The sequence below is a fragment of the Phascolarctos cinereus genome, unplaced genomic scaffold (assembly GCF_003287225.1).
Source record: "Phascolarctos cinereus isolate Bilbo 61053 unplaced genomic scaffold, phaCin_HiC Scaffold_4;HRSCAF=312, whole genome shotgun sequence".
Lineage (NCBI taxonomy): Eukaryota > Metazoa > Chordata > Mammalia > Diprotodontia > Phascolarctidae > Phascolarctos > Phascolarctos cinereus.
In genome coordinates, this window is record NW_027555847.1 from 444,628,033 (window position 1) to 444,700,121 (window position 72,089).

Consider the following 72,089-nt stretch of genomic DNA (forward strand, 5'->3'; position numbering starts at 1 on the left):
ATAGAGCCTTCTGACTAGGTCTGTCATCATTTCAAATGTGGAGGTTCAGGGAATGAAGAGGATATCTATGGCCAATGGACCAACTGTATCTTTGCTGGATATCCTTTTCAAGCTCTCCTTTAGTAAATTTCTTTTTGTTCAAGGTTATATGATCTTCCAGTGTCTGATTTGGTTTTAGTCTCAATTCTGAATAGCTAGAGAGCCCTGAGTGAGTCCTGCCCAGATCAAGGAGGCACAATAAGTAGGCAATCTTGACTCGAATGGAGAATGTGTGAAAAGGAATAGTGTGATATGAGTGGAAATATAGGTGGGAGCTAGGTTGTGGATGGCTTCACGTTCTAGGCAGAGAATTTTATATTTTACTGTACATGCAACAGGGAGCTACTATACAATAATGACCTGATCAAATCTATATTTTAGAAATATAAACATGCAGGAGTAGTGCTACTGTATCTCACCTCTTGTATTTATAAAGCACAACTTTGGACATGTTATAAACTCCCTGAGCCTCAGTTTCCTCATCCTTCAAATGGATATTAAAATACTTGCACTGTTTATCTCAAACAGTTTTATGGAAAAAATCATTATGTCACCTAGGAAAAATCAGCTGGAAATGTAAATAAATGTAAAAACTATTGTCATTAGACTTATGTTCATGCAGATGACATTGCTCTACATATAGTAGGTACTCAAAATATTTATACATTTTGCAACAATTCTCAACCAATTGAGGTGGAAGGGAAATGTCTTGCATTTTATGACAGGAACAGAAGTGCTCTCCCTGTGGGGCCATTGCTGTAGTGGTTAAGGAAGTCATTGATAGTTTCCTGGGTCCACCAATGACTCAAGACATTTAGCTGTCTTTGGAAGACAGTGTATGTTTATTTACTTTACAGTTAGAAAAGCAACAAAAAAAGAAAATACCAAGTAAACAAAAAACAAAATAGGTGAAAGGTAGGCAATAGCGATGAAGATAAAAGAGAGATTCCTTTCTGAAGGAAAGGAGAAGAAAAAAAGACATAGTACAAAGGAAGAGGAGGAAGGTTAGCAAACATCTGTCTAACTATGACATACAGAATAATACCAAAGTCTAATGATAAGGGAATATGATGATATAGCTAATTTAATACTGGCCTTGAAAAAAAGTGAATGCAAATTTTAAAATAAGAATAACAAAGATAGAAAGAAACAAAGATAAAATTTTGGATTTTTATTAGCAAAGCTTTGAGTCTGATGACTTCAGTTCAAATTCTGTCTGCTACACTTGCTGTGTGAGCTTGGGTTAATCATTTAATTCATCTAAGCCTCAGTTGTACTGGATGGTCTCTAAGGTTCTTCAACTCTAAATCTGTGATATGTGTAAATTTAAATCTTATGACATATATAAAGGGAAGAGATCTATCCACGAGTGCTTGTTTTTATATTAACACAAGTTTTCTGCAATAATTACTGGAGATGCTATATCTAACTAAGCCACTGTTGTTGTCATTTGTCCTTCATTTTCGAAGAGGGCCAATGAAAAAGAGGACCAATCACAGGGCAATGTCTTTACTTGTGCATGAGCTGGATTTAAGTGAGGCAGAGTTGCACAAAATCATCAGCCTCACTCTCTCTTCCAGAATCATTAAACTCCGGTGATGTCTGACCAAGCTCTAAGCATACTACAGAGCCTGCTCCAGCCACCTTCATGGCCATTGGACCAAATTGTTCTCATTTGCTCATTACATTGGGGGAAGTCTTCACATACTTGGAAGAGACATCCCCTTAATTCACTTGCAGACCCATCAGTTACCTTCTGGTTTAGCCTGTCTACTGAGTTGGTTTAGTGGTGTGTGGTCACTGTGCTTGCTACAGGTTCTCAGAGCCACAGGTGGAGTGGAGTACCATCACAACAGGTATGATGATTGCTGAGAAAGCAGGGGCTAAAGCACCAGGAACAGCATGTTACCAAGTCTAATCTCCACAAGCATTACTTCTCTGAATGATGGATCTATCTGGAAGTCTGGCATAAAGGAATCCTACAAGGCAATGCTATTCCCAGGGCTCTTGGGTTTGGAGATATGGTCTTGAGTAATTGTATCAGTATAGGCAGAATCTATCTCCTTAAGTCCTTTTGCAAAAGTTTGGTGGGATCTGCCTGAGTCTTACTTCCTCCAGGCTTTTTTTTAATGCTTAAGTCAGGGTTCTGTATAGGGATATGAATACATATAATTTGTTAAATGGGCGTGGCTTAGTTCCCATTCAAATGAATTCAAATATTTTCATCAGCTGCATGAAGCAAAAGGATGACTGATACACTTGCAGTGTACCACTAAATTATATCACTGACTCTATCCATCACTTTCTTTTCAATATTCTCTTCCCTCTAGGCTTTGGGGACTCTACTTTCTTCATTGAAGTTAGCAGTACAATAAAAAAGAAAGGAAAAGGCAAGTAAATGGTAGAGCAAAAAGCAGGTAAAGATGGAGAATAGAAATGAAGACAAAATGGGGATCTCTTTAGAGAAAAAAAAACTGTTTTCCCCTTACCAATTTGATTGTTCCTTCACACAGTCCTTTGCTAGAGCTTCATCTGGGCCATGGGTGTCTCTCAGGGTTTTGTCCTGGGCCCTCTTCTACTTCTATACTACTTCACTTGGTGATCTCATCAGTTCCCATGGATTTAATTACCATCTCTGGGCTGACAACTCTTAACTGATCTCTATTCTGGTACCTCCAACTGCTTATTACACAACTTAAACTGGATGTCCTGTAGATATTTGAAACATGTCCAAATGTGTTTCATGTCCTCAACACGTCCAAAATTGAAATGATTTTCTTTCCTCTCAAATGCTCCCTTCTTTCAAATTTTCCTATTTCTGTCAAGGGTACCAACATCCCCTCAGGTCTGCAGGTTCACAATCTAGATGACTTCTCATTGTGTCTCATCCCCTTCCCCCACAAATCCAATGAGTTACCAAGAACAGTCAATTTCACCTTTGTCATATCTCTTAAATATTTCCCTTCTGTCTCCTGATACTGCCATCTCTCAGGTGAAGCACTCATCTCTGCTTGCCTATACTATTATAAGGGTGTCCTGGTTAGTCTGCCTGCTATAAGTCTCTCTACTTGATTCCAACCTTTTTTCAGCTGATATAGGGATTTTAAAGTTCAGGTCCAACCATATCTCTCTCACTCAATATACCTCAGTGGTTCCCTATTACCTCTAGGATCATACATAAAATTGTACTTTTGATATTCTAAGCCCTTCATAACTTTCATAAATCTTTCACAAACCCCTTTTACGGGATTCTTCTTATACCCCCTCATATACTTTTCGATCAAGTGACCCTGATATTCTTGCTGTTCACTGAACAAGAACTCTATCATCTCTCTGCTCCAAGTATTTTCACTGGCTATCCCATATGCCTGGAATGTTCTCCCTCCTCATCTCTTTTTCCTGGCTTCCTTTAAGTCCCAGGTAAAATCACTTCTTCTACAAGAAGCCTTTCCCAATCCCTCTTAATTCTAATATATTCCCTCTATTAATTATTCCCTATTTATCCTTTCTATAGCTTGTTTATACATAGCTCTTTGCATCTTGTTTCCCCTATGAAGTTGTGGGCTGCTTGAGAGCAGGGACTGTTTTTTGCCTTTTCTTTTCTTTTTTTGTTCCTTCATATTTCTTTCTTTCTCTTTCTTTCTTTCTTTCTTTCTTTCTTTCTTTCTTTCTTTCTTTCTTTTCTTTCTTTCTTTCTTTCATATCTTCAGTGCTTAACACAATGCCTGGAATGTAGTTGGCATTTAATAAATGCTTATTGTTGGATATAAAAGTGCATTTACTAGATCACAATTAACATTAAGGTCCTGGTTAAGGGCCTTAAAATAATGCAGCTTCTTTTAGGCAGAATCTAAAATTTCAACTACATACCACTTAGTCCCTAATCTTCTGTGCCCAGGTATGCTCAAAAACAATATTTGTGAGAGATCACTTCCAAAAACATTTCAATCTAAATGTTAAATGATGTGGATCATGCCATCTCAATTTACCCAAAATGATTCCACTATCTTCCTTGACCTATAATGCTTCCCACTCACTACATTTGTTATCTCTTTAGCATCCTTTTGGATGCTGAGAACTAGATGAAGTTCTGCTGCATAATTCACAGGCTATTCACTGGAGGTCCTAGACTAGGTAATGGTCTTGGTCTATCTTCCCATAAATTTCTGGAGGTGTTTTTTCCAAGTGTCTCTCCTTGTATTTTGCTCTGCTCTGAGCCCAAAGTTGGGCTAAAAGGAGCTAGACCTCCCAGCATACAACCTCTTGTATCTCTGGCATAGAGTGGTGCTTCTCTGTTTTAAAATGTGTTCCTGTAGTATTACATTCAAACACTCTCAGGCAACTGCCTTCAAGTAAATTGCCTCAGGAAATTCAGCCCTTAAATGCCCATCCCTTTGGTACCTTTTATATTCCACAGTACAGGGGAGAAACAATGGATATCTGCTTCTTTCCAGGGCTGCCACACATAGGATTAATGCTTCATCATCAAAGCTGAAAAGGGCACTGACCATTGGTTATCGGACAATGACAGTAGTTCTGACCATTACTGTAATGCCTTCTGACAATTTCATTGCTTCCTTGAAAAATTGGGATAAGGTACCAGAGGGACACCAAGAATTAGTGAATTGAATTGTACTTGTTCTTTTTAGGAAAGATTAAAATTGCACTGTGTTTTATGTTTCCTCATCTTTAGAGACTGGGGTTTAGTTACTAAAATAGGGAGAGATAGAGCATTTGAATTTTTTCGGAGCATTTCCCATAGTGAGATATTCATTATAATTTTATTTGCCCATTCAACCATTTCCAGGAGCCATTGGTTGAGTGTGATGGTTTGCATTCAGAAAGAACTCACAAACATAATGGCAATGATTCATCTTGAAGCAAATTCATTATCCTTTTGTTTTCTTTCTTCCACTTATCTCATTTCATTGAGAGATCAATAATATAAAAATATAATGAATCACACTATTTGAAAGACAGCTAGTTCCCAATTAGTGTGAATAATGAATCCTATGATATGATGCCTTTATTCCAATTTCCACCACATATTTCCATTGGGCTAGGATCAGTTACCATGTTTTACATAATTTTAACTTCAAATAGAGAGAATTCAAAAACATGTGACTGCTTCCTGGATTCTTTATTTGCACTAATCAGAACCTAGCTGTATGTATAAAAATTCTAATTATGTGAAAGGCTGAATGCTGTTGTTTGGACCTGATCTTAAAATCACCAGACCACAAACTTTTAATTAAATGTTATTGCCCAAAATATGTGCATATAAGTAAAATTGTTCTGTGCAAGATTCATTTCAATCCAATGTAAGAAGCTTTTAAGTGCCATACTGAGTTGGTGGGGGGGCGGGCAGAGGATGACCTTCAAAGGAGATTGAGGAGTAGTCAGACAGGTAGAAGAGGAACCCACAGAAATCAGTATCCCAGAAGCCAAGAGAAGAAAAAATGTTTGTGATGAGGGCATGACTGACAGTATGAAAAGCTTCAGAGAGGTCAGGATATTTGAGCATGGAGAAAATGTCATTAAGCTTAGCAGTAAGAGATTATTTATTACCTTGTAGAATAGTTGCAAGCAAGTGATGAGATCGGAAGTGCAACTGAAGACAATTGAGAAAAGATGAGGGAATAAAGAAATAAAGACTACTGCTTATTTAAATTTTCTCAAAGGTTTTTTTGACTTATATTGGTTATAATAATCTTATCTGACTGTCAAATGTTTTTAAGTAGATGAATAATATAAAAAAATGGACAGGGTTACTTAGTTGTCACCAAATAAGCAAATGTTAATACTCAGATTGTATTTGTGGCCTGTTTGTATGTTAATCTTCATGAATTATTCTCCAGACCAGTGAGTTTCAGTGTGTGGTACATGAATCCATTGGGGAATATAAGAAAATTCATTGTGGTATGAAAAGGAAATATTGGAATGGAGGACAGCAATGTAGCTGTAGTCAGAGCTGCCTTCTTGTGCTACTTTCCTTCCCCTGCCTGCACTCAGTGGAGGTTGTTCTATCAGGGGTGAGGAACACATGATCTCAAGGCCACACATGGTCTTCTAGGTCCTCAAGTGTGGCCCTTTGACTGAATCCAAACTTCACAGAACAAATCCCCTTAATAAAAGGATTTGTTCTACAAAACTTGGACTCAGTCAAAAGGCTGCACCCAAGGACCTAGAAAGCCACATGTGGCCTCAAGGCCACAGGTTCCCCACCTCTGCAATAGTCAATCAGACTCACTTATTCTCTAGCAGACACTCCTTCCACAGTTCATTCAAGACACCATTCCTACAAGCTCCCATCCTACTGCCAATAGCAATCTACATCTCTTATGTCCCAGAAGCCTGGAGAATAAATGACTTGCTCAAGGTTACAAAGCTAGTGATTATCAATGGCAGGATTTGAACTCAGGTTTCACCTGCTTCCAGGTCTAGCACTTTTTTTCTACTATATCACACTGCAGCATCTGTTATCAAAATTTCTTTGCTTTCAGATTGCGTTCTCTCTGTGCCTTAGAAACCACTTTTGAGACTTGCTAGAGCCCCAACAATTCATCATTCTTTGGACATTCCTCTATGATTTATCTACCCCTTCAAATTCACCTGGAGTGATGCTCAGATGTAATAAAAAAAAAATCCATTGCTGGCCTATACCTGAAGCTTTTCCAGCTTGAAAACACAATCAATCAAACACAAACAACAGGCATTTATTAAATCCCCATTATGTGCCAGGCACTGTGTTAGGTGCTGGAGATTAAAAAACAAAAGCCATACATTCTCTGCCCTAAGAAAGCTTACATTCTATAAAAAGACAACAGTAAACAGTAGGACACAGTTCCACACATAAATTGTTGGGTATACAACAGTTTCTGCTCTACCAACATAGCCTTTGAAAATCCAGAGTAGCCTTCTTACCAGGAGGAACTAGTAAGAAATTTGGGAAGAACCTGACCCTAATGAGGTGAAAATGTTAAGTAGAGAAAACTAAATTATGCCAAAAATGTTTTCTCTACATATAGAACTAGGTAGCCATGCCTATAGCTTGTCAAAAGTAATTATTCTGTTTTGAATAATTTATTTCTGTGGCACCTGTCATTCATAAAACAACTACTTTCAATCATACAAAATAGGTAATTTGCAGCTGAAATAGCTTTATGTATGAGGTGATTTCTGGATCAAATGTAAGCACCCATTTTTACAGCCTTTCTGACAATATGTATTCATGACTGAAAGCTGAAGATGTTATTATATCAAAATTTTCTTATTTGGTCAAGTCTACCTTCAGAAACTAAATTGTTTTAGTTATGCAAACTTTTTTTTTTCAGATACTACTTCAGTAAATGTTGGGGAAGATTAGTGGCTACTATCATTAGATTTCAATGAGGGAGAAATAAAGAGTTTCAATAGGACAATATAACCACTGTGGTATTGGATATACATGTAAAATGTATTCAATGGGTCTGTGAAAGTATCTTACATTTAAAATATTTTAGGATATAAAGGTAATGATCTATAAATTTTTATTAGAAATCTTATTTCCCTAAAGAGTTATTATAAGACTATACCTGCATAAAGAAAGAGGTAGGGTGGTATACTGGTCTTGGAGTCAATAATTTCTGGATTCAAATCCTGTCTCAGAAACTGTGTGACTCTGAACAAATCAGTTAATTACTATGTGTGTTGGACAATATCCTAGGGTTTATAGAAGATATAGACAGGTCATGATTTATATTAGTGGGAGACAATCATAGTGGATATTCTCTATGTTCAGAGACATAAATAAGTAGTATGGCTCCCAAGATGGTGGTTGATGCAATGTTCTGTATAACATACTTTGAAGACACTTTTGATTCTTCAGAATCTGGTGAACCCAATGACTCTTCCTTTAACCTTTGGAAAGAGGAAGAGAGATGCAACATTGAGTGAAAGAAGGGTCTAAGCAAGGGATCATGGTTTTCGGACCCTGAGTGTGGTAATCAACCACCATTCAAGGAAGTAAACCACAATTCAGGGGAGATGGTAGGCTGGAAGTAACTGCAGAGAAGTAGCCTTGTCCCCTGTATTTCTGTATCTTAGTGGGAAGCCCTAAATAATTCATCCTTGTTTTATCTCTGCCTATGCTAATGAAATCATAAAATCTTTGTGTATTTTTGTATAGTTCTGTGACTACTAAGCAATGATTTTATAAGTGAATAAAGAAATTATTGGTATCCATATTAGTCTGTTATTTTCTGGATGCTATATGTACAAAGCATTTGCTACAGTGGTATGCTCAATGAGAAGGAGGTATTGATTTGCATGATATCAGGGGTCCTTCAGGTCTAAGAATTGACAATATTTACGCATGGGGATTTTTATGCTTTATATAACTGGGAAGTGATTATGACTGTTTGAGCATAATCCCCTGGACTAATTAAGTCTTCAGAATGCTTTCATTTCCTTTGTGGCCATAGTGGTGTGAAAGAGGGGAGAATTGTAGTTCATGTACACGAGCCATGATTTTTCTGCTTCCCAAGCAGTACATCTCTTACTCAGAGCATGAGGCTTGCATTAGTACATCCAGAAATAACAATAACAACAAGAACAAAACACATTTATGTATCATATTCTTTGTGTCACTACCAAATAATCAGCTCCCAAATGACTTTTTTAACCAAAATATTTGCTTAAGACACAGCAAACTTAGTCATTCCATACCTTTAGATGGATTCATAAATAACCTGAATATAGAAAGATTTTTTTTGTCATATTGAAAAACTTTGGGATTAAAACCTTAATAAGAACATATTATATCTTTAAATTTCTAAAATAAAACCTAAAAAAACAAAGCATTAACTAATTGAAAAGTTTGCATAAAAGAATCTTTTAAAAACTATGATGTGTACATGATGATAGATATAAAATAAAGTTGCAAAGGTGAAGGGAACTATTTGTTTTATCAATGTGGAGTTCAAAGACAGTATTCTTTCTTTATTTGGAATTAGACCTATTGGAGCTTTTACCACCATTATTAATCATCTTCTTTCTCATCTTCTTCACTTAATGCAAAGATTTCACAAGGACTTACTCTCACCTTGAAGTACCACGTCATAAAATTAGCTTTAGGTTATGATGCTTGTCCAATTTCCTGAGGGAGGCTAATATGTCCTTTCTTGTTTTTAAGAAAAGGTTTAGCAAGGGAAAATTGGCTGATTCTTTCATTTTTCTGAATCCTTTCCCTACTTCCTTTTCCTTTTATTCCCTTCCCTTCTCTTCTTTCCTTACACAAGAGTGTCCTTATCCAAAGGGCTATAACACATAACATAGGTGTTTCTACAGTATCAAATGGATTTAACTTTCCACTGTAAAGGAATTCAACAAAAACTTTGTAAAATATTGTGTAAGCAAGCTTCTGAAACGGTGCATTGCTCAGGAGCTATAGGATGGATTTGCCAAAGTTGCCTATGGTTACAACCAATTCTCATTTATATAGAGCTGGTCTTAATATCCTCAAATACAAGCCTCAGTTAAAAGCTCTCAATGTGGAATCAGAGGACTAGAATTCAGATCCAGGTTCTCCGATTTACAATCTCAGTGACTGATAAATGCTTTTGCTTCTCAGTTTCCTCACTGATGAAATGAAAGGGTTGCATTAGAATCACCAGATGATGTCTAAGATTCCTCTAGCACTAAATTCCATGACTGAAAGGATTTTCTGTGTTAATGATTTTTTTTGGCCATTTTAGTGTGGATTAACATACTTAGAAAAATATAGATACAAGGAGACAAAATGCATCTAAATCATTTTGTTCCTTCCTTAAGTTGCTTTAGACCTTAAGTTTATCCAAGGAAGGGGTTAGTTGATCTTTCATCAAATGATTCTGTGCCCTTACTACCACCATCAAACTGATGTAGTCACAGAATGCAAAAGGCAGATAATAACAGTTGAGTCATTAATAAAATGTTAACCAGCTGTGTCCTATATCCCATTCTGATGTGTGAAAATATTGAATTGGAAGAGAAGCTGTACCCTGGTTGGTTCAAAGTTGGCCATATTGCTGCAGGCTCTAATTAGTTACTCATACCAGCCCTTGAGTCAGTCCAAGTATTCTGAAATTGCAAAAGAGCACAGCCCGAGAGCAGCTTTGTTGAGTGACTCCTTACCATCCCAGAGGGCAAGAAATGGGGAGAGGAATTTTCTCTCCTCCCACTTCCATATAAATTATCTGAAGAAGATTCTGAAGATCACCTAGCAAGATAAGATATCAGACACTGAGGTTTCTCTCAAGATGAACTGTCAAGCATTCAAACTCTACTACAGAGAGTGTAGTTCTGAAGGTCTGGTTATGTTTTGAATGCCAAACATAGTTTTCCTTAAAAAGACTATTTTATGGAGAATTCACATAGAATAGATGTCAGAAGAAGGAAACTCTCAAGGTCTCTCTGAAGAACTTTGGTATCAGTTGTGAGATATGGGAGACACTGGCATAGGACGGTCCATTATGGCACACTCAATCAAAGAAGGCATTGTGTTGTATAAGCAACATAGAATTGCTGGAGCTCAAAAGATATGTGAGATGTGCCAATTTAAAATCATTTCCATCCCAAATGTTTATATGGACTATTTGTGCTCAACCTGTGGTAGAATCTTCCTACCTCATATTGGTCTGATCACTCAATCAGACACACCCCAACATCACTGTTGTTTCTTGTCCTTTATTCTTGAAGAGGAACCAATAACATCAGGAAGGTTATGTCTTGACTTACAAGTGAACTCGGTACAAGTGAGGCAGAGCTGTGCAAAGTCATTAGCCTCACTCTCTCCTCCTGAGTTATTGGAGTCCAATGGCAAGACCTAGGTCAAGAATACTGGTAATGGCCCTAGAAGCAGATGTAGTGAGAGATCTTGGTCTTTTTAAGCCAAGGTATTTCCCGTGTCTGAGTTTGTCTGAGGCAAAGTAGCAATTAAAAGCTAGGTAAGAACTGAGGCAAAAGATGGCCTAGTTTGCCTTGGTAAAAGAATTAACATGGCAGAAGACCCTCAGAGTTTCTGGCCAGAATAGAAAACAATTGCTATTTATACCCATTCTGAACCATCAAAACCCACACAATGAGTAAACAGGCTTGGACTGGGATCTATTATTAGCCAACCAGTGAAAGCCAGAGTGATTTGGATTTAAAGACATACTCATGTAGCTCCATTTGAATCACAAGGGGCTGTAACACAGCATGTTTGTTTAGAGCTGTATTTCAAGAAGTCATAAATGAAAACTACTTGAGAAAAAAGATTTAATTGTCCCAGTTTTTTCCAAAATACAAGCAATGATAGAATAAATATGGAAGAAAAAACTTAGTCCCCAAACCCTAAGATACCTTGTGAAGTATAAGTGCTCAAAATTTAACTATTCCTTTGGACAGAGTACCTACATATAAGTGTATGACTCCCCATGTGGACAGAAAAAGAAGAGGAGAAGAAGGTGGAGAAGGAGGAGGAAACAGTAACATTGCCCAACTGAAATTGGCTGGTTGGGTGCCCAGGGGATAGCTACTATGGCTCACAGATTGTTGTTCATCCTTCATTCATGAAGAGGAACAATGACATCGAGAGGGTGATGTCTTGAAATCAAGCAGGTGAACTGGATATGTCATTTTGGTCCTCTTTGAGTACAAAAGACAAAAATGAACTAATGAATGAATGAATGGTTCCAATTGGATAACTACTGATAAGAAGAACAGCATGGGGATCATGAAATATAATTCTAGGAATATGAACCCAGAGCGACCTATATCATTTGACACTGATCATACTCATTGGGAGCCAACTTGTAAATATGTGTAATGAAATAATTGTGGAATATGGTATAGATGGCTTTTCTAAACTTATTTTCTATAAATTTTCTAGTTTTCTAAACAAATCTTGTGTAGTAAGAAGTTTATTTGCCAATTATTTTATGTATTTGATCTTAGTAAGCATTGGATTACTAAGTTTTATAGGGTTTTTTTATTGTTACTTATCCACTTATTTATCTTTTCTATTGTTAACAGTTTATTTCAGATTCCTGAATATGTAATGTAATTAGAAATTGGTAAGAGATAGGCCTCCTTCGTTATTACCGTTTCTTTCCCCCCCAAGATTCTAGAACTTTTGCTATTCCAAATGTATTTTGTTATTGTTTTTTATTATTCTACTAAAGTAGCCATTTGGCTGATTGAAAGCACTAAATCTATCATTTAGATAGTAGCATCATATTTACTATATTTACATTGTCTTTTTTATTTATCATTTTTATTTCTATAATGTTTTGTAAATTTTATTTGTATTTCTTAGGTGTGTCTTGGTAGGCAAACTCCCAGACATTTCATGCTTTTTTTTTTGTATGATAATCACCCTTATTCTCTAGCTTTTCATCATCAACAACAATGTTATGTATTAAGTGGCCATAGCATGGGTACCATGAACTGAACTGGTTAGAGGGGAAGGACTTCTTTTTCCTGTTGGCCCCTAAAATTTGGGCTTGGAATTGGCACCTGGGATTTGGAGACATAGTCACCTGGGAGCCAGGTTTTCAGGAGGGATGGTACAGCCAGAAAGTCTAAGACCTAAGCTTTGAAACGAATTCCCTTCCTCTCCCCAAAAACTGAAATAGTATGGAGGCTATGTGTGTCAGGGAAAGAGGGAGGAGAATTATGCCTCTCACATGTAGAATGAATAAGTTTGTATATTTATATGTTCTGAAATAAAGATTTTTATGTAAAAGCAAATTTGACTGTTAGTGACTAAATGGAACTAGGATGCAAGGCCCTTCCTACATATTAGTGGGGGCTGGAATCATTTGTAAAGACTCTAGATACTCCTCAATAATCCCATAATGTATTGGAGAACCCTGCAGGGGAGTTGAGAAATCTAACAAACATGGCCTTCAGGCTCTGATGGTTAGGCTGGTTTGTGTTATGCATGTACTCTATGATGCAGAGATGCTGACCTCCCTATTGTTGCCCACCGAAAACACTCCATCTTCTGACTTCTGCATTTTCACTAGCTGTCCTCCATGCCTAGAATTCTTTCCCCTCCTCATTTTGGCCTCCTGGTTTTTCTGGCTCTCTTAAAGTCTCAGACAAAATTGCAGCTTCTGCAAGAAGACATTCCTTGGGATACCCATCAACTGGAGAATGGCTAAACAAGTTGTGATGCATGAATGGAATGGTATTCCATTCTATTGTTCCTTAATAAATGATGAGTAGGCAGATTTCAGAAAAACCTGGAAAGACTTACATGAACTGATACTAAGTGAAGTGAGCAGAAACAAAAGAATGTTGTACACGGTAGCAGCAACATTGTGTGATGACCTCAGCAATGCAATGATCTAAGACAACTCCAAAAGACTCACAATGGAAAATGCTATCCATATCTAGAGAAAGAACAATGGAGTCTGAATGCTGATCAAAGCCCTCATTAGAATGTGAGGTCCTGGAGAGCAGGGCCTGTTTCTTGCCTTTCTTTGTATTCCTACCTACCACTTACCACGGTACCTAGCACTTAGTAGGTGCTTAATATATCCTTGTTAACTTGACTTAACTTGTACCAGGGGCATTTTGTGCAGAATAGTTACAATGTTACTTTGCTGATCACATGACCCTTGGTTAATGTGATCTATATTTGCTACCACAGAGATGTAGTTTAATGCTTCTTTAGCATTTAGTCACATTGCATTCTCTGGATCCTGTCATAAGTTATCCAAACCATATTCATGAGCAAAAGCCAAACAAACAAATCCCTATTTTTTACTGTAGTTGAGGTGCTGTTCAAAAAAAGTCAATAACAGACAATTTTATCCCCATTACGTTATTCTGCTAGATACAAAATGTGGAGAAAAAATCTTTAAACATTTTCTACTGTGGCTGTTTTCTTTAGTGTAACAATTTTATAAAATCACACAAAGACTTTATTTTCCAATGTATTTTATTATATAGGATATCATATTATAACATATATGTGACCTGTATATAAGCATTATACATAAGATCCCAAGGATTAGATACTTAGAGTTGTAAGAATATTTTTAAAACATATTTTCTCAATTGAATGGAAAAACAATTTTTATTTCATTTAAAACAAATTGAATTTCAAATTGTCTCCCTCCTCTCTCTTCTACCCTATCTGAGACAGTAACAGTTTTATATAAGTTATACATGTGCAATCATGCAAAACATATTTCATTTTAGTCATGTTGTAAAAGAAAATATAGATCCCTCCCCAAAAAATAACTGAAAAAAAGTTAAGTGAAAAAATAACATGCTTTGATCTACATTCAGACTCTAGCAATTTTTTCTCTGGAGGTGGATAGGATTTTTCATTATTAGTCCTTTGGAATTGCCTTGCATCATTGTATTGCTGAGAATAGCTAAGTCATTCACAGTTGATCATTGTTTAATATTGTTATTACAGCGTACAGTGTTCTCCTGGTTCTGCTCACTTCATTTTGAAATTACCCGGCTCATCATTACTAATAGCACAATAGTCTTCCATTGCATTGATATAACACAACTTTTTCAGCATTCTCAAATTGTTTGACATCCATTCAATTTCCATTTCTATGCCAACGTAAAAAGAGCTGCTGTAAATATTTTTATACAAATAGGTCCTCCCTACCTTTTTTTAAATTCCTTTGAGATATAGACCTAGTAGTGCTATTGCTCTATCAAAGGGTTTGAACAGTTTGGTTGCCCTTTGGACACAGTTTCCAAGGATGTTTGCACCAGTTCACAACATCAGCAACAATGCATTAGTGTCCCAATTTTCTAACATCTGTCTTCCAACATGTATCATTTTCCTTTTCTCTCATATAGCCTATCTGATAGGATTTGGGTGAAATCTCAGAGTTGTTTTAATCTAATCCAGAGTGATTTAGAACATTTGATATGACTATAGATAGTTTCTTCATCTGAAAACTGTCTATTCATATCCTTTGGCCATTTATCAAGTGAGGAATGATTTCTTATAAATTTGACTCATTTCTCTCTATATTTGAGAAATGAGGCCTTTATCAGAGACGTTTGCTATAAAAATATTTTCTCAGCTTTTTGTTTTCATTCTAATCTTGGTTGTGTTGGTTTTGTTTGTATAAACTCTTTTTAATTTTATATAATCAAAATTACACCCTTTACATTTTAAAAATGTATTTATTTTATTCTGAATTTAAATAAAAGAATCCTTTATATGTTCCATAATGCTCTCTATCTTTGGTTTGGTTACAAATTCTTCCTTTATCCATATATCTGACAAACTATTCCATGCTCCCCCAATTTGCCCATGGTATCACCCTATATCTTGGTATATAGTGTAAGATGTGAGTCGATGCCTAATTTCTGACAAAATGGTTTCCAATTTTCCTAGCAGATGTGGCAAATAGTATCCCCAAAGCTTTTGTCCCAAAAGCTTGGTTCTTTGGGTTTATCAAATGCTGGAACACTATGATCATTTAATACTGTGTATTGTGTACCCAATTTATTCCACTGATGCACCACTCTATTTTTTAGCCAGTATCAGATTGTTCTGATGATTAATGCTTTATAATATAGTTTGAGATCTGGTATGGCAAGGCCACCTGGAAAAATCTTTAAAAGTCATCTAATTCAAATTACTCATCTACTCATTTTAGAGATAAGGAAACTGAGGTCCAGGGAGATTAAGTAACTTTCCCAAGGTCATACAGATAGGAAGTGGCTGAATAGTGATTTCATCCCTTATTCCTTACTTCTCAATCCATCTCCCTATGTATATGGAAACATACGTTTAAATATATATACTCATATGTGCACACACACATGTTCACAAATATATACACATAGATATTGCACATATGTATACATATATGCATAAATTTGTGTATATATATAGTAATATTATTTATCCATTTCTATATCCATATCTATGCCTATACCTATATTATCTCTTTCTATCTCTATTTCCATATCCACATTTATAACTATTCATAACCCTACATGTATATCATCTTTATTTTATCATTTATATCTAATCTCTATCTCTATCACACACACATATGTTTGCTCACACACATGTGTGTATATGTACATGTATACGTATATGTATGTATATATATGTATATACTTACACACACACACATTTTAAAAATTTATCTCTAAGTCCATCCTTCCATATCTACATCTATATGTGTGTGTCTATTTACAGATCGGTAGCTCAATGTCTCTGTTATGTCATTGATGTCAATATTCCCTCCAGCAGCACACTATTTGTGTATTTTATGTACACATGTATGCATGCATGTATTTTGTGTATGCACAAATATAACACTTATAAAGCAAGTATATATGTAATATATTTGTATATTTGTATCAGTAGAGAGAGTTTCTATGCTGAATAAGTATTAAAACCTTGATATATTGACTTAAGTATGAATACTTACCATACGTGTACCTAACCTTAAAATTTTATTAGTGTAGAACATTCCTAGTGTGGAAACTTGTTCTGTAAAGGTTAATAATTATGCTAACATTTATATCCTTAAAGAGATGCCTAGGAAGGTAAATTTATGTTGATTTGACCAAAGTCATATAGCTAATGTCAGAGGCTAGCCTTGAATTCAGATATGAGAGGCAGCATGGGATAGTGGGCAGAGAATTCATGGGGAACAAGGGACCAATTAGTTGCTGCTGGTCATGCATGTCTTTTAACAATGGGCTAGAGCGCACAACTAACCAGAAGAGAGCTCAGTACATGCTCAGCCCCATCCTTCCTGTTACACAAATTTGGTAATTTAATTGATTATATAAATTAAACTTTCCCTAAGAGTATACAAATGCTAAAATCATGCCTACATAATACAATGATTTATATGGTAAATGCATTTTTGAAGTGTTACCAGTTTTCCATGTTCTATGAATTCACCAGCCCCAATTCAGCAAATAATTTCTATCTCTTACTTTATTTTGTATGAGAAATAGCTGTCCTTAGACTTACTGATGTAATTCTTCATAATTTGTGATAATGAGGGCCAGTAAGAACATGAATAATGGAAATTCACAGATTATTCCCAAACTTAATTTTTCCATTTGTTTCAGTCTTCTAGTACTGTTTCCACAAAGCTGCTGACAAATAGCAAAATTAACTTCTTTAATTACAGTGTTCTCTGGAGCACCCTGTAGTGAAATGCATGAGAGAAAATTCTCTATGCACACCCCAACCTGAGCTTCTATGCAGTTTAATTGTGCACCAAACCTCATTGGTTGATGTAGAGGAAGTTTATATAGTGGGAAAAACTTTTCTCATGATCCATATGGAAGCACTTCAACATATCCAGAGGAAAGCATCTAGAATTCTTAGAGGACTCTACACCATCTCCTCCATATATGATAGAAAGAAATGAGGATATTAAGCTTAGAGAAGAAAAGACAGGGTAGAAATGGTATCTGACTTTAAGTATTGTCAGGGAAGTCATATTTCTCCTTGACTTCAGTGGCAGAACTAGAAGAAACCAATAAAAAGTATAGAGAAATAAGTTTCAGTTGTGAGCAATCAATGACTTGCCAATGTGGAGTGGGCTTCCTCTGGAGGAAGTGACTTTCACATCACAGCAATGGGACCTTGTGTGTGGATGTTTAGGCCACTGAAGGACTGAAAGGCAAAGTATGAGAACAGTGATTGCCAAAGAGAAAGTTTATGTGCCCCACTTCATACCAGTGCCCTAGAGCAAAGCCTTATTAGGCTCATACTAGTTATAACTCTATCTTAGTAGTCCTTCCAGAGTATCCAAGAGAACTGCAAAACTTAGGGCCTACAAGAGGTAGGCCTACAGTAGGTGATATAAATTACTTGGGCTCCTCCAAGAACACGTAAGTTTTATTGCTGCTTTTCTGCCAAAAAGGTGGCCAACTACGACCACACCATTGATTTGCATATGAGGTTGAAAATATGCAAGAACTAAGTAATTATCAGAAGAATTTTTTCTCCCTCACTTATTTTCAGGGAACACTTACTATTCCAATAAACAATGAAAAAAGAATTGGATATATGAGTATACATTTGTTGTATATTAACAACATGCCAGACACTGTACTAATGATTTATTTATAAGAGGACAAGTGTACAAATTTGACTTAGAGATTATGACTTGTTCATGAATTTTTTGAAAGTCCGGACCACTGACCAAATAAGTATAAAATTATAGTAGGGCTTTTATTATCACGTTGTTATTAACAGGTGTTATATAAAGGAAATAGGGTACAAACAGACCTGGTTTACTTTCTGAATCTGATGCTTACTGTATGACCATTATCAGGCAACTAAACCCCCATGACCCTCAGTTTTCTTTTCTATGAATAGGATAGTAATAGCAGTAATCTGTACTTTACATAGGTTTTTGAGTCTCAAGCAAGACAGTGTATGTTCAGAAGACACATACATTTGCGACAGTCATTATCATTGCTTTATAAATTAAAGAAAGGGCTTTCATGTCTAAAATTTTCCTTATTCACTTATTTCTCATTGAATCTCAAATGGTAAGCTTCCTCAATAAATCATAAATGGCAGAAATGTTGTGTGGCAGGAGATTGCATAGGAAAAAAATTATTGATAAATATGACAGGTATAATGTGAATATTTCTGGGTAAAAAAAAAAATCTACATCCAAAATGCTCACTTTGAGAATATAAGTAGTAAAAAGCACATACACTTGCACACACACACACACACACACACACATTAGAGTTGAGCAACTGATCTTAATTTTATTTGTTTCATATTTAGTCAGGAAGACAAATGCAGAAAACCTGATTAAATCTTTTAAGAATTAATCAAAGATAGTGATATTAAACAGGAGAATTATTACACAGTAGAAATAATGATTATATTATGTGTTCCTCCACAGCTAAAAGGGTAGCTATTTCTTAAATAAGATTTACAAAGTGAGAGAGTAAGATAAAGAAGCATATGAAAGACGAAGGACACAGATATTGCCCTGGAGGACTATTAAAAATGGATAAGGCACTAAATCAGCAAACCTACATTCAGCCCATGGAGTTGCCTTTGGAAATTCACTTAATTAGAATCTGGTTTTGTCAGTGGATCCGTTCTGCAAAGATTAAAAAAAAAAAGTATATTAAAAAAAGGAGGCAGTGGTTCTTCAAGCCATTAGTGTCAGCCTACAACAGAGAGAGGGGAATCTATATAACCAATGGTGCAAATAGCATATAAATTGGCCCAAGGAATATCACGTTAAAAACAAGTCTTCTACTGAAATTGTCAATTTTGACTGTAAGATTTCATTAAGATTTGTGACTAACAAAATAGTTTTTTGCCCATTAAGTTACAGTAGACTTTTTTTTTGAGGGAAATGCAATAGGTTGTTATGGATGAGTAAGAAAAGGCCTTTAAAAACCAGCATGAGTATCAGTGGTGACAGTAATAACCTCAGAATTCTAGTGCAATTCTAATTTGTACAACCCTTTGAAGATAGAAGATCTGTCTGTTACATTTCTACAAGATGGTTTCCATTGATATAAATTTATGTTCTCCGTAAAGAAAGGCTGCAATATTATAAGTTAGGCCAATAATCATCACCAATAAAATTTATTTCATTTATTTAATTTCATAATTTTATTTGTATCTGATAATACATATGGGCCCTTGGGAAAAAATATTTCTTTTTTTTAATAAGTTTTACTGTTAGGATTTTATTTTCTATGAAAGAATGTATAAACATTACATTTAAATTGGAAAAGAGATTTGGTCCATGTAGAGCTTGGCAATTTCACATTTTCACTGATGACTTTTCCCAAGAATAATGGGTAGATGGCTGGGCTTATGGATCTGGATGTGAAACCATCATGAGACTGTTACATAACAGTTGTGATCCATTTGCTTATAACAATAGAAAAATGAATAACACAACATTGGCAAGATAAGGAGGGGGCTGTTTCCACCTTGGAATGAAACGACAAATATGTTGCCTCACACTTGTTAATGACTCTACATATTTATTATAAATGGATTTTCAGGAGCTGAAATAATCACCCAAACTAAACAGACAGCTTGACAAATTTAAACACCTGCACGGAGGGAAAAAAATCATTTAAGCAAATCTTTTTCACAAGATGGCTTAGTTTTAATGACAGCATGTGAGCTTTGGTTGAATGCCCAGACAGTATAATTTCTTGCCTTACTACTGCAGTAAATGCTAGACTCTGAAAGTAGCAATGGGAATGAATGACAGCATACAAATTAGCAGCTACTTTTGGACAGCAGACTTCTTTTATCATTTGATATCACTTGACTTGAGGGTTTTCTGATTTAGAATAATATTTGTTATCAAGTGTTCTCATGTATGTAGTACTAGAAGTCAGGTGGAATTAATGACAGGAACTGTACTAGGTTATTTGATTCAGGAAAGTCACATTCTGAGGTTGGGAGTAGGGCATGTGCACTGATAAATACAAAGCAGAAATGTATGAATGAAAAAGCATTTATTAGATGCTTACTATATATCAAACAGTCTGCTGAGCCCTAGGAATAACAATGAACAAAAACAAATATAGTCCCTCTTTTAAGAAGCTTGTTACTGTTCATCCTTCATTTTTCAAGAAGACCAATGACATCACAAGGCGATGTCTTGACTTGTGCATCAATTGGCTTTAAATGAGGCAGAGTTGCACAAAAGTTGTCAGCCTCACTCTCTCTTCTAGAGTAATCAAAGCCCAGTGGCAGGACAACAGTGTAGATGATTGACAATGCCCTGGGATGCAATGGATGACCTTGGCATCTTTGCTTTCTGACCAAGTTCTAAGTGTTTGCTTCAGCTGCCTTCATGGGTGTTGAAATAAATTGTTTTCGTTCAGCTATTCCAACTAGGGAAGTCTTTACATGCATTGGGTAGACGTCCCCCTAATTTGCCTATGGGTTTAAAGCCTATCAGCTACCCTTAATCTGTTTTAGCCTGTCTGCCAAGATGTTTTTACCAAAAGGTGGCCACTGCACATGTTATAGGTTCATGGAGCCACAGATGAGAGTTGGGTTACAGCTGAATACCGAAGGTGCATGAGTAACCCTGAGAAAGTCTTGGCAACCCCTTCCACCAGAGGTGCTACTCCTTACTAAACACTCTATACTCCCCTTAGGGAGCTTACATTCTGATGTAAGGGAGAGAGAACAAAGAAGGGGGAATGTTAACCAGGGAAGATATTTTGGTTTGGAAAGTTACAAGGGTTGTGAATGGTACCAGAGGGATGTATTGACTTCACCCTTTTCAGTAACAAGGGCAGTACTGATCAAATTATTTCGGATCAGAAAAAGAAGGCAGGAAAAGGCATCATAGAAAGTATTGGTGTGATGGCTAGGTGGCTGCTAAGGAAATAATAGATTGCGAATAAAGTGAAGCATGGATTGGGATCGTAGTATCTACTATGTAACAGATTTTGTGCTAAATGCTTTTTACAAATAGTATCTCTTACAATTTTAATTCTTACAACAACCTTGTGAGGTAGGGACTATTATTATTCCATTTTACAGTTGAGCAAACTGAGGCAAAGAGAAGTTAAGTGGTGTTTCCAGCGTCATATAGTTAGTATCTGAGGACAGATTTGACCTCAGGTTTCCCTGATTCCAGGCCCAATGATCCATTTAACTATTCTACCAGCTGCCCCAAGATAGCAAAATGCCCAGGGCAGAAGGTCTAAAACTTAAAAAGTTAAGTCCCCCAGAGCATGGCCTTTTTTAGGATGTTACCAGCAAGGAAATGACTGGGTGGTGTATAAGAAAATTCTAAGAGCTGGCCAGCAAAGTGCTGGGTTTTCTGAGGCCAGGCCTACTGCCTGGATATATACAATGGTGAAAGATTCAGAGTCTACCTGAGGTAAGTGCTACAGTATTCTTACTGATATTTTTTTCTATACTATAAGTCAACCTCTTTTTGTTAACTGTTGAATGACCCATGAACACTTTGTTTTACTTCAATACTGAACCTAGTGCAACAGGGGACCCACCTCAGTCAGACCTATGACTATTATAGATGTCTAGGAAAAAATGACTGAAAGCAATGGTGACTCAACAATCCAGTTCTGTTGTTTCTGTGTGTGTACACACACACACACACACACACACACACACACACACACACACGTGTATATATATATACACACACATATATATCATATATGTGTGTGTATATATATATATATGTATATATATATATATATATGTCACAGAGTAATAGAAATATGAACAGCAATAAAACCATACAGATAGAAAGAAACTAACAGAATATCTAGTTCAATCCAATTATTTTGTAGACCAGGAAACAGAAGCCCAGTGAGATCAAACAACTTGACTGACATTGTAGGACCAGCTAATAGCAGAGACTGGAGTACAAAAATCGAGTCTCTTGACATGTTGGTCCAGTGCCTCTTCTTATATACTACAACATCAGTGATCTCATCACCCTTTCTTTACTTCCACCATCTAGCATAGCTGGCACAATCTAATCCTTTCCTCAGTGTTCAAATGTGATTCCCTTCAATTCTTTTTTTTTAAGTTTTTAGGCAATTGGGGTTAAGTGACTTGCCCAGGATCACACAGCTAGTAAGTGTCAAGTGTTAGGTCTGAGGCCAGATTTGAACTCAGGTCCTCCTGACTCCAAGGCCTGTGCTCTATCCTCTGTGCCACCTAGCTGCCCCCAATTCAATTCTTGATTGATATGATGACAACTTCATAAATCCCAGAGTAGTAAAAACATCTGAGATTAACTAGTGTAGATTATTCATTTTACAGATGAGCAAACTGAAGTCCAGAGAGTTTAAGTTATTCCTATAACATCACATTGACAAAAAAAAGATAAACTCTATTTGTACCCAGTTTTGCTGACACCATTTTTTCTCATTATACCAGCAGTTCTCAAACTTATTGATCTCTTCACATTCTTAAAAATTATAGAGAATGCCCCCAAAGATCTTTTGCTTATATGATTTATACCATAACCATATTAGAAATTAAAACATCTTACTGTTATAAAAATAGTTGACTTATTGGACCCGTTATAGTGTTTCAGGAATCTACTGTGTATCTCTAGACCACACTATAAGAAATGCTGTGCTACACCATGCTGCCTCAGTTATGAGGGCAATTGTTATTCTGAACTTGATTCTGACCAATCTGAAGGAAGTAGAAATAAAGATGATGGATATAATAATGAGGAAGTGACTATTCCACTCTGAGTTCATAGTTGATCTATGAAGGAGAAATTTTGGCTTCAGTTGGAAATCAATCCTAGACTTCATAGAATTAGGACCCTATGTGTGCTTATTTTGTTGTGTGATTAAAGAGCCTGGCATTGCTGCTGTCTGTGAGCAGACATTGTTAACCAGAAAAAATAATAGGAAAACATTCCAAAGGGAAATAGTGTTCTGTCTCATCAGGGCAATGCTCATCTTGTTCCCAGGATGCTCCAATCACTGAGCCCTGGAAACCATACTTTCATCATTCTCCTAATAATGTCCTCCCTATCCCTACACTCTACTCCTCTCTGACCCCAGTTTATCTTTCAAATCTGGACCATTCCCAATTTATCTTCTGTTTTGTTTTTCAACAGAAAAAAAAATTGCAAGGCTATAAATTGGTCAGCAATACACCAGTTTATCAGAGAAAATGGATGTGAATTTTTGTGTTTCCATGTTCCATTTCTCTCTGTATGATGACAAGCAATAAAAATTGTCTTGGATAAAACAGTGGAGTATTGAGTTAATTCTTTGACAACTTTAATAGATATGTTTCAGAATACAATAAAAGAAATATCTCATGGTCGCAGATTCTAAAGGAGTATTAACCCAAGAGGAATTAGAACTCACACTATGAAATCTTCACTGATGAAGAAGCAAAAAAAAAAAGGTGGGGGGGAAATTAAAAAAAATTGACATGGCTGCGCAGTATGGTCATACATTCAACTTTTAAAAGACCTTGGAGAGATAGAACCAAATACCATGAATGGAACACAGATAGTAGCTTGTCACTACAGCAAAGTAACATTTGCTGTTGATGTTGTTGTTCTTGTTTTTTTTTTTGCTTTGCAGGAGTCAAGGCAGACCAAAGGAAGCTAAAGCTACTGCTTGAAGGAGAGGGGATGTTGACAATAATAAATAATGGAATGAAAACGAAACTACTAGATTTCTAATTTGTTTCTCTTTTTTTTCTGTCAAGGAGAATAATCTTCAGACTTGGAAGGATAGAATAAAAACTGTTAACTAAAGATATATGAGATAGCCTTAATGAGTTAAGGTCAATTGACTCTGACAAATCACATATTTTTGTAAGGAAATAATTTGCAGATATTATCATTGAACTGTTTTCATTGATCTTTGAAGAAAAGTGTAGAGCTAAAGGTGAACAAAAATTTCTCAGTTTTTTTTTTTTAAAAAGAGGGGAGAAGGAAATGGATTCTTCAAACTACAGGTCAGTCAGCTTGACACCAACACCTAAAGAACAAAAAGAAAGAAACAACCCACAACCTCTAGCAAATTTTTTGTAAAGGTGTTTGTGATCACATGGAAAGAGAAGTAATGATTATTGAGCCAACATGAGTACATCAAAAACAAATAATTCCACCCAAATCTTGTTCTTATTTTAAACAGTTATTACACTGGTAGGTGATGGACATGGCATTGAAATAATATCCTTTGCTATAAGAAAAGTATTTGACAAAGAATTTTATGTGATACTTGTGGAAAAGATGGCAGAGTATAGTTAACTAGATTTGGAAAACTAGACTCAACAAGAATTCTTTAAGTATGTTTTGATTGAAGTATTTTTCTTATATCACCATCATTTTCAGCAGCATCCCTCCCACTTGCTCTCCTAGATAGACAACACATGTAACAAGGAATATTTTTTAAAGATAAAAGAAAAGAAAGAGAAAAAAATCTGCATAACTGATCAATATATCTAAAAAGTCTGAAAATACATACATACACAACAATAAACAATTATTGTGGAACTCCTACCTCTGCAAAGGTGTGGGATCCAAGTGTTCTCATAACTCTTCTTTCCAGACATATTTATCCTTTATAATTTTTCTATATTCATTTTTTGTGGTTCTCTCCATTTACATTGTCATTATAATATACATATTATAAACACACACATATGTATACATACACATGTATATGTAATTTTTTTTCTTGTCTCTGCTTTCACTCTGCACCATGTAGATCTGTTTTGATTACAGTCACCATTTCTTATAGCACCATAACATTCCATTATATTCATGTAATACAACTTACTTAGTCATTTCCCAATTGATAGGAATCTATGTTGTATCTAGTTCTTCGCTATCACAAAAAAAAATACTGCCATTGATTTAAACATTTTGCTGTATGTGGGGACTTTCTTCTTATCAATCAGTAATGGAGTCTTTGGATCAAAAAGTTTGGACATTTTTATCACTTTATTTTCATAATCTAAGTTTATTCTACTAATTCACACCTCCATCAACAATGCACCAGTGTTCCTATCTTCCCATAAGTCTTCCAAATTTCACTAGTTCCGTCTCTGTACATCTGTGCCAATGGGCAGAGCATGACATGAAACCTCAGGGTTGTTTTGATGTTCATTCCTCTTATTAGTGATTTATAGTATTTTTTCATATGATTTTTAACAGTTTGTAATCCTTCTTTTGAGAATTGTTTGTATCCTTTGACCATTTAATTATTGGAAAATGACTTTTAGTAACATACAAATGTATATGTATTATACATTATACATATACATGTGTGTAAATTATAGCCTGATCACAAGATATATGTGCATAGACACACATATATCAATCATATAGGCATATATAAAAATTCCTACATACATACATAATATATAACTCATATTTCATGATAACATTATATATAATACATATAATATATATATATATGTTAATTGTTTCTATAACTTGGTTAACCAAACCCTTACCATAGAAATTTGACACAGATATTTTTGCTATTTAATCATTCCCTTCTTGTCCAGGTGCATTAATTTTGTCTGTTCAGAAGCTTTTCGGTATCATATTATCAAAATTTTTCAGGGAAGACTAGCACCTCTGGTATGAGGGCTTGCCAAGCCCTTTTCAGGACTGCTCATTTACCTTTGATGTCGACCCATCACCCAACTGTCACTTGTGGCTCTAAGAAGCTGTAGCTGTGCAATGACTACACCCTGGTTGTGTTGCAGTTTGTCCTTCATTCTTTTTGTTTGTTTGCTTTTGATAGCATTTATCATCTTTTTTATTCTTTATTCCATTTTTTATTAATTTATTTTATCATCAATCTTTTCCACAAGCTTTTGAGTTTAAAATTTTTCTCCCTCCCTTCCCACCTCTCTCCCAGAGATGGTGCACAATCTGATATAGGCTATACATTCCTAATTAACATATTTTTGCATTAGTGATGTTGTAAGGAAGAATTAGAACCAATAGGAGGAACCACCAGAAAGAGGAAACAAAACACAATAGAAGAAAAAAATAGCAAATAGTATGCCTCGATCCACATTCAAACTCCATAGTTCTTTCTTTGGATGTGGATAGCATTTTCCATCATGAGACCTTTGGAGATATCTTAGATCCTTGCATTGCTGAGAAGGGCTAAGCCTATCAATATTATTCATTGTACAATGTGGCTGTTACTGTGTACAATGTTCTCCTGGTTCTGCTCACTTCACTCAGCATCAGTCCATTACAAGTCTTTCTAGGTTTTTCTGAAGTCTGGCTGCTCATCATTTCTTATAACACAGTCATATTCCATTATATTCATATACTATAACTCATTCAGCCATTCCTCTCAATTGATGGGCATTCCTTCAATTTCCAATTCTTTGCCACCACTAAAAGTGCTGCTAAAAATATTTTTGTACATGTGGGTCCTCTTCCCCATTTTTATCATCTCTTTGGGATACAGCCCTAGAATATTGCTGGGTCAAAAGGTATGCACATTTTTATGGCCCCTTTGGGCATGGTTCCAAATTGTTCTTTAAAATGTTTGGATCAATTGAGAGGATGCCCATCAATGGGGGAATGGCTGAGCAAGTTGTGGTATATGAATGTAATGGAATACTATTGTGCTATAAGAAATGATGAACAGGCTGACTTCAGAAAAACCTGGAAAGACTTATATGGTCTGATGCTGAGTGAAGTGAGCAGAACCAAAAGGACTTTGTACACAATAACAGCCATGTTATGCAATGACTAAGATTGTTAAACTGAACCCTTCTCAGCATTATGAGGATCTAAGACGTCTCCAGAGGCCTTGGGATGGAAAATGCTGTCCACATCCAAAGAAAAAACTATGGAAGTCAAATCGCTATCACTTATTTTTATGTTCTGTTGAGTTTTGTTTCCTCTTTCTGACAGTTCCTCCCATTGGTTTTAATTTTTACTTACAACTTCACTAATGTGAAAATATGTTTAATGGGTATGTAAATATAAAGCCTATATTAGATTTTACGCCGTCTTGGGGAGGAAGGGGGAGAAAAATTTTCAACTCAAAAGCATATGGAAGTGATTGTTGATAAATCAAAATAAATTAATAAAAAAATAAAATGGTTGGATCAGTTCACAACTCTACTAACAATGCATTAGTGTTCCAATTTTCCTACTTCTTCTCCAACATTTATCATTTTCCTGCTTTGTCATGTTGGCCAATCTGATAGGTATGATGTGGTACCTCAGAGTGTCCTTTATTCTTGAAGAGGACCATGACATTAGGAAGTTGATGACATAACTTGCAATTGAATTTGATTTAAGTGGGAGAGGGCTTTGCAAAGTCACCAGCCTCACTTTTTCCTCCAGAGCCATCTGGATCCAGTGTTTTGGCAGATGGTCTAAAACCTGGTTGAGGGTAAGCAACAGGTCTCAAACCCATCTGTGAGTTCGGGGGATATTTCTCCCCTAAGCATATGAATACTTTCCCCAGTGGAATATGTTGATGAGAATAATTTCTTCCAATAGCCATAAAGCCAGCTGAAGCAGGCTCTGTAGCAAAGAGGTCAAGATCATCCACTAGAATCCTGGGCCATCACCATTCATATTGACTTTTTTCTTGCCATTAGACTTTGATAATTGTGAAAGAGAGTGAGGCTGATGACTTTGTGTAACTGCCTCACTTAAATCCAATTCATGAGCAATTCAAGACATCACCCATACCCCGACATTGTGCTGTCATTGGTCTTCTTTGAAAAGGAAGGACAACTAACAACAAAGTTTAGTTGATCAAGACAAATTTCTGCATTGGCCATGCCCAAGAAATTTGTCTCACTCTGCTCTCTGATCTCTTCCCTCTCTATCAGGATGTAGGGGTAGCATTTTCCTTATTAGACCTCTGGAATTGTGGTTGCTAATAAGAGCCCCTAATTTCTTCAGAAATTTCTTCTGTCTTACCATATTGTTATCATTGTAAAAATCAGCTTCGTTCTAGTCACTTTATTCTGTATCAGTAATACAAGTCTTCCCTGATTTCTCTATAACCCTCTCCTTCATCATTTTTTACAGCATAATAGCATTCCATCACATTTCTATATCATACCTTGTTCATCCATTCCTCAATTCAGAGTGACAGTTCCTTTGGTCTGGGAGTCTTGCTCTGATTATTTCTCAGCAGACTGGGCTAGATGTTGGAAATGAGAACAGACTGTGCCCTTCAGGTCTGAGCCAGACTGCTGCTCCTTGCTACCTTCTGAGCTTGCTCCTTTCTTGGTACATCACCCAGCACCTACATACACCAGAACAGCATCCCTCTGTTCGGGTCCCCTACTCAGTTGGCCCTATTGGATCTGTGACCTGCAATGGTTAGTAGGCAAGTTGGCACTTGTATCCAATGTTATTCAGGTATGGGTCTGATGGTGCCCTGATACATGCTGGGAACTCCTCTATCTCTGGTGCACAGCCTTTCCTTGCGTGTATTGGAGCTCTCACTTGAGCTGTAAGCCAAGCCCAACTCTGTCTCCAGTGTCTGCAGAGCTCTCTGTCTGTTACTCTATGCTGAACTGGGCTAGGAAAATGACTCACTGCTACTTTCTCTTTTTTTCTGGATTTCCCCATTAGCATTAAGTTTAATGCATTTTCTAGACCTGTTTGGAAAAGTTTTGTAGAAGGGAGCTTGACTTTACTGATTTCTACAATTCTAGTATCTTGGTTCTCTCTTCTTTAGCCATTGGTTTATTAAGGATATATCTCATACTAGTAGCTGTGAGAGGGATATGATCCACTGCTTTTTAATTTTTTTTGTAGTATGACCTTTAATACTGGGGTAACTAATCCATTTAAAATATATTGTAGAATATGCTGTAATGTATGGACCCAAGTGTAATTTTTGCCAGTCTGCTTTCTAGGTTTTTGTTTTTGTTCTTTTGCTTTTTGGTGAGGCAATCAGGGTTAAGTGACTTGTCCAGGGTCACACAGCTAGTAAGTGTCAAGCGTCTGAGGTCGAATTTGAACTCAGGTCCTCCTGACTCCAAGGCCAGAGCTCTATCTACTGCACCACCTAGCCATCCCTTCTAGTTTTTTTCCCCCCAGCTGTTTTTCTTTTTTCTTTTTTTTCTAAATCAAATAGGGAGTTCTTTCATAAGTAATTTCTGCTTTCTGGTTTATCAAATACCTAGTTATTGAGTTTCATAGCTATTATTCTTATTCTTATGGAGTGACACATTGAATTTCTCTCTTGAAGTATAGGAGACATTTTGGAGTAGAAAGATTTTACTTTATGGTTAAATTTAGGGTTTTTTGATGAATTTATGTATGTGTATGTATCCAGAAGCCTTCATACAAAGGAGTTATTTTAATGAGCAGAAATGGTCAATAAATAATGAACAGAGAAATAAAACCTCACCCTCTGCCTAATGATTCCTTTCCAAGATCTTATTTAACTTCTAAAAACAAATTCATTAAACACTTAATAGAATCATAGGATGTGTTAAACCTCTATCTTGTTCTGGTCTTCCTGAACTCCCCCCACCACATACACACACACACACTTCTAGTCAATACAGTAAGTCTATAAGTAGCCAGTATAAAGTGGCAATAGCAGGAAATAAGATTGCCAGGGGAAACCTAGAAGCCACACACAAACCATCTCAAAGATCAAAGGAGCATAATTTATAAATTTTATCACATATTAACCAAAAATCACATCCTGGTAATATGTATTAAATTTGGAGAAGTCATTTAGGCTTTGCTGTCAGCGTCTTTTGGTCCTATGATATGTAAATCTCAGACAAATTCCAGACGTCTGCCATAAGACCAACAGAACACCAAATGGTGCTAATAATTTTGAGCTGATGTGAACTTGTTAACTTAAAAATTTTACTGGCAACTTTGAAAACTTTTGGATATATTAATAAGCTAACTACAAGGTGGTATAGATAAGAGTTAATCTGTTCCCTCCAAAATCCTACAAAAATGAGAGCTCAAATTCCTGCCCTTGCTACCACTCCCCCACCCCCCCAGCACTCTCTCATTTCCACTGGGGCCATGATGCCTAATGCTTCCAACTCTAAACCATGGTTACATGAGTAACTGCCTCTCACACTCTGCCTCTCCCTCCACCCCATTCTCTTCCCCATTGTACTGAACATCATTAGGACACATAGTGAGGCAACTAGGTGTCACAGTGCATAAAATATTGACTTGTCAGGAGAACCAGAGTTCATATACTGCCTCCAACATTTTCTAGCTGTGTACCTGGGCAAGTCCCTTCTCTCACTTTCAGTTTTTTTTCATCAGTAAAATGGTGATAGTAGCAGCTATCATATAGGGTTATAGTGAGATAATGGATGTAAAATGCTTTCTAATATTTATGGTGTGACATAACTGCTGACCATTATTATCATTGTTGTTATTCTGTTAGCTGGTTCAAAATAAAACTTTGTAAAACTACTGGAAATAGATCAAATTTTCCTATATCTCGAAGAGCCCTGAAATGCTCTGTCTTCATCTAAAGAATCTTCACTCTCTTGGAGCAGCTAGGTTGCACAGTGGATAGAGCTCAGGCCTTGGAGTCTTGAGGCAAAAAGAATCTTCACTCTCAGGTACTAAGCACATTGATTTTGTGGCAACACACAAAAACACACACACACACACACACACACACACACACACACACACACACACACCTTGAAAAAACTCCAGCACTTCCTCTCTCCTATTTGTAATTTGAATACTCACTTGAAGTCTTTAAAGCCAAAGATGTGTCTACTTACTCTGTAATCAGTGAAATTACAACCAAAGAAATACTTTTCTTATTACTATTAATTGAAGCTTTCTATGTACTCATGATATTTGTGACTATAAAGAATTTTCGGTTATTAAAAAAGATAGGATATTTAGGTTGGTTTGTAATTATAAAGCATATTAACATACATGTTTTTAAAGTATAAATAATTACAATGTCAAAATAATAAAGCAACAAGTTATGCAGTCAGTCCAAAGCCTAAATGAACATGTTTTGCCGAATTGTTAAGGTATGAGAAGTGGAGCTCTCGTAAAACACGCTTAAAAATTAATTAAAATACATTATATTCAATTCATAAATATTCAATGACCACTTATTTAATACCATTTAGAAGACACAACATAAAAAGAGTACAAAAGCACAAATGCCTTTCCCTAGGAAACATAACATCAATCACATAAGTGTAATATAATGTAAAGTGTGATGGAGCCAAAAGAACTACAAAGAAATTGTCCTAGGAAAATTTGAGGAGTGAGAGGGAACTTTCAGCTGAGTGGGGAGGGAGTGTAGGAAGGGAATCTTCATCTAAGAAGTTACTCTGATATGAGTCTAAAAGAAAAGAAGCCTTCTGAAAGGTGGAGATGAGGAAGAAGATGTCAAGTTCATGGTATAGTATATGTTGGTTTGATCATAGGATTCTTAGTCATGGTCTAGGAAAGGTAAAAATGCAAACCAGCAGCCCCTCACAACTGTAGCATATAGGGAATGATGTTTTGTTGTAGTTCACTTTTATTATCTCTCAAGGAATGAGAATAAATCCCAAGATATAACTCTCCTCTTTAACAAGAAAATCAAAGCCACTAAACAACCTGTTATAGGAGTAACAAAATTATTATGGCAATCATGCTCTGCATCTTAGTTTTGGTTGCCTACAATATAAATACTTCATTTCGTTATGTATCATAAACCATTTTGTTAGATTATTAATGATTATAGTTTCTTAATAATCACTTCTTTTTTCAAAAAAAGTATTTATTTTTAATTTATGAGATAAAATAAGTTTTTTCATAACGTAGTAGGATTTTTAAAAAATCCAATGTCTCACGTAGTGTTGACAGGCCACCATGAAATATCCGAGGCAATGTGAACAGGCTGGAAGCTCCAATAGGTCTTACTGATAATGAGAACAAGCATTTATTAGTTAGCTGCTGGGTACAGAGCATTGTACTAGAATTTTTTGAGGGAAAGAATCTTGAAATATAATGAAGCCTCTTCCCTCTTGGTGCTTAAAGCCTAAAAAGCAGTTTGATGGTGCAGTGGAGAGAGTGCTTAGCCTGGAGTCAAGAAGACCTGGGTTCAAATTCAGTCTCAGACACTTAGCACCTGTGTTATCCTGAAGAAGTCACTTAACCTCTGTTAGCCTCTGCTTCCACATCTATAAAATGTAGATAGTATAATACTAGCATCTCCATCCCTGGGTTGGTAAAATGAATTAATATTTGTAAAGCACTCTGAAAACCTTGTAGTACTATATAAACGCTAGCTAACTAGCATTTATTAAGAGTAAGTATAAGAGTAGTAAATCAAGCTCAGGGGCAGTATAATCACCAAGATGGAAAGGCTAGAAATTGGCTTCAGTTAGCTGCTGCTCTTATTCAAGACGAACCTAGTTAAATGGAGAGATTCATCATCACAGGGCTGGCCACCAGAAATTTCTACAATCAGTGATTTTTTTGAAAACTAATGGAGGCTGCTGTGCATTTACTTCAAGGTGGTCAGAGAAAGGATAGAAGAAGGATGCACATGCATCAAAATATTAATAGCAACCCTTATGTGGTGGCAAAGAACTGGAAAAAATAGATATCCTTTGATGTTGAAATGACTAAATAAATTGTGGAATGTACATATAATAGACTATCACTGTGCTATATGCATACGGGCTCCCAGTAAAGAGGGTGATGTGAAAGGCTCCAGCTAAATGTAGATCTTCTATAAAACACTCTTGAAACAAAGAGAAAACACCACTGGACTCCTCCATCACATCCAGGAACGTTTATTAAGTCAATTTGATCCCTGGTAAGGTGCTGCTGTTTGTAAGGTGTGCCTAGCCAGAAGAAGAGGCCCAAAGCCTTGGGCTCTCAATGGGCGACTGAACAGGGTAGTTCCCTTCTTATCTTGGCACTACTCTCAGCAACCAGATCCTTCTCAAACTTCACCATGGTTTCCTTCTCTGGTTTCCTTCTCTATTTAGAGGATAGACTCAGGACAGCCATGCTTCATTCCTCTCCTGGCTCTACTTTGGACTCTATGGAATTTTCCATCATGCTTCAGCTGCCTTTCTACTCTGGGAATTGTCTCAATGCCTGAGGGAATAAGCATTTATATAGCGCTTACTATGTGCTTAGAACTATGCTAAATGCTTTTTACAAATTAGCTCATAGTATTGATCCTCGAAGCAACTAATCTCACAAGAATTGACTAGAATGTTGCTGGGTAGGTGCAATTATTATCACCATTTTACAGGTGAGAAAAGTGAGGTAAACAGTGTTTAAGTGACATACACACAGTCATATAACAAGTAAATATCTGAACCTGGTTTTGAACTCACAAATTCCTGACTCTAGCCTTAGCATTCTCTCCACTATACTACTAGCTACCTCAAATATGGAAATTAAAGCCCAGAGAAGTTGAATGATTTGGTCATGGTCAAGTTCTGCCTTGTTTGTAAAATGGGTGAGGGAGTTGATTAGATTTCTAAGTTCCCCTTTAGTTTCAAATCTACAAAACCACAAACAGAACCATAACAAAAACCACCTTCTATGTCCAAGGGGAGGGAAGGCTGAGGGAAAGGGAATTTGCCCCCTCACAATAAGGGGCCCCACCTAACTGTACAAATACACTTGGACCAGGTTCAGCCTTGGTAAAACCTGTCCTTCTGGAGAAAGAGAGAGTGAAACAGAGAGAGAGACAGACAGACAGACAGACAGAGAGACAGAGACAGAGACGAGACAGAGAATTATATCTTTTCTCTTAAAAAAAAAAACTCTAGCTCTTTAAAACCCAACTCTGGAGCCATAAGAAAATTACTTAAAACTAAGTCTCTCCAAAAGAGAGAGAAGAAAAAGACAAAATATAAATATAAATGAGGACAGCTATTTGTTTCTTCCACAGAAAAGAATACTGCCCTCCTCCCAGCTAATAGTTTTTACATTTTTAAACGCGATACAACTTTAAAATGAAAAAAAAATCTTACCTCACAAGCAGGCAGTCATTATATTTGGCCTGTTTTTGAACCCTTAATTAGCCTGGTCTAAAGCAGCAAGGTTCCCAGAATTGAGACAAAACTGCACTCATTGTCATAGTCTCCCATCTATAAAATAAGAATGCTGAATTTGACATCTTCTGAGATTGCTTTTATGGGCAGCTAGGTGGTACAGTAGACAGAGTGCCAGACTTGGAGTTGGGAAAACTCATCTTCCCAAGTTCGAATTCAGCCTCAGATAATTACTAACTGTGTGACCCTCAGCAAGTAACTTAACCTTCTTTGCCTTAGTTTCCTCATCTGTAAAATAAGTTGGAGAAGGAAAGGACAAATCACTACAATATCTTGGCCAAGAAAACCCCAGATGGGTTCATGAAGAGTTGGATAAGACTGAACAACAAAAAAAGATCCCTTTTGGTTCTAAATTTATAATAATCTAATGAAAACAAAAAGGTATTCCATGGCATTCTAGTTATCATTACTAATCTAATGCTTTGTGGATCTATTATCCAGTGACATATCAAAACACTGTAAAAAAATAAATCTAGTGCTTCCTTGTTTGATAGATTTTAATCTTATTTTTTTCTTGATCTTTAGCTCAGGCTTTTTCCTTAGCTAGCCATGTAGACACAATTAATGAATCTTACTTCCCCTTCTGTAAATTGTGGGTAGTTAAAATTGTATTATCCATCTTATGAGAAGTCTATAGGACCATAGAGATCATAGATTTAGAGTTGGAAAGCTCCTTAGAGATCATCTAGTCCAAATTTTTCATGTTACAGTTGAGGAAACTGAGGTGCAGAGATGGAAAGTGATTTGCCCAGTATCATAGAGGTAATAAGTGGCAGAACTGGGTTTCAAACTCAGGTCAGATCAAATTAGATAATGTTCATAATGTGATTTACAAAAATATTAAGCACCACACAAATCTATCCATATTGATATCAATATCAACTTATATGATAAGCATCAGATGAGTGTCCTATATGAAGAATGAGATCACTGGGGCAGCGGTGGTCAGGAAGATTTAATGAAGAGGGTGATAATTCAAATAACTAGAAAGATGATTCTTCCACCAACAGAAATAATGGTGAAGCTGAGAGTACGAGTATTTTTGAAATATTATTGAAACATAATATTCAGTTTCCAAAAACGCATGCACATATTTGGTGATTTAAATTTTTTAATAAAAGGATCAGAAACATTATATTTAAACTTTTAAAAGACATTCCATTGGAGAAGTTCTCAGGCATATTTCAGGGGAAAATAGCAGTAGAATGACTTTGTTATCAGATACTGACTCCTTTCTCCAATTCCAAGATGACTTCGCTTTCCCAATATTGTTTGGGAATGTAGCCAACCAGCTAAGAAAGACCCTGTTTAATGCAAGCACTATGCTTTCTCTCTCAACACAGGGGAGATTTTATTAGCATCAAACAAGACTGGACGGGAAAAGATAAATCTTCTGGCACAAAGATGCTCTTCTTTTTAGAGAGTTCTTTGGCTCGTCTCTTTAGAAATCTCATCCCCCTTATCTAGCTGAGTAAACCATAAGCCCATAGGATCTAGTTCTACACAAATAAATAAGATAGAAATAGCTTAGGCTCAGGAACCCAGGAGTAAAATCTTACAGATCTAGCTACCTTTATATGGTACATATCCCATGTTATTACTATTCCTTTTCCTACCCATTATTATAGTTATTTTGGAACAAGGCAATATTTTTGTTTTAGATGCATTCCTAAATTGACTTAGTGCAAGAAAAAAAGTGCCTTTTATTTGACATGACATCTTGTAAAACTACATATATATTTAATATACGTAATTATACATATATATTGTATTAGTAGAGGTAGCTTCTTAATTACACTTTTCTCGATGTAATAAATTAGATTGCATTTTCTGAGCTCAAAATGAGTGATGATTGGGGGACTTTTGGATGTCAGCCAGCCCATAACTAATGGTTCTGTGTACAGTGGAATTGGCTCCTGCTGCAGATTTGATTTTGCTGGAGGGAGAGGATTGGTCAGATAATCCTTTTTGGTTATTCAGATCAATAAATATTTATCAAGTGCATGTGTATGGCACTCTGCTAGGTACTGGCATGCAACAACAACAATAATAATCACAATTAGCATGTATATTGCTTTTCAAGGTTTATAAAGCACTTTATATACTCATCATATTTCTTTCTCCACAATAACTTTGTCAGATAGGGGCTACAGTTAGTCTCATTTTATATGTGAAGAAACTGAGGTGTGAGAAATTAAGTGACTTGACAGAATCACAAAGCTAGGAGGTATACTAGGTAGAATTTGAATTCCTTTTTTATTTTTTTCTGACTCTACATTCAATACACTATCCAACACACCACCAAGCTGCCAGATGAGATATGACTTAGTCCCTTTCCTGGGAAAATATTTTAATTCTGTTTTTAAAGCCTAAATTAATAAAGACATAGGAGAAAATATGTTTGTTAAGCTAATTATGCATTTGTCAATTTATTTTTAAGTGATGCTTTTTGATGCTGTGCTCATTTTCTAAGGCTTTCTTTATTACTTTCCCATGGGTTTCTACTTGCCAGGGACAGTCATTTTTATGTAAAAACAGAATTAAAACCAATGAAGTTACCCATGAAGTTATTATAGAGTGTGTTAGGAATTCTGAGTTAGGAGACCTTCTGCTCCCAGCTCTCTCAGACCTCAGAGAATTCTATATATTAAGTTGACATGATCCTTTCATAACAAATCTTACCGACAACCTTTAATCAAAATGCTACATTTTTCTCATGTTTCCTTTATGGTGTGGTTTTATCCCTTTTAAGACTTTTGTCATGATGGATGCCAAAGTAAGTGATATGTAATCTCCTTATGTGCAATAGGATTGTGTTACCTCATTGATACAATTTCAAAGAATTTTTTTTATAATTAAGCCTACTTTTTTTTAATTTTAAATTAATGTTTTCTTTTCCCAAAGTATTAATATCATTGGAGGACATGATCAGGTAAAGCCTGATTACAGAGTACAGTACTAGGCCTGGAGTCAGAAAAACCTGAAGGGCAGCTAGGTGGCACAGTGGATAGAGAACCAGCGCTGGAGTCAGGAGGACCTGAGTTCAAATCTGGCCTCAGACACGTAACACTTACTAGCTGTGTGATTCTGGGCAAGTCACTTAACCCCATTGTCTAGCCAAAAAAAAAAAAATAGAAAAACCAGAATTTAAATCTGGCCCCAATACTTACTAGCTGTGTGATTCTGGGAAAGTCACTTACCTTTTCTCTGCCTCAGTTTCCCCAGTTTCAACAAATGGAGATAAAAAAATGGAGATTAAAAAATGGAGATAAAATTGGAGATAAATAAAGATTAAAAAAAATCATGCCTTGCAGGGTTATTATGAGTGTCAAATGAGATAATAATAAAAGTGCTTAGCAGACTGCCTTGCATATAGTACTCACTATATAAATGATTATTCCCTGTCCCCAAAAATGTTTCTCCCAAAACTATACTCTATTCAGAGGGTAAGAATTTGATTTAGGTGCTTTTTAATATAAATTAACTTTTGGTTCAAATATTTTTATTCCTTACTTTTAGGGACAATGAATCTTGCCTTATATAGCCAGAGAGAATTTCTTGTCATAGAATTGTTAGAATTTTGAATAATTGTGATAATGATCTGAAATCATCTGTGAAGATGGCCAGAATTGTTGGGTCCATCATAGTATGCTCCTTTATAAAAATTAGTTGTGGGAATTTGATTCAGAAGTTTATTCCTTAATTTTAGAAAGAAATAGACCATGTCTACCTGGGAAAATGGGAGGAGACCATTCACCAATACAAAGCACGTGGTGATAAGAGGACCAAAGTTCAGGAAGTCATGCATGGTGTAGGCAGAACGTAAATGTTACCACTTGGGGAAAAGTAGTATGCCTTCCCCCACTTTTAAAAATACGTGAGGAATAAGATTGTTAAGTAAAACAGACTTGGGCTGTGTAATATCTTGGAAAATTGTACTGAGTTTAAATCCTGGCTTGGTTCCTGCATAATGTAGGCCAAACCACTTAACCTCTGAGCTACAGTTTTCTCCTTTATAAAATGAGGAGGTTAGATTAAATTATCTTTGAGTTCCATCCCAGCTCAAAATCTATGGTTACATGATTATCACTGTGAGGTTACACATATTCTTTGCTTGGCAGATGATACAGGAGCATATAACCACATGTATTCTTTTGATCACTGGGGCAATAGGTTTCAGGAGAAAGAGGAGAAAGATTTTTTTCCTCCTTGCTTTCCAGTTTGAATAACTTCATCACCTAAACCTGTAGTGATTGCTCCCTCCTAAGAACCCCTCAAAAATAAATGTTCTTTCAGATCATCTGTTTCAGCTGCTATCAATGCTTGGTCCAAGATCTGGTCACCCCACCAATCAATGGGGATTCCCACTGAGAAGTATATGCCTTTACTTAAACAAAGATATGCACCAAATAAGTATTATGTCTAGAAGATACACACATACATACAAACATATATATACACAGAAATGCAAAGAAGGACGTAATGGAACCAAAGTTGCAGTTTCATTTCTAATAATTTAGAACCTTAGAGGGCCATCAATAACTATATGGATAACAATAAAAAAATACAATTTCTGCCTATAATTTCTCAACTCATAAAATTTGAATAAGGAGCAGGAAGAAGTCAATATTCAAAAAATATCTTAAGCTACCTTTAAAACAAAATATTTTTAAAAGACACTTAAAAAGACCTTTGACCATTGGTCTACATTATCTATGCCAGTGTTGCCCTCCATCAGTATAAATAATTGTTGAGTATGGATAATCAACTAAAATCAATAAAGGTTGAGATAAGGAAGTTAATGTCAGGAAGACTTTGCCTAATCTGAACTACATTGACATATCAGAGGTCTGTAAAAAATAACATTTAAAACAGTCACTTTGCTCAGATTTGACTTCTTAATGTCCTTTTATCAAGTTTTACAGTTTAGAAGTTCATTAAGAGATGTTATCATTGTAAAGTGGGAAAGGTGGTGGGTTTGGAGTCTGAGTATTTGTACTTGTTCTTTCCTATGTGAATGGCTTTAGGCAAGTCACAATGCCTCTAGCTTCAGGTTTTTTTTTTTTGCAAGATTGGGGAGATTAGACTAAATAAATTAGAAAATACCTTTTTTGCTCTAAATTTATGATCCTGTGAATAAGAAAGAGTTGATGACACTGTGAAGATGTATATAAAACCCAGTGATTTTTAAAAATCAATTGGGGAGCAGCTAGGTGGTGCAGTGGATAGTGCACTGGCCATGGAGTCAGGAGGACCTGAGTTCAAATATGGCCTCAGATATTTGACACTCACTAGCTGTGTGACCCTGGGCAAGTCACTTAACCCTAATTGCCTCACCAAGAAAAGCAAAAAAAAAATCAATCCTTCTAACTACAAGTAAGGTGGTACAGTGGATAGAGCCTGGAGTTAAGGAAGACCTGAGTTCAAATCTAGCCTCAGACACTTACTAGCTATGTGACCCTGGGCAAGTCACTTTACCCCATTTGCTTCAGTTTCCTCATCTGTAAATGAGCTGAAGAAGGAAATGGCAAACAACTCCAGTATCTCTGCCAAAAAAACTCCAAATGGTGTCATGAAGAGTCAGCCATGACTGAAATGACTGCACAACAGTGGTAAATCCACTTTTTAGTCTAAATTTTTTCTGAAATCATGACATTGTTTGCAACTAACAGCACTGCTGTTATTAGCTCACCAAGCAGTTGTTCTATCACACTCCAGGCCCTCCCTCTGGCCATAGAGACTTTGCAGCAGCTGCTTTACTTCTGTCTGCAAAAGCCCTTCAGAGGGCTTCATGGCTTCACTGAGTAGCTATTTCATTTTATTCCAGGCACATTTTCTGGTCACCTACAACCTTTCTACTCAAGAGCAGTTACCTCTCTCCCCTTGTACCACCTTCCATTATCCAGCTACACACTTCTTTTTGACTGCCCAAGATAATTTTACCCATAGGCTAAATCCCTACTTTCAACAATAACCTAGCTGCATTCATTCCTGTGATTAACATAATCCAAATTCCTCTTTTTCTCTCTATCTCACTGATTCAGAATCTCAGACTGCCATTGCTCAATTCCATTTTCCATTCCCCACTGATTACTATCTCATTACCATCTACCCCAAAATAAAACATTATCACCATCCTACTCTAAAGCTACCTGCCCTTTCTACTGTGCTTTCTGATATACCTGCTTCATAGGTGACAAATTATATTTCATCTTAAAACTTTTTCTTTCTCACTCCCTCCATCTTCTTGCATTCAGTTACAACTTGCTTAGTCCTGATGATACAGCTTCCTTGGCTAGCCTTTCTAGCATTAATTATACTTTGATTCATATTTCCTGACTCACTAGTCATGGTGGGGGAATAAGAATATGCCTCACTCTTCATGACCAGTTTGAGGTTCATTTCATCCATAATTATGACCCAATTAAGATTCTGGTGGCTGTTTTCTACTAGGACTACTACTACTACTACTATCCAGGATACTATCCTTCCTTCCTCAATAAGTTTGGTGCCTGGACCAGTCTTTGTTTCTTCCCCAACACTTGTCCTTATATCAGGGAGCTTCACATATGTAATGATATTCCCTCAAACACCTTAACCTCCCAGGACCTTAATCTACTCATCTCATGTGATCAGATCCTCTACCCTACCAAACTTAAGCACACAGATGACATTTTCTTGTCTTGTCATCACCCACAAACACACCATTTCCATTTTTACAAACTTTGAAATTCCTTTATATGATCACAACCTATTGTTATGCCACCTCTCCATCCGTCTTGCAACACCAAAACCTATTCTGCTTCTTCATTGTAAACTACAATCCTTTCATTCCTCAATTATTTCCCAGACTATCATTTCTTGTATTGCCTATATTCCCCTCCCTTCCCCATCTTTACCCATAGGTTGACCTCCAGTTCAATTCTTCACTATACCCTTCTCATGAGCCCCTTACTCCAATCTTTTGTCAAAGATCTTTTCCTACAAAATCTCAGCTTTGAATCACTCCCACCATCTGCTGCTTTTCCTCCTATTCACATGTTGTGAAAGACAAAGAAAATAACAAAGCTGTGATTACTGAATCTGTTACAAATTTATGTTATGTAATCTCAACCTGGCCCTCTATGCAGCATGGTGAACATATCACATCTGTCTAATCAATTCACTATCCTAGTCACCACAGTGCTTTACTCCAGTCTTCTCTTCTCTTTTCAAATCTCACGTGACTCTCCCATACATACTCTCTCAGCTGAAAACTTCACCTTATATTTCACTAAAAAAAAAATTAAGCCAATTTCTGTATTCCCTCCTTTCCCTTCTTCCTCCTCTCAAATCACTTAGAAGCCTCACTCCATTTAATCTTCCACCTCTCTCTCAGTAGAATAATTTGCCCTTCTCTTTGCCAAAGCAAATTCCTCTATGTACACAAGTGATCCCCTTTCGTCTGATCTTCTCCTTTCTCACACAGATTTCCCCCTCTATCATCTCTATTCTCACTATTGTGCCATAAGAAATGATGAGCAGGATGGTTGCAGAAAAACCTGAGAAATCCTATTCGAAGTGATGCAAAGTGAAATGAGCAGAACCAGGGGAACATTGTACACAAGAACAGCAGTATTGTACAATATTCAACTGTGAATGGCTTAGCTATTCTCAGCAATACAAATGGTCCAAGACAATTCTGAAGGACTTATGATGAATAATGCTATCTATATTCAAAGAAAGAATTTGTATAAAATAGGCTGGCAGTTTGATCCTCATAAGGACACTCTGGGATATATAGTGTAAGTGTCATTATCCCCCCTCCATTTTACGCAGTCCACCTGATTCCAAATTCAGTGTTGTCAGATTAAGGAAAAGGAAAGTACTGAAAAGTAGAATAATAAGGGGTCCATTTTGTTTAGTGCATTAACTTCGTGAGCTGTCAGGACTTGGCATTCATGGCTAATAATGTCCTCAAAGGCATTCTTTATATGTGTCTGTCTGGTCATTTGATTTCTCCAAAACACAATAACTGCTTAGGTTCTGATTTATCTTTAGCAGGGATGGCAGTGTGAATAAAACATTCTAAATTATTTTAACATCTGAAAAAGTGAAATCCAACTCAAGTTTGTACTTTTTTGATGAGTTATTTAGAAAGCATCCACAATGAGCTATAAAAGGTTTTAGAGACTTTGATACAAATGAAGAGGGAAAACATTTGTAAAGATTTAGAAAATAGCTGAAGGGTACTACTAATGTGAAATGTTGTATGTACTTTCAGATGAAGTCACTGTATTATTACTTTAAATTAACAATTTTACCCATTAAAAGACACCTTTCTAGAAGTTGGAGTAATCTGTAAATGTATGTAATGTAAAAATAAAACACATCGGTATAATCGAAAGTGTCAGAAAAAAAGAAAAGAAGGAAACAAACAAACAAACAATAGGATGTGAATGAAAACTCAAGCAGGGACTCTTTATGTCACCAGCAGAAAACATTTAAAGTGAAACAAACATCTGGTTGGCATAAAGTAGAGAGGGCATATATTAGAAAATGAGGCCTTCTGGTGCTTCTTGTGTATTTCAAATAGACCACCTCTCTCTCCAAGGCAATCTGCTAAGGAGTACATAATAGCTACTAACATTTATATAATGCTTTAAAGTTTGAACATATAGTTATGTATATTATTTCACTGGATTCTATTAGCATTTTGTTTGCTCATCATAACACATTAATTCATTTGATCCTCATAACAATTCTTTCAGGTAGATGATGTTATTATCTCCATTTTACAAATGAGGAAACTGAAACTGAGAGACAATTAATGTCTTGCTCACAGTACTCCAAATAGTAAGTGTCTGAGGTAGGATTTGAAATCAATTTTCCATAGCTCCAAAGCCACCATTTTATATACATGTCTTTAGTAGCAAAATGTCATGCAACACATATCTGATCTTGTTCACCTTTCAAAGCTGAATTCCATACTGATAGGGCTAAATTTAACAAAGTCATTGGTAGAGAAGAGATACTGGGTTGGCACAGCAAATACTTAAAAGCTCAAGTTCTTAATTCAAAGTTTTCTTATATTTTAAAAGAGTAAAAATTTCAGCACAATGTTTATCAGCCATATATGTGTGTATATGTGTATATATATGTATATATACATATATATATATATATATATATATATATATATTCATGTACATATACATATATACGGCTATGAAATTATCAGAGTGGGTATTTCTTCCACTAATGTATATGTCAACCTTCTCTACCTTAATTAATAGTTTCATGCATTTTTTACCAAAAAAATTATGATGAAATGGAGAATCCTCCGGGAACAGCAATTCCTAAATTTAGCTAGATTGACAGTTAGAAGATAGGTCTACACATTAAACCTAGAATTTGCCCAAGCTGTCTTTCTCTTGGTGCAGCCATTGAGAACTTAGGATCATTTCTATGCCATGACAAGACAGTAAAACCCTATTGGTAGGTATATCAACTATTTACAGCAAAATGTTAGAACATCAACACAGAGTTGTCAAGGAACTAATTTATACTTTGATTTAATTTGACATCGTAGGAGCCAAGTACCAGCACATATTACCTTGTGTTGCATTAAGTCATGTCCGTGGGATCCTAATACAATTTTGTAATTCTAGGAAAAACTTTGTCTCATGTAAAATGACTTAAACACTGGCACAATTATCCCATTTTCGGCTTGGTGACAAATTAAAGCTGACAAAGTAGAAAGGAAATTAACATACTTTGAAATGGGAGCATGTTCACTCTAATGGATTAATTTCTACATTCACCTGCCATCTTTCTGTTTCAGTAATAATAAGGAAAAAACTAATGAAGTCAGATGCACCCATAAACTTCAATAGGAAATGAGTTCACGGCTGCTGCGATTATGGCTCCATCAAGCCCCTTTATTGTAAAACCCTATTTTCAAAGATGCATAAATTTTTATTGAAGATTCCTTTTAGATAGGAAATTCACATAGAGGTCTCAGTTCAGAGGCATTAGAAAATGCATTAGTTCTTCATTTTTAAGTTTGAAAGATTGAAGCAAGAAAATGTACACTGACGTGCATGTTCCCTTTGACTTTCATATGAGGGATGTTCCCATAACTCCTTGGTGCACAAAGCAGAGGAGCGTAGATTCTCAGTTTTATTTTTGTTGCTTAAATTGACCCAGTTTGTAGCTGAAGAAAAACATTAAACTAAACAAGTATATTTACTTCCCCATCTTTGTGAGGCTTCCTCCCTCCATTTGGAAAATGGACATCATTAAAAAAAAAAAATGGACATCTTTTATGTCTATGTCTTCTAGGAGTTTTAACAATCTTAATATTTTATGAACATTATTTATTGGTGAAGACATTTTAATAAATTCTCAAAAAAAAAGACTGCATGGTCAAAATACTGAAAGTCATTTCCATTACTTATTTTAAAGATTCAAAATGTTATTAAAAATAGGGAATTAGTCCCCTTCATAGGGTTTCAAAGGGTATATTATCACCATTATTTTCCAATGAAAGTTTAAGGTTTAATTTAATCAGCTTCTTATTGGATTCTTATCCTACTGATTTCATTAATATGTGCAGTGAGAAAAACTGGAAAGGGAACACTTGTGTCCCTTTACTCTTTATTGGCTCACTTTTTAACTAGCCCTGTATGTACCTCCTCATGTTGAGAACTCAAGTTAGGTACCCATTGGAAACACAGTCACTGCACTGACTAAGAATAAGGTAATTCAGCCTTTATTCTTTGTCCCTAAGCAGGATAACCTTTGGCAAGTCAATTAAGTTTTCTGTCTCAGTTTCTTCTATAAAGAATGACACAACTTGCCTCTTAACAACCTCACAGAACAGTAGGAGAGAATCAGAACATGCCTGAAAATTTCTTTAAGGTTTTTGAAAGAAGAAAAGAACATGAATGTAATGTACTGATTAGTGTTTGAGGGTTATCAATTATTTTACTCATTTATTTATTCATTTTTAGTTTTCAACATTCACTTCCACAAGACTTTGAGTTCCAAATTTTTTCCCCATCTTTCCCTTCCCCCCACCTCAAGATGGCATGCAATTTGATATAGGCTCTACATATACATTCATATTGAACCCATATTCACATTAGTCCTGTTGTAAAGAAGAATTAGAACCAATGGGTGAAACCACAGGAAAGAAGAAACAAACAAACAAACAAAAAAGAGAGAGAGAATAAATAATATATTTCAATCTGCTTTCAAACTCAGTTCTTTTTGGGGGAGAGTCATTAATTTTTAAAATATTCTAAGGTCAACATCGACATCCCAATATCAATAGGAAAGTTTTGATCACCAGTATTAAGGCAAAAGCAGGTTGTGAGTGAGACTTGATGGGTACTGAGTCAGTCTTCACACAGAGGTGTTGAGAGACAAGTGAATATTTCCATTTTTTTTTCTTTCAGTACCTTTCCCCCCTATCTTAATGTATATTTAGGACAACTGTGTGATGCAATAGATAGAGTGCTGGGTCTGGAGTCAGGAAGACCTGAGTTCAAATCTGGCCTCAGACATTTACTACCTGTGTAACCCTGGGCGAGTCACTTAACCTTACTTGCCTTAGTTTCCTCATTTGTAAAATGAGCTGGAGAAGGAAATGGCAAACAACTCCAGTATCTTTGCCCAGAAAACTCCAAATAAGGTCACAAAGAGTTGGATATGACTGAATAATTACAACAAACTATACCCTTTCTTCACCTTCCCACCCACCCTACTCCAAGCCTTGCCTTTGTTTCACTGAAGTATGTGAATCTTGTTTTAAATATTTTTAATATTTTTTCTCTTCCCCCTTCCATTGAGCCCTACCAACTCTTTTCCTTTCGTTTCAGTATACCAAACACAAGATGATGCATGAATTCCCCAGCATAATGGCTGAATTGCCTAGAACTGTTACTTAACTATATCTCATACTGCTCTAGATACAGGAATGGATGGAACTTTATTATGCTTGATGGAGCATCGAAAAAAGGGAGGAAATGGAAGCTTATTGGTAATAGGGGTTGTTTCATTATACATACATACACACATACATAGATATGTATCTATGTATTTTCAGTGCCTAACAAAATATGTGATATATAGCATGTAGCATTTAATGAATACTTGTTGATTGACTGAAGATTGACTAAAGATGGTAGCAGTCTACTGTAACAGAAAAATTGTGTTTGGATAGGCCCAAGGCAAGTTGAGTGAGAACTTGGCTAACATGACTATACAAATTGAAAGGAAATCATATCTGCTTCAGATTTTATTTTAATTCTTAATTCTCACCCAGCATAATTACCTTTTCAGGCATTCCTTGTCTAATAGGAAATCAGTTTTAAAGGAATTGGAACATAAAAATAATTATAAAAATTTCACCATTGGGAATAGTACTATTTCTGAAGGTGACAAAGTTTGTTGTCTAGTGTTGTGATCTTGAATTTGCTAGCCTGTCTCTGCTGCTCTTCAGACTTCAAACATTAGAATTACCCTACTTTATATAGAATAGTGACAGTTAAGAAACATTGAATAAGCATCACTTTGTCAAAACAAATATTGTTCTGATGTTAGTAGTATTTGGGAAGGTGGCTAGACACTACCCAAATAAGCAAATAATGAAGTTTGGAGTTTGGAGATAGAAGGGTTTTGTTGTTGTTGTTGTTGTTTGCTGTTTTTTGTTGTTGTTGTTTGGAAACAACCAGGGCAAAGGCTACTACAACTTAATGCATTGCGATACAGTTATTTCCTTCCACGTCATGACTTCCCCCATTACGGTTTCAACATATTGCAAGTCAGCATAAGAAATTGAACGGGAATTTGGGGGGAGTCACAGATGATGTGTGAAAGCCAGCAAATGACTCAGAGCCTATGATCAAATACTTTACCCAATACTTACAGCAATAAGGTACTGTAAATACCCCACAAAAGAAAAAGAAAAAAAATCAAACTTCTTTTCTAATATAGAAGGGAGGGCCAAAAAATTTTAAAAGGATTTTCTACATCATGGGGGCATCAGACCTCTAACCCCCATGATGTGGAAGGAAAAACTGTATTGTCCTAACAATGAATGTGGTTGAACTTCTATAGAATTGAAAATTTACTAACAAATTCCAGAGAAGCAAATGGGGTATCAGAAGATAGCAATTTGTATCCTGGATCTAAGACTCACTAGCTGAACGATCTTGGGCTTCACCTTACCTCTCTGGACCTCAGATTCCTTAACTGTAAAATGGGTGCATTGGCCTAAATAATCTTTAAGATCCTTTTGAGCTCCAAAATCCTATTTTTGCTACTATGAGATTTCTAATTGATGTAGTTTCCTAAATGGATTTACTGCCTCTGGTTTTGCCATTCTCCAATACATCTATGTCACAGATGTTGAGTTGATATTCCTGAACCACAGATATTGCATATCTGAAGAAACTCCAGTATTCCCATCCTGTCTCTCAAATAAAATACATATTCCTCTGTTTGGCTTTTAGAGCCCTATAATACCTGGTTGCAGCCTAGCTTTCCAGGCTTATCACTTTTTATTCTTCTTCATATGATTTATGTCCCAGCCAAACTGGCCTGGTTGCTATTCCCCATGCACGACATTGTCTTTCCATGCCTTTTCAGAGACTGTCAAGAGATAGAATACCCAATGTACAGTCCATCCTCAGTTCTACCTCGTATTGTGCCTACCTGCTTTTAGAAGTCTGCTCAAGTGTTAGCTCATATTGGAAGCCTATCTGGATCCTCCCAGTTTCTCTCCCTCAGAAATTAGTTTGTATATATTTTTGTATGTTCATGTAATTTTCCTCCAATAATTTGTAAGCTTCTTGAGGATAGAGACTATTTAATTTTTGCATTTTTATCCTAATTCTCTAGTCTAATGCCTGGCACATAGTAGGTTCTTAGTAAATGCTTACTGAAATAAATTGAAAATTCTCTTCTGTAGAATTCAAGGAAAATTCACTTATCAGAGGCAGAGTTATGTATGGAAGTACTTGCTGGTTTGGGATATGTTTAATCCTATCTTTAGTACTAATAGCATGTGAACTTGGGGGAATCACAACTTCTCTGGCCTTCAATTTCCACATCCACATGCTGAGATGATAGGAAAAATGATGTCTAAAGACCCTTTTTCTACTCTAAGACTGTGAATTCTATGACACATCTGATTTTTAATTCCAGTTCTGACATTTACTTACTGTGTGACCATGGATAAATAATTTAACCTCCCTGAACCCCAATCTCCTCATCTGTAAAATGGGGGTTATAATGCTTTAATTACTTTATTACATAGGACTTTTATGAGGAGAGAGGTCTGTAAATCTTAAAACACTTTATAAATATCTATTTTTATTAGTACATACTACTATGAGATTAATCCTCTTAAAAATAGAGTTCATCATATTATTTTGCTGATCAAAAATCTTCAGTGGTTCTTCATTGCAAACAAGATGATATCCAGTCTTCTCAATCTGGTCTTCAAGAATCTTTCTGCTGTACTTACCTCTTTAAGTACTACTACTCTTCATCATAAATGTTCTACATTCAGATAGATTTTACTGTCCTCAGAGTAAGCTATGGTTATTCTCTTTTTGCTCTAGCTCTTCCTCATAACTGAAATATCTCTCCCTGTTCACCTCAGCCATCACCACCCATCCAAGTCATTCCCATTATTCAAGGTCCATCTCAGCTCTCACCTTCACAAAGCCCCCATTGATTTCCCCTAAATGACTATTTCACTGCAATTTATATCACCATATATTATCTTGTTCTGTTACTTAACTATGTCATATCTGAGTGAATACTGTGTTTTCTTAACTGTGTTGTAGACTCATTGAAAGCCAGGATCACCTTGTCTCACATCTTTTGTGTCCCCCTTATGAGTGAGATAATTAGTTTTGCTACAGAAAATAGTATTATGGGTGAAGTTATAGAATATTTTGCTGATGTTTGTCTGACAGGGGCCAGTCAACTATATTTCAGCTTTGTAGTGATGAATGCCTACTGCTAAGAAAGAATTGGACATGTAAGCTCTTTTATTCATGGACAGTTATCTCCTGCTGATGAAGAATATTGTAACAAACTGAACCAATGTTAGTGGGTAAAGATATTTAGAAAGAATTCAGAAAATTCCAGTGATGGGGGGGGATTTAAACCTGAAATATCAAAAAAATTGTAACTGGTAGAAAAATAACATGAATTATTAAGGTCTTTAAACTGATACATTTAAGAGAGAACAATATTCATGCCTAGTTGAAATAATTATACTGCATGGAGTTCTAGTACTATGCTATATTTTTTTATTTCTAAAAATCTTACTTTATATACACTATAGCTTTAATATTTCTATATGACTATTGTGAATAATTTTACTTATATTTATAATAATTCTATTTGTGAAGTTGCTCACTTAAAAATATTTTGTGTGACATATATATATATAAAACCTATTCTGGAAAGCAACATGAAACTGTGCTAGGAAAGTGCTTCAATTACCCATGCACTCTGTCTCAGCAATATCCCTCTTAGACAGAGGGAGGGGTCTCTTATAAAATCTAATATAATTTTTTTGCAGTATCAAAATATAGAAACCAAAAAGAAATAAACTGTAAATAATGTTGTTATCCCTTGATTCAGGAATGGCTGAACAAATTATGACATATGAATGTGAGGGAATATTATTACATCATGAGAAACTTGGAAAGACTAGTCTGGATTGATGCAGAGATAAATAGAAATGAGAGCAATTTACACAATGACAAAACAACATAAAGGGAATCACCACTAAAAGACTGGAATTCAGGTGAATGCAGTAATTAATCTTGGCTCCAGAGGACTAATAAGGGAACATGATTCTTTTCTCTGGGAAGAATGATAGAAGGCTAAAGGTCTGAAATGAAGCATATGTGTTCACACATAGTCAATATGGCACTGTTTTGCTGTTGTGTAAGGAAAAGTTTGATGGCAAGGTTTTATTATTGGGAAGCGACTTAAAAAATCAATAAAACACTTGTAAAGGATTTTGGCAAAACATACAAGGAGTCTGATATTAATAAAATAGCTCTTCCATTTTTCTAAAATGCTGTCTATTATTCATAGATTCACAAAATATATCTTATGCTGCATCAAAATATAATTAGTTCTTTATTTCAGACTAATACTTTTATCCTGCTAATGGTGAACTTATTAACACATTGCCTACACTAAAGTGTAGGGTGCCCCCACAAGACTATTTACAGCACGTCTTTCATGCTGTGATAGAAAATTACAATATATGCTTGATTTTGTTTCTCAGCATCTGTTTATTTGTTAAAGAAAACCATGAGATCTTTAAATATAAATGGGTACAAAAGCTTAGTGACTAATAGTAATGATACCAAATTTATGCATGATAGTCAAATGAGAGTTGGGAATACTGGGGGAGAGACAGAATAAAATGATAATCCTGCCCTAAAGTATTCACTGATTAGATAACATCAGGAAAGGAAAAACAGTAGGAGATAATTTCCTCCAGTTAATCTCCACAGGGTTCCCTGGGTCAAGGGCCATTCAAAAGCTAAGAAGAGTGATGAGCAGTGAATACTTCAAAAGAAGAGGATTCTTTTAGAAGCATTTCAAAGGCCACCTGTGTGGTATCCTCCTCCTCCTTCTCCTCCCGTTGTAATCTGCTTGAGGGCAAGGATCGTTTTTTTTTTTGGTTCACTCTTTATATCATCCCTAGACCATTGCACATGCCTATTCTTAGCACCAGCCTGGATTGTTCTTGACATCCATCTCTTCCATTCTTACTCACAAGAATAGAAATAGAAGAAATCACCCTAAAATTCTAACTGAGTATGCCACAAATTTGTGTTACCTAATGCTATCAGGGCCTTCATTACATCAAGGCAATTCTTTCAAACCACTCCAGTATCTTTGCAAGAAAACCCCACAAGAGGTCAAGAAGAGTCAGACTCGATTGAAATGACTGAGCAGTAACTGCTTTCCTCTCTCACTTCTCATAGAACTCATTCTGTCTCCTCTTCTCTCCTTTCCTCCACTCCAACATTCCACAGTTCTCCCTCCCCCACCTTCTGAGTTGTGGACCTCATCTCTTAGTTTAAGTCAGGCCATTTGTAGTGAGTTGCCTCTATATGTCTTCATCTTAAAATGCTTTGAAATTGTGCCTCCTACTCTCTTTTCCTCTCCACCAGTTGGTCCTTCTCTTTACCTTATACTAAGCCCTTCCATTTTCTCAATTAGATTGCACATTTATATACTGCCTCCCCTCTAACATTTAATCTTCCCCTAGATCACAGTTCCTTCCCTACCACTTTCAAATATACCATCTCCCTCATCTTTGAAAAAAACTTTATTAGACCCTACTATCCCCTTAAGACATCATCCTATAGCTCCCTTCCATTTCTCAGTCACTTGCCTTGGAAAAAAAATCATTGTACTTGTTCCCTCTTCATTCTCCCTTCTTACTCATTCCTTAATCCTTTGCAATTTGTCTTCTCACCCTGGAAGTCACCTGAAACCACTCTCCCCAAAATACACTATGATCTTTTAACTGCTGAATTTGATGGTATTTTTATTTCAGTCCTCATCCATCTTGAACTCTGATACATTTAACACTCTTGATCATTCTCTCCTCCTGGATAGTCTCTTTGCTTTGAGTTTTTGTGATTCTTCTCTCTCCTACTTGTCCTCCTACTTTGGTGTCCACTCTTCAATCTACTGTGCATTATCAAGTCCCTTAACTCTCGTTACCTGAGTATTCTCTTCTTTGTTCTAACTACATATACTTTCTTTAAGTGACCTCATTAGCTCACATAGATTAAAATATCATTTCTATGCAGTCATTATAGAGCTGTAATATATATCTAGTACCAGTTTCTTCCCAGAGCTTCAGTCTTGTATTGCTGACTGCCCACTGGTCATTTTAAAATAGATGTCCTATTCTCTCCAATTCAACATATCCATAGATTTCATTATCTTTTCTCCTAAACCTATCCCTCTTCCATTTTTTTTCCCTCTGTTGAGGTCACTACAACTCTTTCTCTCTCCCAGTCTCATAACTCCAGTATTAATCTTTGTCTACTTATTTCTTTAAGCCCATATACCCAATCAGGTGCTAATTTTTGTCGTTTTTACTTCCACAATACCCCCACATTTAATCCTTTCTCTCTTCATGTATTTCTACTGGTTTTAGTTCAGATTGGCTGCTTATTCTCTGTATATTTCGGGCCAAGTCATTCAGCTTCAGGGAGCCCCTATTTCCTTGTCTGTAAAATTAGAAGGTTGGACATTGTGACTTCCGAGAACCCTTTGAGTGCTGGATCTATATTCTGTAATCTATTTTGAACTGAAAGAAAGCAAAAAAAATAGATCAATATATGTACTGACAACCAATTACTCATATTTATATAACACTTCACAAAATATTTTCTTGCCAGCAACAGTGTGACATAGAGAGCATAATATTACTCTACTTTTCAGGTGGTGAATTTGAGTCAGACTTTAAATAAACACTTTTTTAGGTGCTTGCTATGTGCTAGGCACTGTGCTTAATGCTTGGAATATACATAAAAGCAGAAAGAAAGATAGTCTTTACCCTCAAAGAACTTACATTTTTATGAAGAAATACAAGACATAAAAGAACCTTAAAAACCTTTCTCTATAAATAGGGAAAATAATTCAGGGGTGAATAAACAAGCAAAGAAAATGAAAGCGGACATAGGAAGAGGAAACTGAACTGTTTTTGTTCGTTTGTTTGTTTTTACATATTTTTATATTTTAAATGTCTTGGTTGCAATGTGAATAGTTGCATATTTAAATGGTTTTCCTATTGTCTAATATCTATATTACATGCTTATAAAGATGAAACAGAAAAACAAACCAAAAAAAAAACACCTAAATTTATTTTTAACAGATATGCAATAGCATCTTCACACTGTCCCCAGAGCTAGGACTGTAATGAAGGTCTCTTAATCATCATCCCTATGCTTTTTTTTAAAAATCCCTTTAAATCATATCACTCTGTTGTTTACTAATCAATCCAACAATTTTGAAATCTTACAATCAATCTATTTGTCTAACACTGTTCGATGTGCTGCAAATCCCTGAGTATAATAGCAGTGAGGAAGAACTGAGTTCAAATCCTGCCTTAGGCATTTACTAGCGATGTGATCCTGAGCAAGTCACTTAACCTCTTGGTCCCAGTTTCCTCATCTGCAAAATGGGGATAATAATTGCATCTACTTCTCGGGGTGCATGGGAGAATAAAATATGTTAACATATATAAAGGTATTTGCAGACATAATGCATAATATAAATGTTAGTTTTTATGTTGTTATCATTATTGTTACTAGTAGTAGTAGTAGTAGCAGTAGTAGTAGTAGTAGTAGCAGCAGCAGCAGCAGCAGCAGAAGAAGAAGAAGAAGAAGAAGAAGAAGAAGAAGAAGAAGAAGAAGAAGAAGAAGAAGCAGCAGCAGTAGCAGCAGCAACAGCAGCAGGAGCAGCAGTAGTAGTAAAACTATGACTATTACTACTTTGTGTCTGTCCTGTTTGGTTTGAACTCCATGGAACAAGACATCTCTCCCAGGATAAACTCATCATTTCTAAATTCACCACCACGTAAATTATCTCTCTCTCTCTCTCTCTCTCTCTCTCTCTCTCTCTCTCTCTCTCACACACACACACACATACACACACACACAACACACACACACACACACACACGCACACACACCAAAAAAACAGAAAAGAAAAGGCTCTTACAGTGGAGGGGAAATGGGAAGGTGAGAGGGAACGAGTGAATCTTATTCTCAACCAAATTATGTTTTATCGGATTGGATTGAATTAACAGTAGTAGAAGTAGTAGTGGTGGTAGTAGTAGCAGTAGTGGTAATAGTACACTTTACCCTCCTTTTCAAAGAATTTATAATTTGGTTGGGCAGCTAGGTGGTGCAGCAGATAGAGGACTGGGCTTGAAATCAGAAGGACCAGTTCTCATGAATTCAAATGTGGCCTCAGACACTTTCTAGCTGTGTGACCCTGGACAAGTCACTTAACCCTGTTTGCCTCAGTTTCCTCATCTGTAAAATAAACTAGAAAAGAAATGGCAAATCATTCCAGTACCTTTGTCAAGAAAACCCCAAATGGGTTCACAACGAGTCAGAGATGATTAAAACAACGCAATAACAACATAATTTGGTTGGCAAAATAATGAGCAACAATAAAAAACCTTATCTTATGTGCTACAAATTATAAGAAATCCAGAGAATAGTTGAAGAACAGGAGACATTAAGTGGACTGAAAAGAATGAGCAAGATTTGGAGATAAGGCAAGACAGAATTAGGGGAAAATATAAGGAAGAAGTTCATGATACAAGGCTTTAACCATCATGCTGAGTAATTTAAATTTGATCCTAAAGACAATTAGGAACCAATGTTGGTTATTAAGCAGCATGGTCATATAATGAAAATTTTTTATAGTAATGACAGTATTGTGCCCAAAGATGAGTATTATATTTCAATTCTAATAATTCTCAGTATTTGCATGTTGCCTTATGTTTGTAAAATAGTTTTAGTCATATTATGCATAGACTAGAGGTGAGTCACTGGTCTCCTAGTTTATAAGCCAGCATAGTGGTCCATGATTTCTCCTTTTTCCAGTGTGAGGATTATTAATATTGGACATACATGTATTGAGGTTGATGAGTGAAGGGACATAAAGGTATCTTTATGTGGTGAGCCTCTGTTGCCATAATTATTAAAGGTCCAGCATGACATTTTATTGTATCAAAGAATTAGAAGCAAAATAAATGCCTGTAGACCAAGAATGACTGAATAGTGATACATGTATGTATGGAATGAAATTACATGGATTATAATTGTGAGAAATTGTAAAGTTGTAAGAAATGATGAATTTAAATTAAAAATTAAAAAAAAAGAAATGATGAATGTGATGAATACAGGGAATAATGGAGATATGAGTATAGTGAACCAAAGTCAAAGAGAAGCAGAAAATTAATGTACATAGTGATTATAACAATGCAAATGGGAAGAATAACAGCAAATGAATGGTGTGTAACTAATAACCAAGGTTGACCCTGAGATAAAAAGAAATTTTTAAAAAATGTACCAATCTGCCTCCTTTGCAAAGGTGGATTATGGGTGTGGAACAATGCGTGCAATGTTGAAATATTAGCTATATTTGTTAAACTGATTTTTTAAAAATGTTACAAAAGATGGCTCTCTGGGTATGAGAGAGAGAAGGAGATATTTGAAAATGAAAATAATCTCAAAACAAAATGTTTTCACTTTTTCCAGGGCTCTCTGATCCTACTTATTAAGGAGACTTAGTATGTGCCCAGTAATCTCCCAATTGATGTTTACCTGCTGATTATTTTTCCTTCATAATACTAAGAAAGGTCAGTATTATTTCTCATTCAGAGAATTTTCAATGAGTTCATTTATAAATCAATAATAATTTTATGGAGGAGAAAATTGAGACTTAGAAGTTAAGTCATGTAGTTACAAAGGGATATTAGTATTAGAATTGGGTATTCATGAATACCTAAGCCTGGAGCCTTTTTCTTTCTTTCTATTTTTTTAAGAATTCCTCTATACCTCACTCTGGCAATCTTCATTTTCTGGGAAGCAAGTAAGAAATCTTAGGAAAAGCCTTTCATTCATTTACTGAATTCTACTTGATCACAAGCATTCTTTTGATATTTTAGGGATAGGTAATTTATTTAAATAGAGGTCATTTTCAAGTCAAAGCCAACAGTTAGAAGCTATGCCTCTGTTTGGTATGGTTGGTCAGCCCAGTCTGCTGAGGGCCCTCTTAAGTCCAAGTTGATAGTGAAAGCCCTACTCATGAGTACAGCAGTGAAGACAAGCTGTGGCCCACTGGGCCAATTCTATTTTGCAATCCTGATTCAGGTGACTTGCTAAGCAAAGACAAAATTAGATGATTCATAAATATTTAAATTGAAAATGATTTAAAGTGGCACAGATCCTTTTATGTTGGCTCTGCAAAATCTTCCTTGTGTTATGGAAAAGATACAGCAAAAGATCAGGAAAGATCGTCAGGAAAAAGTATGAATACGCATTTCATGTACTGTTACTTTACATATATATCCATATTCCACTCACTGCAGGAAGTTTTTAACCTACAGGTAATATTGAATGATAGCAACTGCTATGTGCTTCCAAAGTGTGCCGGGGGTGGAGAGGGTGGGGTTGGTGGTGGGGGAAATAACCTCTCAAATTGTTTTCACTACCCTTCAAGATTCAGCTTGTGTTGGCCACCTTCCAGCCTAAAACCTTTCCTAATCCCCCTAGCTGAGGCATTATCTCCATATCCAAATTTCACCAGACTACTTGTTTTGGATTTCTTTGTCTCTAACACACTGTACCTTATGTTATAATTGTCCTTGTACACGTTGTCTCCCTCTCCTCTGTAAGCACCTTGAGAATAGGCACTGTTACTATTGTTGCTCTCTGTTTCCACGTAGCCTAGCACAGTGTCTTGTGCATAGAAGACATGTGTATATGCATATTCAGTCTACATACAGATATATTTTTCATTGAACTGAATGAATTCTCAAAATTCTTCTATTTTTTCATTAACACTTCCTTTATTTCATCACATTACAATCCCTAAAATGAGGAGTCAAAAGTGGCAAAATATTTTTAAAAATTTTTTTACTATTTCCACATCTGTGATTTCATCCATGTAAGGAGCTCCTGGTACAGAAGATCACACCATGGATGTAGCTTAGCAGTTTATGTGTAACACTTTTAAAACAAGTCATGGAAACTGAGAAGTTAAATGACTTGTATAGAGTAACATTGAGATAGTTTATAGAAAATAAGATTTGAATCCAGACATTTCTGTCTCCAAGACTATCCCTTCATCCCATATGCTATACTGTCTATCAATAAATATTTATTAGTGTTTATTTTCCCCTGTTACTCCATGGGCTTTCTATAATTGTATAGGTATTTAGATTTTAATGATCACTCATCACCAAACTGATTATTTAGTGTACCTGTGACTAAGATGAGGAACATTTGTGCAAGTCCTTATTTACTGAATGTTAGTTATGAACTTGGCAAATAGTTTCTGACACAAAAACTCAGGTTTTAAATATTTTGTTTTTTCCAGCTTTCATTAGGTAGAAGGATTACCATCCTATAATCACAAGAAAAACCCTAAGACTGGAAGGGACCTGAAATGTCATCTAGTCTGATCTTGGACACTGGAACTAAAATAGCCACCAGCGACACCTAAAAGATTCTTAAGATGGGGCTAGGTTGATCAATTCTGACATGGTTGAGGTTGTCTGAGGCTGCTGTTCATGGTCTTTAAAAATAACTTTAAAACTTTACAGTCATCTGGGTGGTTTATTCCTGAGAAACTCTATGATACATTTTCTAATCAGTTTCTTAATTCCTCTAGTTCAATTCTTCTGAAATTCTAAACTTCTTTTAGTCAAAGGGCACCACAGTTATCTAATCCTGTATTATCATTTCTATGTCCCTTCTCCCCTCCCAGGCTAGTTGCTTCAATCCTCCCCATTTCTCCCACTCCTGCCTTTCTCCATTACATTGCCTTGAATTAATGTGTTTGGGGACATGTCCTAACAAACTTAAAATTTTTTTTTAAATCACTTCCCTGGATTCTGCACTTACTTAGTTTTCCCCAATATGTTATTTGGGAATATTGGGTGGCTAGAGCCCAGAGGTAGTGAACAAGAATAGTAAGTAGAAAGCTATTTCTGCAAGAAACAGAAAGATGCTGTTTACTGACTGCTGACAGTTGGACAAATTAACACCAGATGATAAGAAATTTTTAGAGAAGGACCTGTTCAAAGCCACAGTTATGTGGAGCTTAGGGGTGTGAGACACTGCTCCCTCCCAGCTGAAAAATCCTTGTAAAATATTTTGGCCCTACCTTTCCAATTTAAACAACACAAGATAGACTAACTCAAGATGCAAAAATGAATTTTATTTTATTCATTTGTTTATACATTAAAACCTTTACAGATTAACCCCACTTTGAATAGTTTTCTTTCAACACAATTAAGCAAAGCTAACAATACGGCGACTAACAATATATAACTAACTAGCTATATATATGTATATAAATAACACACACACACACACATCTATATGTATACTTCCTTGGAATCATGGATGGTCATTGCATTGATTATAATTCTTACAGCTTTCAAAGGTGTTTTTCATTACGGTGTTGATAATGTACAAACTGTTCTCCTTCTGCTTATTTCATTCTTCATTGGTTTGTGAATATCTCCAAAATTGGTCATTTACATAATTGTTGTTGCTCAGTTACTTTTCAGTTGTGTCTGGCTTTTTGTGACCCCATTTGAATTTTTCTTGGCAAAGATACTGGAGTGGTTTGCCGTTTCCTTCTCTAGATCATTTTACAGGTGAGCAAACAATGTTAAGTGACTTGCCCAGGTCACACAGCTAGTCACCGTATGAGGCTGCATTTGAACTCAGGAAGATGAATCTTCCTGCTTCCGGGTCTGGCACACAATCATTGAACCACCTAGTTTCCTTCATTTGTATAATATTGATTTTTAAATACAAATTGTTCTTCTGGTTTTGCATATCTGACTCTGAGTCAGTTTATATAAGTCTTTCTATTCCTCTTTGGAATCATTTATAAGCTTGTTTTTTTACAGTGCAATAGCTTTCTATTGAATTCGTTTACTACCACTTATTCAATCATCCCTCAAATGATGGAAAATATCCCCTTAGTTTGCAGGGGTTTTTTTATTTTTGGTACTACAGAAAGAACTTGTGTGAATATTTTTGTATATATTGGATATTTTCCCATTTCTTTGTTCTCTTTTGAATATGGGCCTGCAGTGGTATGACTGGTTAAAGAACATGCTCCATTTAGTAACTTTTTGTGTATCATTCCAATTTGCTTTCCAGAATGCTTGTACTCATTTCCAGGCCCACCAACAGGGCATCAATTTTCCTGTTCTCAAACAACAACTCCAACATTTGTCATTTTTCTTTTTTGGTCATCTTTGCTAATCTGATAGATATGAAGTATAATTCAGAATTGCTTTAATTTGCATTTATCCAAAGTAACTAAGTATCTAAGTAGTTGGAACACTTTTTTTCTTATTCCTTCCCTAGGGAATTATCTGTTTCTATTCTTGAAAGCTTTCCCTGTTTTTACTATTCTTCCCTTCTGTTAAGGCCCAGCTTAAATGATACTTCCTTCTTGAGGCCTTCTCCTATCCTATTGCCCACTCAAAGGGAACCCCTATTGCCTTGTATCTTTAATGCTGCTCCTTTTTGATTTCTCAAACATAATTTCTTTCTTTCTAATTTCATCATATTTTTGTGTCTATGTCTCATAGTAGATCATAAGCTCCTTGAGAAAAAGGAATGTGATATATTTTGTAAGATCACAAATGCAGAGCTGAAAAAAGACATGAGAAATCATCTGGTCCAACTTCCTCATGTTACATGTAAGGAAACTGAGGTCCAAAGAGGTTGTAACTCGCCTGTAGTTCATAAGGGAATAAATATTAGAGATTGGGATGAGAACTGTGATTCCTAAATCTCACTTTTTCTACTATATCATGTGTTCTCTGTATCTCTTAGGTATATAACACCAGGACCTTGTCCATAAATGACACTTGATAATTGTTTAATTGAATTGATGGGTAAGCAGAAAACAGACTTGGCAAATAGGCAAATCACCAGCAGCATTTAGCAGACTTTCAAGAGAGCCAGAAAAGACTATGCTTCCATGAGACCTCAACCCCAGTCCTAATTTTTCCATACGAGAAAAGTCTAGCCTACAGAAAAGAAGACTTATAATGGGCTTGGGGGAAAGAAATACTAGATTTTTATTGCTGCCTTCAAATATTTGAAGAGTCATCATGTAGAAAGATTAGAATCACTTTGCTTAGGTCCAGAATGAAGTAGACCAGTAGGCAGAAATGATTGAAGAGAGGTTTGTTATTTACCTCTGAATCATGGAACATTAGTCTCTGAAGAATTAAAGTTGAATATGGCAAATAAGTCTAGTATCTTTGCCAAGAAAATCCCAAATGCGGTCATGAAGAGTTGGACATGACTGAAACAACTGAGCAACAGCAACAATAACAGAGGGCAGTGTAGAGGTGTGTAGTGGGTGGGAGCAGGGTGCAATGTTTTGCAAAAAGAAATGTAGTGAATGTAGTAAAGGATCAAAGAATATATGATGGGAAAAGAAGATGGGGTGGTTATGTAACAAGAACAAGGGTTATCTGATAAATACCCTGGTTGCTCTACTGATATCTTCAATATGTCAAGAGAAAATAAGAAAAGGCCCTTACACTCTGGCCAGACCCACTGTGGTGAACTTATGGAAATACATAGACAAGAACTGCATGGTATGGGCAAACATCAGAGCAGAAGATCATAGCTCTTGAGCTGGGAGGAACCACAGAGATCATCCAACTCCCTTATTTGATAGAAAAGGAAATTGAGCTCCAGGGAGATTAAGTGATTTGCCCAAGGTCACACATTTAGATGGTGATCTGCATCTTGGGAGGAGTAATGACATTAGGAAGATCACAGATCTATTTCACCATTTAGTGTGTTCAAGGCAGAAGTCAGATCAAAGGATTGATAGGACTGGGTTTGTGGTGCATAGGAAATGATAATGAAGGAAGGTGAAAAGACTAAATTACTCAATTCTATCTCAATTTCCTTTGCCAAGAAGAAACAGTTTTATATTTGAAAGGATAGAACAAAAAAATGGTTAGCAGATTGTGTAAACCAACAATATGTGAGAAGACTAATATAATATCTAGCTGTTTTCAATGAGTTTATATCACCTGGGCTATATGAACTACATCCCAGAACACTGAAATAATGAATAGGTATGCCTGCTGTAAGACTGTCAGAGAGTTTTTGAAAGTTTTAAGAAGGTTACCAGATCACTAGCCCTGCTCCAACACCAGCCCCCACAGCCAGTATTGATGGGAATAACCTGTAAGAAGAAGATGTCTGCCATCCGCTAATACCAACCACCACTGACTGATACTGAATGTCAGGTAATCTCCAAAGCCCCAGGAATACCAAGCCCTTTAATATGTCCACAATCTGTCCCCCTTAGCCATGTTTCAGGGAGTCAGTTCTTGTGAATATGAGATCTGGGAACTAACTTTACAGGTGCTTTAGAGTCCCCACTTCCTCATTCATAGGTATAGAAGACACAGAAAAAGAACATTCTCATCACCAAAGTCTTCATCACCACCAGATTGTTGAACAATATAGATGAAGTTGGCTTAATCGGTAGAAATGGCATCCACAAGATCCATTTATGTCTGCTTTACTAGTGCACCGTAAGGGCCATAGAGGCTTTTCCTTGTAACTTGCTGCTGAAACTTTCTAAATCTTTTGTGTCTATATTAGAATGTGAAATCTTTGAGAGGAGGTACCATCTTGCTTTTCTTTATACCACTTATCATCATGTTTTGTACATATTATAAGTACTATAAATATTTCCTTTTTTATTCATTCATTTTTGGAGAATTGGGTATAAGGCTAGAGAAAGACAAACGTTTCCTCGACTCTCAAATTATAGGCCAACTATGCAACCAAGTTCTGGAAAAAATCAGGATAATGTTATTAAATGGCTCATTGGTAATAATCAATTAATCAGTCAATGAACATTTATTAAGCATCTACCATGTCTTAACTACTGGGAAGAAAACTATGAATACCTAAACTCATATAGCTACATCAAGAGCAGGTCATATCGGACTAAATTCTTTTCCTTTTTTTAATGAGTTGATAGTTTCATACATCAAGAGAATGTCATAGATAGAGTTCAAGCAAGATTTTAGAAAAATATTCAAAATTTTCATGCTGTTGCTGTGGACAACATGGAGAAATGTGGGTCTGACAATGTAAAGCTAGGTGAATGTATAGATCTGATTGAATGGCTTGACTCAAAATGTAGGTTAGACATTAATGGCTCAATTTTAGCTTCAGAAGGAAGTCTCAAGTAGAGTGATCCTGGGATTAGTGCTTGACACCTTGTTGGTTGGCATTTTAATTAAGAGACTTGGGTGACAGCATAGATGGCTTGGTTAACAAATCTATAGATGATACCTGGCTGGAATAAAGAGCTAACACATTGGATGACAGAGTCAGAGTTCAAAAGTTATAGCTAGCCTAAGATGAAATTTGATATCTAAGTTTTAAACTTGTATTTAAGAAGTCAACTGCATAAACAGATGGGGGATTCAAATTGAAAAATTGTTCAAAAACAATTTGTTGAGAAAAAAAATGACATAGGAATACAGTTCATGATAAGCTAAAAATGATTAAGTAGGGAAGCCCTAAAAATTAATGTGATCAAAAGGCATGTTACATAGCACCATTAAAGTGATAGTATCAAAATAGTTTGTATTAGATCACATCTAGAGTACTGGGTTCAGTTCTTGGTGGTACATTTTAGCACAAATATTGAAGGTGGCTAGATAAAAGTAACAAGAATGGACAGAGAAATGAACAAACCACATTGGGGATAGGCTGAAGGCCCTAGAGATATTTAATTTGGGGATGCCTGATAACAATCAAGTATATTCGAAGGACTTTTTTTTTGTATAAGAGAATTATACTTTTTTTGTGCCTGATCAGAGGAGGATGGTAGAAGTTTCAGGGGAGATTTAGGTATGATATAAGGACTGTTTTTTTTCCCTCATACTTAGAGCTACTCTGAAAATAGTATGCTAAGGATTGGGTTTCTTCCCACTAGAGTGCACCAAATGAAGGATGGAAGAGCAATTGTTAGGGTTATTGCAGAAAGGATTCCTGTTCAGATTCAGGCAGGACTAATGGCTTCTAAGGCCCCTTTCAACTCTCAGACAATATGATTCTGTGAACTGCTTTAAAAAATCTAATAGCAATGATTGGCTTTATTCATTTAGCATATAATTGCTACCTCCACATTAAAGGCACTAAGCTAGGTGCTAAGGATTTGGAAAAGAATTCCTGCCCTTAAACAGCTTATATATTTTACAACAACTGTCAAAAAAATCATTGAATATAAAACTGAACAAAAAATTATTTGCACATGGTTAGAAAAAATGTGCTTTTAATTTTGACAAAATAACCAAACTATCCAGTTTACTTCTGTATCCTTGTATGTTCTCTTTTTCTTCTATATAATACTTTATAATTCTGTTACAAGCAAAATTCTCCTTAGAGCCAAGATGGTGAAGTATAGACAGGGACTTGCCTGAGCTCTTTCAAATTCCCTTCTAAAAAAACCTTAAAAACAATGCCTCAAAACGAATTCTGGAGTGGCAGAACCCAACAAAAGGACAGAACGAAACAATTTTCCAATCCAAAGCAACTTAGAAGATTAACAGGAAAGATCTGCCTTGCTGGGGTGAGAGTGGAGTGCAGTTCAGCAACAGGTAACACCATGGCAAGCCACCAGCAGCAGACTAGGCCTCAGCAAGTATATATATATATATATATATATATATATATATATATATATATATATATATATATATATATATATACACGTATATGTATATATATACATATATATGTATATATACATATATATATATATATATATATATATATATATATATGTATATATACATATATACGTATATATATACATATATATGTATATATACATATATACACGTGTATATATATATACGTATATGTGTGTATATATATACGTATATATATGTATATATATGTATATATACATATATATACGTATATATACACACACACACACATATATACATATATATCTAAACATATTATATATATATGTATATGTATATATATATGTTTAGATATATATGTGTGTGTGTATAATATAACAATATGTTGTTTATAAGAAAATATTTGAAACACACACACTGTAAGGTAAGGGGCTGCAGCAGAATCTATTATGCTTCAGTTGAAGTAAAAAAAAAGAAGGCATGAACAGCAATTATGATTTCAGGCAAAGCAAAGGGAAAATTAGATGCAATTAAAAGAGGTAAGGAAGGAAACTATATTTTACTAAATAGCACCATATTCTTACAGGAAAAGTTAAATAAGTTACAGGAGGAAATAATAAAACTATACTAGTGGGGGACCTCAACTTTACCCTCTCAGCACTAGAAAAATCTAACCCAAAAGAAAGTAAAGATATGCATAGGATTTTAGAAATGTTAGATATGATAGACTTGGAGAAACTTGAATAAGAATAAAATGGAATGTATCCTTTTCTCAGTGGTATACGGCACCTATGCAAAAATTGAGTAGGCATTAGGGCACAAAAACCTCACAACCAAATGAAGGAAATCAGAAATATTAAATGTATCCTTTTAAGATAATTCAATAAAGGGCCATGAAAAAAGTGGATTAAAAATTAATTGGAAACTAACTAATCTAATCCTAAAGAATGAGTGGGCCAAAGAACAAATCATAAAAACAATCACTAATTTCATTATAGAGAATGACAACAAGACAAAGAACTGTGCATATTAATTAATCACAGTGGTGTGGAAGATAGAAAATTGCCCTCAGAATTGGGATTGTTTTTACTTTCGGATGCTGACTCTGTCATCCAATGTGTTCACTTTCTGCCTCAGACATACTTGAGTGTGACCCTGGGCAAACCATTCAGAGCCCCTGGCAGTGCTCTAGGACTATAAGTTGCAGGGAAAAAAAGAAGTTGTCCATCTGCTTTGACAGATGAGAACTCCTTCTGGGAGCAACCTGTATCAATGAAATCATGTGTCTACATAAGCACACCCATACACATAGCATAATTATTGTCCATGCATCTTCTCTTACTGCATGTCACTATAAACATGAATATATTTAACACATTGTATTGTTGCATGTCTTTCCATATTTCTTTTTATTCTTTTTTTTTTACAATAGTATTGAATGATGATAATTTAATAGGCTTAATGAACAGGCTGAACTCAACTTTTGAGTAGTTTTCTCTGATAAGTAAAATGATCCTTACATTCAAAAGGATGGAAGAAAAATGTTAAGCAGGTTTGCAAACCCAAGATATGTGAGGTTCTGAAACAGCTAGCTGCTCAATATTGAATACTCTATATGGAAAGAATATGGCATTAAGTTGTCATGATATAATTTACTTAGTTTTTACCCAAATGATCAAATAAATAATGTGTATTGTTTCAGGAGTTTTTTTATTATTATTATGAACTAGCTATTTTGGTAGAGAATGATCTTCTAAAAAGTAGACTTTTAACTTGACTGGTGTAATTGTTCCATGTTCCTCTCTGTTTGCCCTGTTCTCATCTGGATTAAACAAAACTCTCACCGTTTCATTATTTTATTAAAAAAAAACTTTTGCCATTCAGACATTAAGATTCACAATATTATCAACTTTTTGGTTCTCTGAGTGACCCCTCCTTTCTGTTCTGGGAAAACTTATTCTTTTAGGACAGCCTGAAGCAATCCTGCTTTCTGGAAAACTCCTATGCTTTTTGTAATGGAGCCGCATGTCATGTGGGTCTACTTTTGCTGGTTCCAATTAACACTATCCAAGGCTTTGAATTACTTAGCAGGCTAACTACTTCTAAGGTCTAGACCAGACCATGGACAAGGGATCTGTGTGCCCCAGGCAAGGTTTGTAAATTGCTCTCACTGTGTGTTATGTTTACTAGAAAGCTTTAGTTTTGACTGGCACACCTGTGGGGGTTTATGGCAAAATAAATGCTTACGTGCTATGGGAAAGAATTTTCTTTCAGTAAAATAAAAAGTAGTTATGTCTCGATTAGTGTGAATAAAAAATTCTCTGAAATGTCTGTGTTATTTAAATTCACCGTGCATATTTCCATTCAGCTGGAACTGATAATCACATTTTACATAATTATAACTTCAATTAGTGCAAATTTGAACATATGTGACCATATCAGGAGATTCATTGTTTGCACTGATTGGTGTCATGCTGCTAGAACGTATCTCTAATTGTACTTCCTTAGTATTAAACCCTAGGTATTTGACATATCTGGCCTCCTTCTTAGTTCCAGGTTTGGACCAGACTTATTTGGATATGCAAGGAATGCATGTTATGTCAATGTGAGTTCATTGAATAAAATGATCATAAATTTATTTAGACTTTTAAACATATATATCCAGATTGCCAAAGAGTTTCCCCATGATTTCCAGGGGATATATTGTTATATAGCTGAAAGAGCACTAGCTCTAGAGGCAGAAGTATTATATTTAAGTCCTAATTCAGATACTTATAAGGTGTATAATATTTCAACTCACTGATGTTCAATTTTCTGATCTATAAAATGGAGATTAATATAGTTACTACCTGCCTTATCCAGTTGTGAGAATCAAATGAAATTATTTCCACAAAGCACTATGTAACCCTTAAAATGCTGGATAAATCCAACCAATATTATGACTGCTAATATTATTGTTACTATTTTTATTATTGTTATTCTTCTTGGTGTCATTCCTGCAGTCATCTCTGCCTCCTAACTTCCCTTACTTCCTTCACATCCCACCTAAAGCTGTACTTTCTGCAAGAATCCTTTCCTAGTTCTCCTTAATCTTAGTGCCTTCCAAAATTACCTTCAGTTTATCCTGTATATATCTTGTTGTACACAGTTGATTATTTGTTGCCTCCCCCATTACACCATGACCTCCTTGAGAGGAGGAACAATTTTTTATTTAGCCTTTCTTTGTATCCCAAGCACTTAGCACAATGACTGGTACTTAGAAAGTACTTAACAAAGGCTAATTGAATAATTATTTCCTTATAACTAGTTATTAAATGTGTGTTTGGATTTTCATATTACTCTACAAGAACTTTTAACCTGAAATTATTAAAAAGGTATTTGTATTCTTTTCCACTGAAAATGTTTGGTTCAAAATTTGTAGAGAATAATTTTTTTCATTTTGATACAAAAAAAAATTTTCATTATTTTTCATATGCTGGTATATAATCTTAGTTTTTTAAATTTGTCTATATACTCTACTCAAATGTAAGTTCATCAAGGGTAGGAAACCATGTCTCCTAATTCCTTGGAGCTATCACTTTATAGGAATAACTGTAGTGAGACACAAATGCCTTGCACATAACAGACACAAATACTATCAACAGACTAGAAATATTATGCAAAAGTACAAGATGATGATAAAAGTTCAGGTTTATTTGGTGGCTCCAAAGCCTGCTGGTTTTTTTTTTTTACAGTTTTGTTTTTGTTTGATTCTTGATTAAGCTTAAAATTTGTTTCAAATTTCATTGTCTGCTAATGGTAACAGTTGATCGTTTTTCATTTAAAACAACAGCATTTTGCCTTGGAGCAAGCTGTACATTTTAATTCCATATCATTGTGGCAATTGAAACCCAGAAAAACAAAAATAAATCACAGTGCTGCTTAGGAAAACCATTGCCATGTTCATAAAAAAAAAGGATAGAAGCTAGTTATATGTGGGTTAGAAATAATCATGACAAAAAAGAAATAAGCAAATATAAAGTTATTGAGCAAGATTTGAGTCAAAACATTTCAGATTTGCAAGGCAAGCTCAGCTCAGGATATAATATATTTGGTGTATGCTAATTGAAGTTCTTGAAAGATAGCTATGTGGTATTTAAAATTTTAGATGTCAGCACAGTAGAATGTAGTCAGAAGTCTTATCCTTTAAATTCAAATTCAACATCAGTGGCAGTAGTTGCTATTAGGATGTGACTGTAACAGGATAAAGTTAGTCAAATGTAAAGTGGTATAACCTAAAGAGAATTGGACTGGGCATCAGGACTTCTGGATTTCAGTATCTCCAAAAATAATATGACGTGTTATCTTGGGTAAGTTGCTTATACTGATCTGGGCCTCTGTTTCCTCATCTGTTAAATGAAGAGTTTGATAGGATCATAAATTTAGAGTCAGAAAGGATCTCAGAGGACATCTAGATTAGTCTCCTCAATTTGCAAAAGTGGAAGCTGAGGCCAAGAGAAGTTATGTGATTTGCCATGGTCACACTGACAGTAGGTAGCTGAGCTGAACTGGTTGACTATTATCCCGCTACTCAGATTTGTGCCTTCACTTTTTCTTCACTTTCTTGGATAAAGATGAAACAGGAATTCAGGATGGTACTCAGGTCCAGTACTTCATAAAGGGTAATACAATTTGGACGCATTGCATGAGTGTGTATATCCCTATGGTTTATATATTATACATTAAATACTTTAGGTAACTTAAGAAGGACATAACTATGTCTTTGTTCCTTTAAATTCTTAGTCTAAAAGATCTGCTTATTGACTCCCACAGTGCTAACATAGCATTCTCTCATCGTTGGCTGTTAGCAAAAGGACACAAAAGAAATAAAATAAAGGCCCTGGCTCCCAAGGAACTTACAATTTAAGGGAAGAGTTGAATCAGAAGGAAGATTTGCAGATACATAAAGTAAGCGAACAATGAAATAAGTTAATACATCTTTTGAATAAATGTCTGGATGCCAATGAATATGTGAGTGATGAGATTTAGAGGAAAGCACTGATTGAAGTGGGGTTTAGTTAATCACAGAAGGTTTCCTGGAAAAGAAGATATAGCCATATTTCAAAGGGATATCATGGAATCATAGACAATCACAAATATAGAATTGGAAGGAACCTTGGAAATAATTTATTTCAAATCTTTCATTTTATAGAATAGGAAACTGAGGACCATGGTGAGGAAATAGTGAGCATGGACTCTTACCAAAAAACTGATTAAAATCATTTCAACAAGCATTTATTATGCTTCTATTATGAACATGGCATTTTGACAAGCCCTGAGGATGCAAAGAAAAACCTAGCATAAGGAGTGAGTGGAGGAGTGGGAAAGGCCCCATGTGTGTAATGAGAATTCCATGTCTAAGAAGATGGCTGTCGCTGTGTGGCTTGAATGGAGGCAGAATAGACATCTCTAGTTTCTTCTCCATCTTTTTCTCCAAGGGAGACTTTCATTTCTATCAGGAGTTAAAGCAAGAGTTTTGGGCCAGAGGCCACCATTCTGCTTTCCTCAGAGAGAGAGGTTACTGGGTTAGAAGTATATCTATCTATTTCCTTAAATGTTGTTCATTTATGGGATATGATTGGGTTCCATCATAACCTCTGATTGCTTCGCCATTTTGAGGATCCCAAGCTCTATATATGAGGCTTGTCCCCTTTTCTACTTAAAACCAATTCTACAACAAACACACAGAAAATAGTAAAGACATCCATTTATCCAAATCATAGAAAAGCAGAAATCAGAGAAGGTATTCATAAGAAAATATATACCAGACAATACAGAGTGAAGGCGCTCTCCCTTTAGGATTGAGATAACTCAGCTCAACCAAGAAAGAGTGTCCTTCATCTTGCCTAAGGGGAAATTCCCTGAAATTTCTGGATTAGCAAGCTGGATATAGGGACATGATGGAGACTGCCTGCTTCTCTCATATCTTACCAGTCTTTTCCTTCAGCAGCCTGAAGTCAAATTGGGCTTTTCCATTTTCTCTCTTGAAGCTGGAAGCAGACTTGATGCTTGAAGAAGACTCTTACTTGGAGAGTTCTAAAAGGGACTGATACTGCAAGAGTCCGAAAAGGAAGAAGCCCTAAGGAGTCCTGAAGGAGGACTCAAAGGTGACTTTCCTTTGTAGAGTCCTTAAAGGGACTGTCTGAGAACTGAAGCTCTTGCTTCTCTCCTACTCTGTCCCATCCCTCACACAGGGCAGTGCTTTCAGCTTCACCAATAGGGAAAAAGTCTCCTATCAAAGAGCTTTGGGACAGGAGTTGTCCTAATTCATGGGAAATCCTATTGGCATCATGAGAATGGCCTTATCTACTAAAGGTGGCATATTTTAATAAAATTAGTCAAATGAACAATTACTGCATTTGAGGGTTAAATGGGGCTTCAGAGGGCATTTAATCCAACTTTAATTTAAATAGTAGTCATCTGATAACCCGTCATGAAACCTTAATTGAAGACCTTTGGTCATGTGCACTACCTCCTCTGGTTATCCACTCAACTTTTGGATCTGCTTCTCTCCTGAATACATTCTGACTTTCTGGAGGACTTTATCATTGGCCCCTCCTTCTTCCCTTTCCTTATAGGGTTTTCTTATGCTGGAACTTCCATTTACTATGCTGGTCTCTTTCTCCCATCAGTGAGTTACTTTTGGTGACCTCAGTTTTAGGAATAGGCCCAGGCAGCCACGACTCTCAGGAGGATTTTGTCATCAACCTCTCCCCTCCTTGCAGTTTACCTACACCTTCATCCAATTCCCTTTATGTGATGTTTGCTTCTATTAGAATGTAAGCTCCCTGAACGTAAGAACTATCTTTTCTTTGTCGTTTGTATGTATTTGTATCTCCAACCCTTAGTACAGTGCCTACCAAATAGTATGTACTTAAACGTTTGTTGCTTTTTCCTTTTGGAGCCAAGTAGGATAAGTCAAATCTCTTTTTCATATGACAACTATCACATGTCCCTTTATCATTCTGCTACTTTGGTACATTCCTAAACTCTTTTCCTATTACCTTACTGCCAGGTGGCATAGGGGATGAAGTTCCATGCCTGGAGTCAAGAAGACCTGAGATCAGCCTCAGACAGGTGTTAGTCATGTAACCCTAGGCATGCCACTTAATCTTCAATCTACTTTAATTGTAACATGAGAATAATAATAGCATCTACCTCCCAGAGTTGTTGTGAGGATCAAATGAGATAATATTTGTAACACACTTAGCACATGGCACTTAGCACTTAATAAATGTTTGTTCCCTTCTGACTCTCTTCCTCTATTTCCATTTAATGTTCAATGACTCTCAAATGATGCTCATTATTCTGCTTGAGAATTTTGTCACCTTTTGTTGTTCAAGTCCCACATTTCAAAATGGAATATGTGTCTTAAAATGAAATTCTCTTTGTGTGTTCTCTAGTCTGACAATAGACGTTCTCACATCCTTAAAAATATTTGGACCATGCTCTATTCATTTGCATTTGACTACATAATATGTCAATTGCTACATTCTTAATTGTGACATAATGCTTTGATTAGATACTTGAAGAGAAGTTTAAGTTTAATTTAAAAATAAAGGTGTTCTTTGTGATGTAAAGAAGGGACATTATCTGCTTCATCACACTACATTGAATTTTATCAATAAAAGTAATGTGTAACCAAAGGCTTTCAACTTCATTCATTCTTGTATTCTAACTTTTGAAATTGAATTCTTAAAGCTCTTTTCTGTCTCTGTAGTCAAAACAATCTGCCTTAGGCAATATGATTAGATTTATTAAATTATCATTTAATGTGTGACGTGACATTGGGCAGTGGATAGAGGGCAAGCCCTGGCACTAGGATGATCTAAATGGTGTCTAGCCTCTAATACAGACTGGTAGATCAACACCGAATAAGCCACTTAACTTGTCAGTGCTTTGCATAACTCTTCATGAGTGAAAATTATATCAACACCA